This window comes from Coregonus clupeaformis, chromosome 27 (assembly GCF_020615455.1).
Source record: "Coregonus clupeaformis isolate EN_2021a chromosome 27, ASM2061545v1, whole genome shotgun sequence".
Classification (NCBI taxonomy): domain Eukaryota; kingdom Metazoa; phylum Chordata; class Actinopteri; order Salmoniformes; family Salmonidae; genus Coregonus; species Coregonus clupeaformis.
In genome coordinates this window covers 37432144-37504232 of record NC_059218.1, presented here as the reverse complement: position 1 = coordinate 37504232, position 72089 = coordinate 37432144, and the positions used below count along the sequence as shown (strand labels likewise).

The 72089-nt window shown below is 41.9% G+C and overlaps 1 protein-coding gene and 1 long non-coding RNA gene across 4 annotated transcripts; both read left to right on the top strand.

Annotated features, from left to right (window-relative positions):
• The first annotated feature begins 23557 nt into the window (after positions 1-23557).
• LOC121541271 (globoside alpha-1,3-N-acetylgalactosaminyltransferase 1-like) lies at positions 23558-55788 on the top strand. Of its 3 annotated transcripts, XM_041850256.2 has the most exons (12): positions 23558-23660; positions 33552-33606; positions 33763-33810; positions 34803-34838; positions 41535-41606; positions 41899-41934; positions 43275-43409; positions 46443-46494; positions 47375-47530; positions 50985-51109; positions 54891-55053; positions 55271-55788. In XM_041850256.2, the coding sequence occupies exons 1-12, from the start codon at positions 23651-23653 to the stop codon at positions 55469-55471; spliced, it is 1089 nt and encodes a 362-aa protein (XP_041706190.2). In that variant the 5' UTR covers positions 23558-23650; the 3' UTR covers positions 55472-55788. The 3 variants fall into 3 exon arrangements, with proteins under 3 accessions (XP_041706190.2, XP_041706191.2, XP_041706192.2); XM_041850257.2 differs by lacking the exon at positions 34803-34838; XM_041850258.2 differs by lacking the exon at positions 47375-47530.
• A 3710-nt stretch (positions 55789-59498) lies between these two features.
• Positions 59499-62651, top strand: LOC121541270. Its single transcript, XR_005995736.1, has 3 exons — positions 59499-59595; positions 61913-62055; positions 62472-62651. It is a non-coding gene; the product is annotated as an uncharacterized LOC121541270 (long non-coding RNA).
• The last annotated feature ends 9438 nt before the right edge of the window (positions 62652-72089 follow it).

Below are 72089 nucleotides of genomic sequence, written 5' to 3'. Positions count from 1 at the left end.
GATTATACTTATCTCTGACATCTGTGGTCATGGTGTCTGACATTAAAATGTAGCAGAGTTTTATTCTCAATGGGCCGCTTTCCCAGACAAAGATTAAGCCTAGTCCTGGACTTAAAAGCTCTTTCAATAGAGAATCTCTTGAGAATGATTTCTTGTCCTGGACTAGGCTTAATCTGTGACTGTGTCTGGGAAACTGGCTCTAGAGTGGTAGAACGATAACAGTGGTTAACAGAGTCCAGGAGCGCATGCAGTTCACACAGACAGACAGCACGGGGAGACATTGTCCTGCTGTACTAGGACTGAACCCCACAGGCTTTTAAAGGGATAGGTAATCCAAACTCTATATTTGGGTCAAATTACCCTAACCTTGATATGTGTCTGAAAGCCCATGGTGCCAGAATCCACAATAATCCATTATTTACTTCTGGCTACCGTTAGCATAATATAAGTTAGCATAATATAACATTGGACACTTGTAACCTCCCCTTTTTACTGTTTTACATTCAAGCAAATGATATTCACAAACGAGGTGGGACTATAGTGAGTGATTTTTGACAACCAAGTTACTATTAAAGGACACATATTGCAGATGTTTGCAGCCTGATCTTTTTTATTGTTTTGAATTCCAGGAAGTAAATCTTCTTCACGTACAGGTGTGGCTATAATGTAAATAACATAGATGAGTGAATACTGACAACCAAGTTAGCTTAATCAAAACTGATGGTTGTCTTCTCAACACGACATGAACTACGGAGGGCCTGAGCATTAGTGTTGCATAATTCCGGGAACCTTCCCAAAATTACCTGATTTTCCAGAAATCCTGGTTGGAGGATTCACGGATTTCCTGCATATTCCCTCGTAATTCCAGAGTTTTCCAACCAGGATATCTGGAAAGCCGGGAGTTTTTGGGAAAGGAGGATCGACAGTGAACACATAACATAATCCTTACAGGTCACAGGTGGCCAGTGGCACCTTAATTGGGGAGGATGCTGTTGGGTACCTGGTAATGGCTGGAACGGAATAAATGGAATAGTATCAAAAACATCAAACACGTGGTTGATACCATTCCATTGACTCCATTCCAGCCATTATTATAAGCCGTCCTCCCCTCAGCAGCCCCCTGTGTTACAGGTGCTTTAATCAGTGCAAAACACCAGGTACCCAACAGCAGGGGAGTATTTATTAGTGCACACTGTAGCAAAACGTTTTGCAATAGAAAACATTTTGGAACAAAAACGAGTGTTTCTTATTGGTCAAGTTTAGGTTTGTCCCTCCTTGTTTTGGCTGTTTGCTTCCGTTTTGGTTCCTAGTGAATACACCTCTGTCTTATGAATGAACGCAGAACATGTTGATTGTTGACTAAATTAATTCAGTGTAGAGAAGTAACACAGATCAACAATAGCCTGTAGCAACAATGAAATATGACATAGAGGGCTATGCAGATTCACAGCATGCAGAACACCATCATAGAGGAATAATCATGGAGCAGTTTTAAGAATAACAAATTACCAGAACAAAAAGTAGAGGATGAGAGGATGAGCCTGGTAAACAGAGGCCCTGCCTGCAGTGTGTCCTTCGGGAGGCAGTAGTTACGCACTCCCAACATCTGCAAGATTTGGTTCTGGGTTTTGAGATCAGGAAGGCAGGAGTTGTCAGTGGTGTAAAGTACTTAAGGAAAAAAAATACTTTAAAGTACTACTTAAGTAGTTTTTGGGGGTATCTGTACTTTACTATTTATATTTTGGACAACTTTTCCTTTTACTTCACTACATTCCTAAAGAAAAAAGAATGTACTTTTTACTCCATACATTTTCCCTGACACCCAAAAGTACTCGTTACATTTTGAATGCTTAGCAGGACAAGAACATGGTCCAATTCACACACTTAGAGTGGGGGAAAAAAGTATTTAGTCAGCCACCAATTGTGCAAGTTCTCCCACTTAAAAAGATGAGAGAGGCCTGTAATTTTCATCATAGGTACACGTCAACTATGACAGACAAATTGAGAATTTTTTTTCCAGAAAATCACATTGTAGGATTTTTTATGAATTTATTTGCAAATTATGGTGGAAAATAAGTATTTGGTCACCTACAAACAAGCAAGATTTCTGGCTCTCACAGACCTGTAACTTCTTCTTTAAGAGGCTCCTCTGTCCTCCACTCGTTACCTGTATTAATGACACCTGTTTGAACTTGTCATCAGTATAAAAGACACCTGTCCACAACCTCAAACAGTCACACTCCAAACTCCACTATGGCCAAGACCAAAGAGCTGTCAAAGGACACCAGAAACAAAATTGTAGACCTGCACCAGGCTGGGAAGACTGAATCTGCAATAGGTAAGCAGCTTGGTTTGAAGAAATCAACTGTGGGAGCAATTATTAGGAAATGGAAGACATACAAGACCACTGATAATCTCCCTCGATCTGGGGCTCCACGCAAGATCTCACCCCGTGGAGTCAAAATGATCACAAGAACGGTGAGCAAAAATCCCAGAACCACACGGGGGGACCTAGTGAATGACCTGCAGAGAGCTGGGACCAAAGTAACAAAGCCTACCATCAGTAACACACTACGCCGCCAGGAACTCAAATCCTGCAGTGCCAGACGTGTCCCCCTGCTTAAGCCAGTACATGTCCAGGCCCGTCTGAAGTTTGCTAGAGTGCATTTGGATGATCCAGAAGAGGATTGGGAGAATGTCATATGGTCAGATGAAACCAAAATATAACTTTTTGGTAAAAACTCAACTCGTCGTGTTTGGAGGACAAAGAATGCTGAGTTGCATCCAAAGAACACCATACCTACTGTGAAACATGGGGGTGGAAACATCATGCTTTGGGGCTGTTTTTCTGCAAAGGGACCAGGACGACTGATCCGTGTAAAGGAAAGAATGAATGGGGCCATGTATCGTGAGATTTTGAGTGAAAACCTCCTTCCATCAGCAAGGGCATTGAAGATGAAACGTGGCTGGGTCTTTCAGCATGACAATGATCCCAAACACACCGCCCGGGCAACAAAGGAGTGGCTTCGTAAGAAGCATTTCAAGGTCCTGGAGTGGCCTAGCCAGTCTCCAGATCTCAACCCCATAGAAAATCTTTGGAGGGAGTTGAAAGTCCGTGTTGCCCAGCGACAGCCCCAAAACATCACTGCTCTAGAGGAGATCTGCATGGAGGAATGGGCCAAAATACCAGCAACAGGGTGTGAAAACCTTGTGAAGACTTACAGAAAACGTTTGACCTGTGTCATTGCCAACAAAGGGTATATAACAAAGTATTGAGAAACTTTTGTTATTGACCAAATACTTAATTTTCCACCATAATTTGCAAATAAATTCATAAAAAATCCTACAATGTGATTTTCTGTATTATCTTTTCTCATTTTGTCTGTCATAGTTGACGTGTACCTATGATGAAAATTCCAGGCCTCTCTCATCTTTTTAAGTGGGAGAACTTGCACAATTGGTGGCTGACTAAATACTTTTTTCCCCCACTGTATCAAGAGAACATCCCTGGTCAATCTCTACTGCCTCTGATCTGGTGGACTCACTAAACACAAATTATTTGTTTGTGTCAACGGGTGCTGAAGGTGGGTGTGGTGTATGAATCAGGCGCAGGACGCAGAGGCTCAGTCCAAAGGCTTTAGTGCAATATTCACAAAAGACATAAGCACAATAAGCCCGAAGGCGAATACACGGCGCACACAGGCGACAAAACAAACATCGCACTAACATGTGCAAAAGAACCTCTCCAAAACACTGGAGGGAAAATAGTAGCTCCAACACAAAACAGAATAGCAATCACACACAAACACAGACACACACAACAATAACTAAATAGAACACTAACGAGGACTAACTAGACACAGGTGTACAACATCAAGACCAAACCAAACGAACATGAAACATACATCGGTGGCAGCTAGTATTCCGGGGACGACGACCGCCGAAGCCTGCCCGAACCAGGAGGAGGAGCAGCCTCGGCCGAACCGTGACAGTACCCCCCCCTTGACGCGCGGCTTCAGCCGTGCGCCGACCCCGGCCTCGGGGACGACCAGGAGGACGCGGAGCAGGGCGCGCGGGATGGTCCCGGTGGAACTCCGACAGGAGAGATGGGTCTAGGATATCCCTCCGCGGCACCCAGCACCGCTCCTCCGGGCCGTACCCCTCCCACTCCACGAGATACTGGAGACCCCCCATCCGGCGTCTGGAGTCCAAGATGGACCGAACGGTGTATGCCGGAGCCCCCTCGATGTCCAATGGGGGCGGAGGAGTCTCTCCTATCTCATTGTCCTGGAGTGGACCAGCTACCACCGGCCTGAGAAGAGACACATGGAACGAGGGGTTAATATTCTTATATTCAACAGGTAGATGTAACCTATAACACACCTCGTTCAATCTTCTCAGGACTTTAAAGGGCCCCACAAACCGCCGACCCAGCTTCCGGCAGGGCAGGCGGAGGGGTAGGTTTGTGGTAGAGAGCCAGACTCGATCTCCGGGTGCGTACACCGGCCCCTCACTGCGGTGGAGATCGGCGCTCGCCTTGTGACGACGGACGGCCCGCTGCAGGTGGACGTGGGCAGCGTTCCACGTCTCTTCCGAGCGCCTCATCCAATCATCCACCGCAGGGGCCTCGATCTGGCTCTGCTGCCACGGTGCCAGAACCGGCTGGTAACCTAATACACATTGGAAAGGGGTTAGGTTGGTAGAGGAGTGGCGGAGAGAGTTCTGAGCCATCTCGGCCCAGGGAATGTAACGCGCCCACTCCTCAGGCCGGTCCTGGCAATACGACCTCAGAAACCTACCCACACCCTGGTTGACACGTTCTACCTGCCCGTTACTCTCCGGGTGGTACCCCGAGGTAAGGCTAACCGAGACCCCCAAACGCTCCATAAACGCTCTCCACACCCGGGAGGTAAACTGGGGGCCTCGATCAGACACTATATCCTCGGGGACCCCGTAATGCCGGAAGACGTGGGTAAATAGGGCCTCAGCGGTCTGTAGGGCAGTAGGAAGACCCGACATAGGGAGAAGACGACAGGCCTTAGAGAACCGGTCCACAACGACCAGGATGGTGGTATTCCCCTGAGAGAGGGGAAGGTCTGTTACAAAATCCACCGAGAGGTGGGACCATGGTCGTTGTGGAACGGGTAGGGGCTGTAACTTACCCCTGGGCAGATGTCGGGGCGCCTTACACTGGGCGCACACCGAGCAGGAGGAGACGTAAACCCTCACATCCCTAACCAAAGTAGGCCACCAGTATTTAGTGCTAAGGCAATGCACTGTCCGGCCAATACCCGGATGTCCAGAGGAGGGTGACGTGTGAGCCCAGTAGATGAGTCGATCCCGAATCTCGAGCGGAACGTACCTCCGACCCTCAGGACATTGTGGAGGGCTGGGGTCGGTACGCAACGCTCGCTCGATCTCGGCATCGACCTCCCACACCACCGGTGCCACAAGGCAAGACTCCGGTAGTATGGGAGTAGGCTCAACGGACCTCTCCTCTGTGTCGTACCGCCGGGACAGTGCATCTGCCTTACCATTCTGGGACCCAGGGATGTACGTGATTTTAAATACGAACCTGGTGAGAAACATACTCCATCGAGCCTGGCCAGGGTTCAGTCTCCTCGCTGCCCGTATGTACTCCAGGTTCCGATGGTCAGTCAAAATGAGGAAAGGGTGTTGATGCCTCCACACCTTGCCAATGCCTCCACACCTTAAGGGCTTGAACTACAGCTAACAGCTCCCTGTCCCCAACGTCATAGTTACGCTCCGCCGGGCTGAGCTTTTTGGAGTAAAAAGCACAGGGGCGGAGTTTAGGTGGCGAGCCGGACCGTTGAGAGAGAACGGCCCCTATACCAGCCTCAGACGCGTCCACCTCAACCTGAAAGGGAATTTTGGGATCCGGATGAGCCAGCACCGGAGCCGACGTAAACAGGTCCTTCAGTCTCCCAAAGGCCCTGTCCGCATCAGCTGACCACTGCAGGTGCACCGGACCCCCTTTCAGAAGGGACGTGATGGGAGCTGCCACCTGTCCAAAACCCCGGATAAACCTCCGGTAGTAATTTGCAAAGCTCAAGAACTGCTGCACCTCTTTTACAGTGGTTGGAGTTTGCCAATTACGCACAGCGGACACACGATCCACCTCCATTCTCACCCCTGACGCGGACAACCGATAACCCAAAAAGGAGACCGACTCCTGGAAAAACAGACATTTCTCTGCCTTGACATATAGGTCGTGCTCCAACAGCCTCCTCAATACACGTCGCACCAGGGTTACATGCTCGGCTTGGGTAGACGAGTACACCAGAATATCATCAATGTACACGACCACCCCTTGTCCCTGCATATCCCGGAAAATGTCATCTACGAAGGATTGGAAGACTGATGGAGCATTCATCAACCCATATGGCATGACAAGATACTCGAAATGACCTGACGTGGTACTAAACGCTGTTTTCCATTCATCGCCCTCCCTAATGCGCACCAAGTTATACGCGCTCCTGAGATCCAATTTTGTGAAAAACCGCGCCCCATGCAATGACTCCGTCATGGTCGCAATCAGAGGGAGTGGATAACTGTATTTCACAGTAATCTGATTGAGACCACAGTAATCAATGCACGGGCGCAACCCTCCATCTTTCTTTTTCACAAAAAAGAAACTCGAAGAGGCGGGGGAAGTGGAAGGCCGAATGTATCCCTGTCTCAAAGATTCGGCTATGTAAGTCTCCATAGCTTTTCTCTCCTCTTGAGACAAAGGATACACATGGCTCCATGGGAGCGCTGCTCCTGCCTGGAGATCAATCGCACAATCCCCCTGTCTATGGGGAGGCAACTGCGTCGCCCTAGTTTTGCTAATCACAAGAGCTAAATCCCCATATTCAGGCGGAATGTGCAGTGCGGGCACTTGGTTTGGACTTTCCACCGAAGTCGCCCCCACGGAAACACCCAGACATCGCCCCTCACACTGAGCAGACCACCCATCGAGAGCCCTCTGTTGCCACGAAATAGCAGGGTTATGGGTGCTTAACCAGGGAATTCCCAGCACCACTGGGTACGCAGGAGAGTCGATCAGATACAGCTGTATAGTCTCTTCATGACCCCCCTGCGCACACATCCTAAGTGGCGCTGTGACTTCCCTGATCAACCCCGATCCCAACGGGCGGCTATCTAAGGCATGAACGGGAAAAGGTTTGTCAACAGGTAGGAGAGGGATCCCTAACTCTAAACAAAACTTTCGATCAACAAAATTCCCAGCTGCGCCTGAATCTACTAGCGCCTTATGCTGGGAATGAGGTGCAACCTGTGGAAAACCAACAGGTATACAAAAGCGCGCAACAGAAAGCTCTGGGTAAGTGGGGCGTCTACTCACCTGGGAGGCCCCCCCCCAGTGCGTGGCCTGTTGTCTTCTCCCCCGGAGAACCCTCCCCAGCACCTGGCCGCAGTGTGCCCTCCACGACCGCACTTGGTGCAGGAGACAGGCCCCCTCGGGCTCTTCCTCCTCCGTTCTCTAGCGCCGGCACCCCCGAGCTCCATAGGGCTCGGCTCGGAGGTGCCGGAGGGCGGAATGGACGGACCCCCCTCGGGACGTCCACGGGTGGCCAGCAGGGTGTCTAAACGGATGGACATATCGACCAACTGGTCGAAAGTCAGATGGGTATCCCTGCAGGCCAACTCCCGTTGAACGTCCTCCCGGAGGGCTACACCGAAAATGGTCGATGAGAGCCCGTTCATTCCACCCTGCATCCGCCGCTAGAGTCCGGTACTCTAAAGCAAACGCCTGTGCGCTCCTCCTCCCCTGTCTCAAGTGGACTAGCCGCTCCCCCGCCGCTTTGCCCTCAGGTGGATGGTCAAACACGGCCTTGAAGCGGCGGGAGAACTCGGCGTAGGAGATGGTGTTGGCGTCCATCTTCCTCCACTCAGCGTTAGCCCACTCCAACGCCTTTCCCGAGAGACAGGAGATGAGGGCGGAAACGCTCTCGTGTCCCGAGGGCACAGTGGCCAGGTAGAGCTCCACCTGCAGGAGGAACCCCTGACACCCGGCAGCTGTTCCGTCATACGCCCTCGGGAGCGAGAGCCGAATCCTCCTGGGTTCCGGACCAGGGACTGGTGGACCGGCCGATGGGGTGGGTAGGGTAGGTGGAGGTGTGGGTACCCTGCTGGCTTCCCATCGGTGCAAGGTGTTGATCACGTCCTGTAGAGCGAACTCCAGTTGTCTTATCTGGCCATCTTGCCCACGGATATGCTCCTCGAGCGACACAGGCGTCACTGCCGATCCTGCTGATTCCATGGTGGTGTGTGATTCTATCAACGGGTGCTGAAGGTGGGTGTGGTGTATGAATCAGGCGCAGGACACAGAGGCTCAGTCCAAAGGCTTTAGTGCAATATTCACAAAAGACATAAGCACAATAAGCCCGAAGGCGAATACACGGCGCACACAGGCGACAAAACAAACGTCGCACTAACATGTGCAAAAGAACCTCTCCAAAACACTGGAGGGAAAATAGTAGCTCCAACACGAAACAGAATAGCAATCACACACAAACACAGACACACACAACGAGAACTAAATAGAACACTAACGAGGACTAACTAGACACAGGTGTACAACATCAAGACCAAACCAAACGAACATGAAACATAGATCGGTGGCAGCTAGTACTCCGGGGACGACGACCGCCGAAGCCTGCCCGAACCAGGAGGAGGAGCAGCCTCGGCCGAAACCGTGACAGTTTGTAAGTTATGTCTGAGTGTTGGAGTGTGCCCCTGGCTATCCGTACATTTTAAAAACATGAAAATGGTGCTGTCTGGTTTGCTTAATATAAGGAATTTGAAATGATTTATACTTTTACTTTTAATACTTAAGTATATTTAGCAATTTTAGATTTTCATTCAAGTAGAATTTTACTGAGTGACTTTCAATTTTACTTGAGTAATTTTCCATTAAGTTATCTTTACTTTTACCCAAGTATGACAATTGGGTACTTTTTCCACCACTGGGTGTAGTTATTGTGATTCTGTTGGTAGGGGAGGAATTGCATCTTGAGGATTAGCATGCAGGGACTGGGAGGGGCTGAGTGGGAGCACAGTGGATATAATATTTCCTTATAGACAAAGCAGCAGGAGAGGGGGAGGCAGGCAGGTGCTACTACTGTACTGTGTCACCTGTGGTTTGGCATGCAGAGAGGTGTTGGAGCCAGCTGGAAACATGTTGTACAAAGTGACAGCTATAGATAGCTGCACATTATACTGTACAGACAACTGGGACTAGGTGATTTTTAGAAACAGCAGTCAAAATGCTACACAATGAGTACAAGTCAATTTAAAAAATGCACTATTAGATGTCATTACATATAGTCAATGAATAGCATTCTCATGTAGGTGTTCCTCTTGTCCAGGTGGGAAAGGGCAGTGTGGAGTGCAAAAGAGATTGCATCATCTGTGGATCTGTTGGGGCGGTATGCAAATTGGAGTGGGTCTAGGGTTTCTGGGAAAATGGTGTTGATGTGAGCCATGACCTGCCTTTCAAAGCACTTCATGACTACAGACGTGATTGCTACGGGTCGGTAGTCATTTAGGCAGGTTATCTTAGTGTTCTTGGGCACATGGACTATGGTGGTCTGCTTGAAACATGTTGGTATTACAGACTCAGTCAGGGACATGTTGTAAATGTCAGTGAAGACACTTGCCAGTTGGTCAGCGCATGCTCGGAGTACACGTCCTGGTAATCCGTCTGCGGCCTTTTGAATGTTGACCTGATTAAAAGTCTTACTCACGTCAACGTTTCCAAGCAAACAAAAACAGGGAGATGGGAGAATCTGTAGACATGCTGAGATAAAAGCACGTACTCTTTGCCAGAATTCAGCCAGCCTTCACAAGATCATAACATATGCAAATATGTCCCCTTTTGTGTTTTACACTTCCAGCAGAGGAATTACATTTCTGAGTGCATGATATTCAGTTTCACTGGCATGTAAGATGTTCTATGGATGGTCTTAAACTGCAGTAATTTATGTCTGAGATTATATGAACATGACTGGGCATTCAAACATATCTGTATCCCTTCATCAACATCAATAGTATGTTGTGTACTGACTGTCATGTCCCCCCCGTCCCCAGTGAAAGTTGCAACCCTGGTAAAATAGGCTGCAGCATTAAGAATGGGCATGGAGTTGGAAAGAAGACAGTATTTTCCTACAGTAGGCATATCTTAACACTGGGCTACATCCTGACAAAATATACCATATGAATGGCCTGCTAATGTACCTTTCTGGACTTTCTAAACTGTTGAGAATAGACCCAATCTGATTCAAATGGTTGCATAATCAGGCCTAGGCTGTAGGCTATGCAGTTATTTCGGCATGAAACAAAACAGAATGTTTGAGCAGTTATTCAAATTAGCTTAAATCACTGCAATTTACAGCCTATAGACAATAAATGTGCACTCACTAGATAACAATAATAACTTCCTCATTGCACTGTGTTGTTGTAGCCCTGGTAAATATAATTTTCTTGTCTAAAAACGTAGGCTTAGGCCTAATCAATAGTTGAGCTTTGTGTGTCAGTGGACCACAGAGCGCAGCCTGGATCACCCTTATATATGGGATGAGGCTGGTTGTGTTCAAATCTGACCTGGGTTCAAATATTATTCGGAATCATTTCAAATACTTTTATCTGGGCTTGATTGAGCTTGCCTGGCACAATGGAACAAATTGATAAGTCACAAGGAGTTCAAGCCTGCCTATCTAACCAATCACGTGATTATGCTTATTAGGTGGAGGCACCACATTATTCTATACATGGTACATATCCAGTCTTATGGTATATCTTCCCCCTGTAGCGTTCATGGGCATACTGACTCATGGTAACACACACAGTGTCCTGTAGGTCTACATGCTACCGTATACACCCCTCTTGTCTACTACTGCCATTCACCTACAGTGGGGAAAAAAAGTATTTAGTCAGCCACCAATAGTGCAAGTTTTCCCACTTAAAAAGATGAGAGAGGCCTGTAATTTTCATCATAGGTACACGTCAATTATGAAAGACAAATTGAGAAAAAACAATCCAGAAAATCACATCGTAGGATTTTTTATGAATTTATTTGCAAATTATGGTGGAAAATAAGTATTTGGTCACCTACAAACAAGCAAGTTTTCTGGCTCTCACAGACCTGTAACTTCTTTTTTAAGAGGCTCCTCTGTCCTCCACTTGTTACCTGTATTAATGGCACCTGTTTGAACTTGTTATCAGTATAAAAGACACCTGTCCACAACCTCAAACAGTCACACTCCAAACTCCACTATGGCCAAGACCAAAGAGCTGTCAAAGGACACCAGAAACAAAATTGTAGACCTGCACCAGGCTGGGAAGACTGAATCTGCAATAGGTAAGCAGCTTGGTTTGAATAAATCAACTGTGGGAGCAATTATTAGGAAATGGAAGACATACAAGACCACTGATAATCTCCCTCGATCTGGGGCTCCACGCAAGATCTCACCCCGTCGGGTCAAAATGATCACAAGAACGGTGAGCAAAAATCCCAGAACCACACGGGGGGACCTAGTGAATGACCTGCAGAGAGCTGGGACCAAAGTAACAAAGCCTACCATCAGTAACACACTACGCCGCCAGGGACTCAAATCCTGCAGTACCAGACGTGTCCCCCTGCTTAAGCCGGTACATGTCCAGGCCCGTCTGAAGTTTCTAGAGTGCATTTGGATGATCCAGAAGAGGATTGGGAGAATGTCATATGGTCAGATGAAACCAAAATATAACTTTTTGGTAAAAACTCAACTCGTCGTGTTTGGAGGACAAAGAATGCTGAGTTGCATCCAAAGAACACCATACCTACTGTGAAGCATGGGGGTGGAAACATAATGCTTTGGGGCTGTTTTTCTGCAAAGGGACCAGGACGACTGATCCATGTAAAGGAAAGAATGAATGGGGCCATGTATCGTGAGATTTTGAGTGAAAACCTCCTTCCATCAGCAAGGGCATTGAAGATGAAACATGGCTGGGTCTTTCAGCATGACAATGATCCCAAACACACCGCCCGGGCAACGAAGGAGTGGCTTCGTAAGAAGCATTTCAAGGTCCTGGAGTGGCCTAGCCAGTCTCCAGATCTCAACCCCATAGAACATCTTTGGAGGGAGTTGAATGTCCGTGTTGCCCAGCGACAGCCCCAAAACATCACTGCTCTAGAGGAGATCTGCATGGAGGAATGGGCCAAAATACCAGCAACAGTGTGTGAAAACCTTGTGAAGACTTACAGAAAACGTTTGACCTGTGTCATTGCCAACAAAGGGTATATAACAAAGTATTGAGAAACTTTTGTTATTGACCAAATACTTATTTTCCACCATAATTTGCAAATAAATTCATTAAAAATCCTACAATGTGATTTTCAGGATTTTTTTTCTCATTTTGTCTGTCATAGTGGACGTGTACCTATGATGAAAATTACAGGCCTCTCTCATCTTTTCAAGTGGGAGAACTTGCACAATTGGTGGTTGACTAAATACTTGTTTTCCCCCGCTGTATATGAGATGAGGCTGGTTGTGTTCTCCCTACCTTGGTTCCTACCTTGGTTCAAAAACTATTTGGAATCATTTCAAATACTTTTATCTTGGCTTGATTGAGCATGCCTCGCACAATGGAACCAATGGAATAGTCACATGGAATGCAAGCTCACCTATCTGGCACTCCAGACAGACTAGAGAAAACACTAAAAGCATTTGAAAGATTTAAAATACTACTTGAACCCAGGTCTGGTTGTAATCCCTATACAGTCTCTGTGATGGAAGAATATTCGGTTAAAATGTATTGTCTTTGTGCAGTCAGTGTTCCGCTACAAAGTTCCTGTGAACTAATCGTTACATTATTCAAATGTTATCATATTATATGGCTGCTCTTTTTTGTAATTAGTGCAATTGAAATTATCCATTAAATGTATTTATATAGGCCTAGACAATTGACCGTGGTTCTCTGATCTCAATGGTAAAAGGAGTAGAAAGAGATTTTAAAAAGCTGTGATACTGTATATGTGTCCCAAAATGCACCCCATTCCCTATATAGTGCACTTGTTGATTGTAGGTTCTTGATTGTAGCGGGTGATTTGGACGGAGTCAGGTGCAGGAGGTTAAATCACAGAATAAATGGTTTATTCGGGAAATACAGCGGTACGCAGCAATGCGTAAAACACTACAGTGCGGTATAACGGCGCACTGGAGAAAACAAAGCACACGGGTGAATATCCCGGTGATACAAATAGACTCAGCAAAAAAAGAAACATCCCTTTTTCAGGACCGTCTTTCAAAGATAATTTGTAAAAATCCAAATAACTTCACAGATCTTCATTGTAAAGGGTTTAAACACTGTTTCCCATGCTTGTTCAATGAACCATAAACAATTAATGAACATGCACCTGTGGAACGGTCGTTAAGACACTAACAGCTTACAGACGGTAGGCAATTAAGGCCACTGTGAGACGCCTAAGACAGCGCTACAGGGAGACAGGACGGACAGCTGATCGTCCTTGCAGTTGCAGACCACGTGTAACAACACCTGCACAGGATCAGTACATCCGAACATCACACCTCCGGGACAGGTACAGGATGGCAACAACAACTGCCTGAGTTACACCAGGAACACACAATCCCTCCATCAGTCCTCAGACTGTCCGCTATAGGCTGATAGAAGCTGGACTGAGGGCTTGTAGGCCTGTTGTAAGGCAGGTCCTCACCAGACATCACCGGCAACAATGTCGCCTATGGGCACAAACCCACCATCGCTGGACCAGACAGGACTGGCAAAAAGTGCTCTTCACTGACGAGTCGCGTTTTGTCTCACCAGGGGTGATGGTCGGATTTGCGCTTATCGTCGAAGGAATGAGCGTTACACCGAGGCCTGTACTCTGGAGCTGGATCGATTTGGAGGTGGAGGGTCCGTCATGGTCTGGGGCGGTGTGTCACAGCAAAATAAACGCAGTTGACAGCGAGAGGACGTTTCTTTTTTGCTGAGTTTATATAAAGCTCCACCGAGCTATCATCACCTCCACAATAAACAATCACACACAAAGATATAGGGGGCAGAGGGAATACTTATACAGATACTGATGAGGGGATATGAACCAGGTGTGTGTAAAAACAAGACAAAACAAATGGAATGATGAGATGAGGAGCGGCAGTGGCTAGAAGGCCGGTGACGACGAATGCCGAAGCCTGCCCGAACAAGGAGAGGAGGTAGCTTCGGAGGAAATCGTGACAGTGATACTGTATGTGTGTCCCAAATAGCACCCCATTCCATATATAGTGCACTACTTTTTACCAGGGATCTGGTCATAACTTGTGCACTATTTAGGCTGCTTTACACAGGCAGAGCAATTCTGATATTTTTTTCACTCATTTGTATTTTGAACAATCAGATCAGCGCTGAAAAAGATCTGATGTGAGAAGATCTGAGGTGATTGGTCAAAAGACCAATTAGTGGATAAAAGATCAGAATTGGGCTGCTTGTGTAAATGCAGCCAGAGTAAATAGGGTGCCCATTTGGACGCACCCATAAAAAATCAGCAGGGGATCAAATACTTTTTTCCCTCACTGTATATTGTCTAAGAAGTGTGGATCATCATTATTTGGTCCGTAAAGGTTAATGAGCCATATCTGTTTATGGTCCAATAACATATTTTAAATAATGCATCTACCTTGCGTATCTATTTGGACAATTTGCACATTCGGATCGTAATTACTATTAATTAATATCATCACCCCTTTTTTGTTTGTTTGCCCATGGGAGAAGTATATTTCGCCCCCCCCATTCCTTTTTCCACGCAACTTCATCTAGAATTGTTGAATGAGTTTCCTATAAACAATAGATATTATAATCCTTCTCTTTGAGCCATGTAAATATTGTTCTTCTTTTGTTATTATCTGCTAAGCCATTACAATTACAACTGGCTATACTTATTTCATCATACACCATAATGAGATACAAGTTTCAAGTCTATTTATCATTATATATTTTTTTAAATTTACCAATAAAAAATACCGTAATGATTGAGTGTCCATGTAGCTGTACCATGATATTTGCATTGCTACTAAGTAACCCTCCAATTGTTCTCCACTAATTCCCCCGCTAAAGCCCCTCCCCATCCCAAGTTGAGCCGTCATCCCAGTGATCGGCATCCCACCCCCGTCCCTCCGGATCCCTAGGGCCCCGAGAGGCCAGGACCCATCCATTGAAAACAGCACACAGTGCCACCCACAAAACAGAAGCAGGTTAACCGCCAAAAGCATTTCCAATGCTGTCACCTCAATATATATAACTATTTTAAAATATATATCTATTCAAATATCTTGCATATCTTATTTTCCATCATTATCAATTAATATGCGTAATAATATCTACAGTTAATGCGTAGGATTTTAACATATAACCCGGATTGCCATTATATTACATTTCATTTTTGACAAGCAATTATTATTTTAGCAAACAATTATTGTGGTTCATCCTATATTCTCCCTATCATCCTTACCCCCTTGCAACAGATGTGGGATAAACACACACACACACATAGTCACATACTCTAACACACTCAACCCCTTTACTCCACAATCATCCATAAAATCAGAAGCTCAACGGTTGTTACATCCCAGAGCCCAACTCAAGAAAGGACCTGATTTACGAATGCATATACAGTTACAGCTGATTGAGAAAGCATGCAAGATTGAGCAGAAATTGAAAACAATGTGAGATTTGATTAATCTATTTAATCTATGTCAAGTCCTAGGTGATGGAGATCAGATCCACCCTCTTCACCTGAGACACAAACACTTTTGATTGATTTTATTTCTCAGTAAAAAAAACATATATACACAAATACTTTTTAAAGTGACGAGGGTTGAACAATAATGTCGGGGACTTATTTCCATTGTGGTCCCTGTTTTTTAAAAACATAAATACATATACAATTACATAGATACAGACACATTACAGAGATAGAGATTAAAAAATGCTCAACCTCCAGATAAGTATGAGGGGGGAGTTTATGTACAATTCCTACAAGTTTGTTTGGCTGGTAGCTCATTCTTTAGGCCCACCCACTTGGGAGCCAGGCCCACCCACTGGGGAGCCCGGCCCAACCAATAAGCTATATTACAGACAGAACTACTCCTCAGCACCCCCTCTGATGATCCAGCAGGTGAAGAAGCCGGATGTGGAGGTCTTGGGCTGGCGTGGTTACGCGAGGTCTGCGGTTGCGAGGTCGGTTGGTTGGACATACTGCCAAATTATCTAAAAGGACATTGGATGCGGCTTATGGTAGATAAATTAACATTAAATTATCTGGCAACAGCTCTGGTGGAGATTCCTGCAGTCAGCATGCCAATTGCACCTCCCTCAAAACTTCAGACATCTGTGGCATTGTGTTGCGTGACAAAACTGCACATTTTAGAGTGGCCTTTTATTGTCCCCAGCACAAGGTGCACCTGTGTAATGATCATGCTGTTTAATCAGCTTCTTGAAATGCCACACCTGTCAAGTGGATGGATTATAATAATATAATAATATAATATGCCATTTAGCAGACGCTTTTATCCAAAGCGACTTACAGTCATGCGTGCATAAATTTTTTTTTGTGTATGGGTGGTCCCGGGCATCGAACCCACTACCTTGGCGTTACAAGCGCCGTGCTCTACCAGCTGAGCTACAGAGGACCATCTTGACAAAGGATACATTCTCATTAATAGGGATGTGAACAAATTTGTGCACAAAGTTTGAGAGAAATACGTTTTTTGTGGTATGGATCATTTACATTTACATTGACATTTTAGTCATTTAGCAGACGCTCTTATCCAGAGCGACTTACAGTTAGTGAATGCATACATTTATTTTTTTTATATATTTTTTTATACTGGCCCCCCGTGGGAAATGAACCCATATCCATGCCGGCCAAACCCTCCCCTACCTTGGACGACGCTGGACAAATTGTGCGCCGCCCATGGGATATGGGATCTTTTATTTCAGCTCATGAATTATGGGACCATCACTTTACATGTTGTGTTTATATTTTTGTTCAAATCAAATTTAATTTGCCACATGCGCCGAATACAACAGGTGTAGACCATAAAGTGAAATGTTTACTTACAAGCCCTTAAAGCAAATACTATGGGTAGCCATGATTAGCTGTTCATGGCTTGGGGGTAGAAGCTGTTAAGAAGCCTTTTGGACCTAGACTTGGCGCTCCGGTACCGCTTGCCGTGCGGTAGCAGAGAGAACAGTCTATGACTAGGGTGGCTGGAGTCTTTGACAATTTTTAGGGCCTTCCTCTGACACCGCCTGATATAGAGGTCCTGGATGGAAGGAGACTTGGCCCCAGTGATGTACTGGGCTGTACTCACTACCCTCTGTAGTGCCTTGCGGTCGGAGGCTGAGCAGTTGCCATACCAGGCGGTGATGCAACCAGTCAGAATGCTCTCGATGGTGCAGCTGTATAACTTTTTGAGGATCTGAGGACCCATGACAAATCTCAGTGTACATATCTACCTCAATGACCTCATACCCCTGCATATCGACTCAATACTGTAACACCGTGTATATAGCCAAGTTATCCTTACTCATGGTGAATTTATTCCTCTGCATTGTTGGGAAGGGCAGTAAGTAAGACTTGTACTGTCAGTCTACACCTGTTGTTTACGAAGCATGTGACAATTAACATTTGATTTGATTTATACAGTTAATCAATTAAGGAGAATGACAGAGGCTCAGCTTCTGCTGAGAGATTATTTTCTGAACTTATTTAGGGCTCTATTCCATCCGCATTTCGAAAGTTCGGCTTTGCAGCGTGATTGAAATTTAAAGGCGACGTTCCTGTTTTTTAGCGGAGACTATATTCACAGTAGCCTACATGCTGCATATGTCGGCTCAATCGGAAATTACCTTTACATTTCTATTGCGGAATCTGTAACGCTGAAGCATTACAGATTGAATATAGCCCTACAACTCACAAAGACATACCTAAGAAGCATTAGGCTCTCTGTCTGATATGGGTTTTTGAACACCTGAGTAAGCTCCACATAACCATGACAACAGCATTTGTTTATCAATATCCCCTTACTTTAAATCAGTTAAATTATTTATTTTTCCAGGCCTGAGGCATGTTGATCAGTCACATTCTTGAAGCCCAAGAAACAAATGCTTAGCTTCCTAGTACATATGGAAGTTTAAACGTTTTATGAATGACTTTCGGAGGGTTACTGTCAAAATGATTGATTTAAATAAATAAAAAATAGACTGATGACAGGCGCATGGGCCCTCAGAGCTCTGGGCTCCCTCGCCTTTACTGTGATTCCTGTGGTTTTCCACGCAGGACCAGCTGGGTTGGTCACTTCCATATAGAAATTCACAGTCTTAATAGATGACACAGGCTCCATAACGATAATCTACGCTTTTGCACACTCCCCCTCATGAATTTTAAATTAACCAAATGGTGTGAGGGTTGAGGAATATGGTGGAACCTCCCTCCAGCCATGCTTGCACCAATCCAATGCTTCTAAATGCATAACGGGGCGTGAACAAGTGCACACTTCTGGAGAGAGGGAACCAAGGGAGCTCAATGGAAATATTTATTTGTTATAAGTGACAGGTATAGATAGCTACTGTAGATGCACCTTATACTATAGAGAGAACTGGGACCAGGTGATTCGCAGGAGCATCAGTAAAAATGCTACAAAGTGAGTACAAGTCCTTACATGTAGATATGATACGTGATATTTTTTTGTAGATAAGTTAGTGAAGAAAATATTAATGAGTTGGATCGTTTTGTATCTATTTATTTAATTTAAAATATATTCTACATTCATATATTGAGGACAGTGAGTAGGCTATTTCAGAAATCCATGACTGCTAATCCTATTGACTGCTAATTGGATATCAACAAAAATTAAACACAACATATATAATATATAATTAAATGTATATATTATTATAATATGTACATAATACAAGTTAGATATTATACAATAAAATATATTTGAGGTTTGGTGCAAATAGGCACCACCTGGGCGTAAACCCTTCAATTAGCTACACCTGGGCGTGCAGCCTTTTCTACGCCTAGTACGGAGCAGGTGTAGGGTGATAAGCACAGAAAATAATAGCAATCTATATTTTCAAAAGGATATGAGTCTTGTGTTTATATTTCACAACCTCCTTGTTGCCTATTCACGAGTCAATAGCAAAATAATACATATAGCATGCTAAATGTTTCTGATCAGTGATACATTAGCAAACTAATAAAATGAGCTACCTCGTAACAGACGGAGATTGATTCAGTGAAACAAAATCACATCGATTGATGATCAGACAAGTCAAGGGCTTTTGGTCGGGATATAGGCTACTACGCGAGTGAAGAGGAACAGAATCCACACTTGTAACAGCCTAGTACAGGGCGCTGCCCAGCAACCATCATTATGAAGCATCACATCTCATGTACGTGCATTGGTTACACCGGATTTAGCTACGACCAGAGTCATATACAGTGAGTTACAAAAGTATTGGGACTGTAGCTAGTAGGTTTCCATCCAATTGGCAACAGATTTTCATGCGAATATTCTAAAACCCGCATAATTGTTGTTGCCATCATACCACTAGTGGTGTGTTTCCACCAAATGGACTTGTTGCGGCTATAAATCAGTGCTTGATGACGTGGCACACACAAAATGTAGCTTACTTCTTATCTTACATTTTATTGGAGCCTACCGAATAAAAATCAAAAAATTCAATGTGTTTCCATCGCATTTTCAACATTTTCAACAGATACAGTGCGGGTAGGCTAGTCTACATGATGAGATTATTATTGATAAGAGCAAGAATATTTTTAGTTGTCAAACGGCAGTTAAGCATCGATCATCATGTCACCAGAATAAGACCCTCGATATTAATTGAAAAGGAGCATCACCGTGCACTTTCACCACCCTGTGAAGTTCATCATCATTTATTTTAATCTGTAGCCTAATAAACTGCATTGTTTCCCGAGTCTTAGTGGGAGGACCACACACCATATCATCGCGTGACTCCAAGTTTACTTCGATATGATGGTTATTATATCAATATTTGCGCATAAATGCGTTTAAACCACAATCTCTCACAAATTAATGTTACTGACACAGAAAGAACCCACCATGTTGAAAGAACAAATTATCTGTTGGCGCTCATAAAATTGTACCGAAACTACCTGTTTCCATCCCATTTGTCTTGATATTTTTTTTTTTTATATGGTATGACTTTACTTGCATAAAGACTAAAGAGTTACAGACGCACAAATATCACACCCACAAGACATGCTAACCTCTCACCGTTATAACAGGGGAGGGTAGAATTTGTTTGGGAGGGGGTATGATATTTGTGCATCTATAACTTTCTCACCCATCAGTATTCAGGATTCATTCAGGACTATCCATGATCATGGTAGCATCCACATTAATGCATCAGTGTTTATTCTATTCTGATTTACAACAAAAGTGATTCCAAAATGACACAATACACTATTTACCAAAATAATCAGAAACACAACGAAAACAAGCAGCAAATGGATCCAAAAAGTTTGTAGAGTCACAAGCTTGATGTAATCATTGCATGCTATGAATATGTGACCAAATACTAAACTTTTGACTACTTTAATACACATGTAGGCCTAAGTGAATTTGTCCCAATACTGTTGGTACCCTAAAATGGGGGCAATATGTACAAAAAGTGCTGTAATTTCTAAACGGTTTACCTGATATCTATGAAAATACCCTCAAATTAAAGATGACAGTCTGCGCAATAACATATTTTAAATAATCCATCTACCTTGCGTATCTATTTGGACAATTTGCACATTCGGATCGAAATTACTATTAATTAATATCATCACCCCTTTTTAGTTTGTTTGCCCATGGGAGAAGTATATTTCGCCCCCCCCCCCCATTCCTTTTTCCACGCAACTTCATCTAGAATTGTTGAATGAGTTTCCTATAAACAATAGATATTATATTCCTTCTCTTTGAGCCATGTAAATATCGTTCTTCTTTTGTTATTATCTGCTAAGCCATTACAATTACAACTGGCTATACTTATTTCACCATACACCATAATGAGATACAAGTTTCAAGTCTATTTATCATTATATATTTTTGTAAATTTACATAAATACATATACAATTACATAGATACAGACACATTACAGAGATAGAGATTAAAAAATGCTCAACCTCCAGATAAGTATGAGGGGGGAGTTTATGTACAATTCCTACAAGTTTGTTTGGCTGGTAGCTCATTCTTTAGGCCCACCCACTTGGGAGCCAGGCCCACCCACTGGGGAGGAAGGCCCAACCAATAAGCTATATTACAGACAGAACTACTCCTCAGCACCCCCTCTGATGATCCAGCAGGTGAAGAAGCCGGATGTGGAGGTCTTGGGCTGGCGTGGTTACGCGAGGTCTGCGGTTGCGAGGCCGGCTGGTTGGACATACTGCGAAATTATCTAAAATGACATTGGATGCGGCTTATGGTAGAGAAATTAACATTAAATTCTCTGGCAACAGCTCTGGTGGAGATTCCTGCAGTCAGCATGCCATTTGCACCTCCCTCAAAACTTCAGACATCTGTGGCATTGTGTTGCGTGACAAAACTGCACATTTTAGAGTGGCCTTTTATTGTCCCCAGCAGAAGGTGCACCTGTGTAATGATCATGCTGTATAATCAGCTTCTTGATATGCCACACCTGTCAGGTGGATGGATTATTTTGACAAAGGATACATTCTCAGTAATAGGGATGTAAACAAATTTGTGCACAAAGTTTGAGAGAAATAAGCTTTTTGTGGTATGGAACATTTCTGGGATCTTTTATTTAAGCTCATGAATTATGGGACCAGCACTTTACATGTTTTGTTTATATTTTTGTTCAAATCAATTTTTATTTGCCACATGCGCCAAATACAACAGGTGTAGACCTTAAAGTGAAATGTTTACTTACAAGCCCTTAACCAACAATTCAGTTTTAATAAAAAAGAACAAATTGTTAAGTAAAAAATAGATAAGTAAAAAATGCAAATAGTCCGGGTAGCCATGATTAGCTGTTCAGGAGTCTTATGGCTTGGGGGTAGAAGCTGTTAAGAAGCCTTTTGGACCTTGACATTGCGCTCCGGTACCGCTTGCCATGCGGTTGCAGAGAAAACAGTCAATGACTTGGGTGGCTGGAGTCTTTGACAATTTTTAGGGCCTTCCTCTGACACCGCCTGGTATAGAGGTCCTGGATGGCAGGAGGCTTGGCCCCAGTGATGTACTGGGCCATACGCACTACCCTCTGTAGTGCCTTGCGGTCAGAGGCCGAGCAGTTGCCATACCAGGCGGTGATGCAACCAGTCAGAATGCTCTCGATGGTGCAGCTGTATAACTTGTTGAGGATCTGAGGACCCATGACAAATCTCAGTGTACATATCTACCTCAATTACCTTTTACACCTGCACATCGACTCGGTACTGGTACACCGTGTATATAGCCAAGTTATCCTTACTTATGGTGAATTTATTCCTCTGCATTGTTGGGAAGGGCAGTAAGTAAGAATTGTACTGTCAGTCTACACCTGTTGTTTACAAAGCATGTGACAATTAAAATTTGATTTGATTTATACAGTTAATCAATTAAGGAGAATGACAGAGGCTCAGCTTCTGCTGAGAGATTGTTTTCTGAACTTAATTAGGGCTCTATTCCATCCGCATTTCGAAAGTTCGGCTTTGCAGCGTGATTGAAATTTAAAGGCGACGTTCCTGTTTTTTAGCGGAGACTGCATTCAAAGTAGCCTACATACTGCATATGTCGGCTCAATCGGAAATGACCTTTACATTTCTATTGCGGAATCTGTAACGCTGAAGCATTACAGATTGAATAGAGCCCTACAACTCACAAATAAATTCCTAAGAAGCATTACTCTCTCTGTCTGATATGCGTTTTTGAACACCTGAGTAAGTTCCACGTAACCATGACAACAGCATTTGTTTACCAATATCCCCTCACTTTAAATCAGTTAAATGATTTCTTTTTCCCAGGCCTGAGGCACGTTGATCAGTCACATTCCTGAAGCCCAGGAAACAAATGCGTAGTTTCCTAGTACATATGGAAATTAAAACGTTATATGAATGACTTTTGGAGGGTTACTGTAAAAATGATTGATTTAAATAAATAAAAAATAGACTGATGACAGGCGCATGGGCCCTCAGAGCTCTGGGCTCCCTCGCCTTTACTGTGATTCCTGTGGTTTTCCACGCAGGACCAGCTGGGTTGGTATCAATTCCATATAGAAATTCACAGTCTTAATAGATGACATAGGCTCCATAACGATATTCTACCGTTTTTGCACACTCCCCCTCATGAATTTTAAATTAACCGAATGGTGTGAGGGTTGAGGAATATGGTGGAACCTCCCTCCAGCCATGCTTGCACCAATCCAATGCTTCTAAATGCATAACGGGGCGTGAACAAGTGCACACTTCTGGAGAGAGGGAACCGAGGGAGCTCAATGGAAATATTTATTTGTTATAAGTGACAGGTATAGATAGCTACTGTACCTTATATTATAGAGACAACTGGGACCAGGTGATTCTCAGGAGCATCAGTAAAAATGCTACAAAGTGAGTACAAGTCCTTACATGTAGATATGATAAGTGATATGTTTTAGTAGATAAGTTAGTGAAGAAAAGATGAATGAGTTGGAGTGTTTATGTATCTATTTATTTAGCAGGCGTAGGGTGATACTTTCACCACCCTGTGAAGTTCATCATCATTTATTTAATCTGTAGCCTAATAAACTGCATGGTTTCCCGAGTCATAGTGGGAGGACTTTCTCACTCATCAGTATTCAGGATTCATTCAGGACTATCCATAATCATGGTAGCATCCACATTAATGCATTAGTGTTTATTCTATTCTGATTTACAATAAAAGTGACTCCAAAATGACACAATACACTATTTACCAAAATAATCCGAAACACAACGAAAACAAGCAGCAAATGGATCCAACAAGTTTGTAGAGTCACAAGCTTGATGTAATCATTGCATGCTATGAATATGGGACCAAATACTAAACTTTTGACTACTTTAATACACATGTAGGCCTAAGTGAATTTGTCCCAATACTGTTGGTACCCTAAAATGGGGGCAATATGTACAAAAAGTGCTGTAATTTCTAAACGGTTCACCTGATATCTATGAAAATACCCTCAAATTGTAACCTCATAGTCATTATATCATTTCAAATCGAAAGTGCTGGAGTACAGAGTAGCTAAGCACAACCTATTGTTTAAGACCAACTTTTTTACGCTCAACTGGTGTAACCGGTCCAGGGGGTTAGATGTTTAATGTTGTAAAAATGCTGGAGGACAGAGCCAAAAGACATAGCTACGTCCAACCTAACATTTAAGACCAACTTTTTTACGCTCAACTGGTGTAACCGGTCCAGAGGGTTAGGTGTTTACTGTTGTAAGATTGTATAGCCTTCAGCATATGGCTTGCCATTGAGATACTTGTCTCAGGAAAAAAAAATGAGTGAGGCCTTTTGAGCAGCACTAGCTGGATGTAGTAGGACCTGACCTATTATTGCAGACACTAACCAGGTCTCCATCCAACCTTGTTATGCAACTAAAGCCAAGTCCGATGCAAACAGAACATTTCTCTGTAAACTTTCCAAAATATGCTAGAGAAGGTGGGTTATTTTTGTGTCGGTAAAATGAATTATGCGACATTCAAATGAATTATGCAAGAAATGTCGGTGGAAGTGCTCTTATGCTAAAATATTCAAAAATTAACCATCATATTGAACAGGGGCGCAACTTTCACTGGGGACGGGGGTCATGTCCCCCACATTCTGAAATTGCATTTTTGTCCCCCACTTTTATCACTGCAATGTGATACAAACATTTGGCAATGATGTGCTTTAGGACCATGCTGACGCCTCCGAGCGGTCGGGTAGGCTGTTTGTAGTGTTCAGACTGCTGGATTTAGGACCACACAGACACCACAGAGCGGGCTGACAGGCTGGACCAGCACAGGAGAGTTGAGCATAGTTCAGTGTGTAAGTGTAAAAGCAAGCAGCGCTGAAATTGGCTACTATTTAGTTGATTGATGTAGCTGGCAAGGTAACTACTGTTTAACTTTACAGAAAAAAACTAAACTAGTGTTTATTCGCAGCGCTGAGCTAGTATTGTACTGACATGTAACGTTAGCTAATGTTTCATCCCCTCTCGACTGAGGTGAATGAATTAGCTACGCTAGCTAATAGCTACCACAGGCTCTAGCGATCTGTGGTGGCTATTATTACTATCTAACAGCAGTTGTTTGTATAGAAATGTTTTGTAGCCTTTGTTTTGTCCAAGTTAATAAACTTGGCTAGCTTTCGCCAATTGATGTACCGTTAGACAGAGAGAGCTGGCCAAAGTTGGCTAACGTTAGCTATTCTTTTTGCCTCAATCACACTAGACTTCAATCAAATGATGAAACCATCAGCCAATAGATTGAAGATTGATATTCTGAAATTTTTTCAGTGCAATGTGAGTTTTTATTAGTCAGTAAGGCTATGTAATGTTATTGATCTGTCAGTTTCCCTAGCTAATTCCCTTTTCACACTGAAATAGTAATAAACAGCTCTAATGTTAAAGGCTTCACTGTCATGGTGCACAGTAGAGGTCCGCTGCAGGACCAATTTCTTCATCCTGCTTTCACCCACAGCTTTTCATACCGAACTCTGCCCGCACACGCTGGCTTTCTGTCTGAGGCCTTGATCACACCGACAGCGTCATTGCATTTTGGTACACCAGAAGTACATTCATTTCCAATGGAAGCTGCGTTTGCCTTGCGGCATTGCTTTGCAGAGGCATTTGCAGTGTGTTCTTTGTGGTGCATACGATGGATTTATCGAACGTATGTGTCAAACTGTATGTGTAGACGGCTTGACAGAAATGGTAGCAGAAGGTAAATGTTGAAGTTTTGTTGCACACACATCCTGATGATTCTGCGTACTATTTTGCCCAAGGACTGTGACGAGTACTGAGTATACGAAGAGGCAGGACGCAGATGCGGGAATTAACAAGGTCAAGGTTTACGTAACAATGACAAAGCTAGAGTAAATGACATGGAGCTAAACAATCACACACAACATCTTCCAGAACAGTCCAGGGCTAAATAGGGGTGGTGATGAGATGATGAGGTGCAGGTGCGCTGGAGATGATTAGGGTGCGTTGGGTTTCCATTCCGGTGTTGCAGAGGTGGTGCGCTCAGACCGGTGGCTCCGTAGACCAGCGAATCAGAGCGCCGGAGGGGAGCAACGGGAGGAGACGTGGCAAGGACACTATCGGTGTGATCAAGGTGTGACTCCCACCCACTACCGCAAGAACTGGTCCCAAACCCAACCGCAGTTCTACAATGTTATTTTAGGTGTATGTGACGCAACTCACTTGCCAGCCATGCTCCCAGCAAGTTTGCGCCCTATAGGCAATATCAAATGCGCAAAAATAGCTTAAGAAATAGTTTAAATGTCACGAGTTACAAAGCCAGAACCCAGAAGCAGACCAGGACAAGGTAAGTTGAAACGAAGGTGAGTGTTTATTTACAAAGTCAAGAGTGATGCTGAATAATCCAGGGAACAGAGCGGGCGGCGTTGATTAGTTGTTGGGGGTGCAGTGGTTGATCCAATCATGGCTCGGCAGCCGCCGACCATCAGGCAGAGGTTGGATGAAGGTTCCGGACGAGTGACTGCAGATGGAACAAAACAGAGGTAAGTAAACAACAAACCAACAAGGTGCAAAACAACAAAACTAACGCTAGAAGCTCTAAGACTGATACTCTGGTAAACCTACTGTTCATGGCTAACGATCCGGCAGGGAATGGATGTTAGGCCAGAGCCTAAGAAGGGTGATGATCAGGACCAGGTGTGCAGATTGCTGATGGGATGCAGGTGCGGAAATCAAGAGAGCTCCCCGGAGCGTTCCAGAACCCTCGGGAAACTGGAGATCACGAGCAGAAAAACTAGTCCACAGACAGGACCCGACTCAGACTGCCGGGATCGTTACATTAAATGAGCAAAGATTCTGTATTACTGGGCTATATCAGCCAATATGCTAGATGTAGTTTGAAGAGAGCAGAGTATGAGAGACTTGCACTTTCTCTATGTTTATAGCCTACCTTTTAGGAGTGGGAGGATTTTCAGACGGAGAAATATGGCTGATCAATATTTAGGCCTATTTCTAGGCAACCATTCAACTATTTAGGAAGGACATTTTCTTGGAAAAATAACATTCCCATGCTTCTCCGCTCATGCATAGGCTATAGCCTACTCTATTTAATTGAGACCACACGCCCACCTGATCTGGCACGTATTTCTACTGATCTTGAAGCAGCAAGAATGATGACAGCGACACTTGCTACATTTTGCATAGACCTATAGAATATAGCCTATCTTTTAGTAGGACGATTTGCAGGCAGAGACAAAAATAAATGGGTAATCAGTACTTATTGAAAATGAAAAGGCGCAATGCTCGCTCACCGTAGTAGCCGAACCGATGTGCGCGTTGTGCCTTTTCCTTTTCATTTATGCTTACAACTAGGAGGTGTAGACTACTGAAGTTGAAGTAGCGAATTCTGAGTGTGGGAATAATGCAACAAACTGGCGATTTTAGCATGTACATCTTGGTGGGGCAAAACCCCCATTAAATTTTTTTGATGCATGCCAGCAAAGCCACTACACAACACAACACTAAACAATATATTAATTGCACTATAGCATTGACAAACGGTGCCCACAAACTGTTAGGGCCTACATAATGCTGTCCCAATAGCAGAGCTTTCTTTTCAGCACCATGGAGTGAATCCTTACCAATGCTACACCTGGCTATCAGCGGAGCCTTCTCTGGCAGCGAAACAGTTAATTCAGCCTCATTTACTGCCTTAAAAAAAACATAGCTGATATGGCTGACTTGCTTAAACAAATGTGGTTTCTACTGACAATTGATATGTACAAACTATGTCAAAAGGAGATGACCAGCAGATAAGAGGCAATCTGTAATTTCGATTAAGATATTAATGAGCGAGCTAGGACGGACGTAGTCAATATAACTATTTGTTCAGCACTTTTGAAATGTACAGCGACAGAATTCAGAACATGGGCCTTTCTTACAGTATTCTCTCTGTACACCAAGTCAGAACCGTAGGATAAATAAAGGGGGCATATAAGCAGACAATAAAAGCGCTTACAATATTCAATGATTACATTTCTTTAAAACAGGCTATAGGCGCTCCACCAAGTCAGAACAGTAGTCAAAGTTATGAGGGGGAAAGGGACCAAACAATTAGGGCACATGGGCTACTATGTGCCCTAACAGCTCACTACACAACATACACTTAGTATTACTTTCTTAGCTACGGTATACATATCTCCATGGCATATTACATAATTTATGCTGCAGCATACAATACATTTTTGGACTCACCTTGTTGTGCCGTGCTCACTTGAACAGGAAGGTGGCACGGTCCTTCGTGCTCAATTTTTGTCATCAAACTTTGTCATCAAAGTGTGGCATTCTCTGGATTTACGGTGCTTTCAAGAACTAGGAACTTGGAAAAAACAAGGTAGAATCATGACGTCAGTGATCTTCAGGCCGGAGCTCTAGAAAGAGGCCCTAGTTCCCGACTTGGATGACCGTTCAAAACATATTTTCCCTGTCGGAGCTTGTTTTTTCAGAGTTCCCGGTAGTCTTGAACTCACTGAAGTCTGACATTTCCGAGATCCAAGGTGTTTTGAATGCGGCAGAAGTCATGCTGAATTGACAGCATGGCCAATGTATTCAACCTTATGGCCCATGGTGTTGAATGTTTATCATTTTAAGCTTGGAAAAGAGACCCTTAAACCCAGACTTGGACCACACACCCACTCCACTGAATAGCAGGCTAGTGATTGCTTTGCAACACTTGCAGTTAGCCACTGATTCCTTCCAAACCACGCATTGTTGAATTTCCAACTTTTTATCTTTAATTTCTCTTCATATGAGAAGGATTGAAAAGGATTTGCCAGTAGATTGTCGACTTGTTTCATGACGATGATGACTGCTTGTCTAGCTTACTAGCTAAGATTTTGAAAGTATGATGTTGACATGATCAGTCCAATCACAGCTACTTCATTGTATCTGTAGCCAATGACCTTGAGCCTTCTTGGCACTTCTAATGTAACTCTATGGCAGCACCCAAGGGGCTTGCATTTTCTAGCTCTCCCCCTAGCTTTTGTGTTGACGTAGTGTCCCCATGAGTAATAGAACACTGAGCCAATCACGGCGCAACTAAAGAACATTACCAACCCCTACGCTCCGTATTTTCCGCTGGCTGCTCCACCACCACAGAAAGCACTGAGCTAGGCTGAAACACCTGCATTTTGGAGCTGCCTTACTTAAGAAAGCAAAAAAGAGACCATGTTTGTATGCGGCTTTATTAACTCAATGATTATTATTTTTACATTGTTTACACTGATATGTGACACGTATTAATGCCAAAATAACATGCAAAACAGGCAACAAAACTAAAAAAGATATTATTATAATAATAATAATATATAATAATAATAATAATATGCCATTTAGCAGACGCTTTTATCCAAAGCGACTTACAGTCATGCGTGCATACATTTTTGTGTATGGGTGGTCCCGGGGATCGAACCCACTACCTTGGCGTTACAAGCGCCGGGCTCTACCAGTTGAGCTACAGAGGACCACAATATATATATATATATTTTTTTTGCTAAATGCTGAATGACGGGTCGCCACTGATTTCATTCCATTTATGAGTTTTGTCAATTTATTCATCGTCTTTTGTTTGAAACGCTCCTGTCAATGTTGAGTAAGGACGTGCACCTGATTACGCATATCTGACTGACTGCCTTGATTCAGTCTTATGTAGCAAAATTTGAAATTGTGTTTTTTACATTGGATAATAGCAGAGACACAGAGCTACAAAATGGTATATCATACACTGCATTTGAGGAACAATGGGAAAGTAATTCTGCTTTGAAAGTTGATAAACTTGTAATATCACTTTTTAGAAAATGGCCTTTGAATGTTTTGGTACACCTACTGGAGAGCTCTTCTTTGTCTACATCCATTCAGCATCGTTCACACCCTCTTAACCTTTAGCCCCACCCATCTCGTTTCGCTCTCGGATCGTTCAGAGCGCACACTGGATGCTCTGGCTGATGAGTAGGGTTGATCCGAGCGTTCTGACCTCACAACGGCAGTCAAACACCCAAGCTAACTGGTTAACACAAATGAGAGAACACCCCAATGACCATTTTACTCACCCTAGCAAAGCTGGTTAGGCTGTTTTCATATTATCCAGAGTGTTGGTGACTGTAACTGTGCTGCTGGCAACAATTTTAATTATTCTTTTTTTGCCGACATTTACTGACAGCGGCCATATTCAACGGGTGTTGAGCGTTCGTAAATTAATCAGTTATTCTGCGCTCTGGCATACTCAGACTGAATTTACGAATGCACCTGAAATGGTTACTTGCATAGTGGAGTCTTGTTAAGACAATTAACCATAATCCCAACTCATGACGTTACTACCCTGCATGAATCTGCAGGTAGCTAACCAACCAGGTTCAATGTTAGCTAGCTAACATTAGGCTATAACTAGCAAAGCAAATGGCTCTGAGATACGAATAATAAGATCATACACGTAACATTAGCTAGTGAGCCAGCCAGCTAACGTTAGCTAGCTAACAGTACACTTTAACTTGAAATGAAAACACTTTCTGTTAAAATTAGAAACGTGTAATATCTGGAAATGTAGATACATTTTAAAAAAAGCTGCGTTACACAGTATTACCTACACATACTGACCAGCTCAAATAGACGTGCTATATGTCAGACCAATCTGAACTCATCTCTCGGCAAGTCCAGCCTACTCATTATCTCAGCCAATGATGGCTAGCGGGAAGGTTGCTGTCTTTTTTTGTGGCTAAACCAACTAGGCTTGTAATTTAACAATTGTATTCGTATTTACAGATGGCATACAAGTTTGTTTAATAAGGCACATGAAAGTTCACATGTTCAAGAAGGCATTACTGCCAAAAATGCATTTTGATCAAAAACAAAAGCTTAAATTCAAATGGCTCTCCTATGAAGTATTGACCCGCGACATACGCCTTGTTTTCTGAAACGAGTCACATATAGAAGTAGGACTAGTCTACCTGGCCTGCATGCAAATGTAGGCCTATAAATGTGCCCATTTGGGGATGTCTGTTAGTATTTCTGATTGTCTTAACTCACCATCACTGATGAGATGTGGAACTTTTCAAAGTAATTTTTCTTCTCCTCAAACAGCAAGTAAACAAAGTCTGTTTTTAGAATCAATTGAGAATGACAACAGTTCTTCAATGTATTTGAACAATATTTCCAGTGCTCTCCCTTTCAAAAACCACTTGGCATGAAAGGGAAAAATGTATTGCTCTGATCCAGTGGAAACGTCATAAAATACCTGATTACTTCTCATCCCTTGCACAAATAGCCTACAGCTGTGTCTGTCCCGAGCTCACTGGCTCGGAAACTCTGAGGGCCCAGAATATTTTATACAATGTTTCAAGTTTGTTCGTGCAAGTTTTGGGGCGACCAGTTGATAATTGATACGTTTCAAGACCGTTGCAGACAGGCCATGCATAGCCAATGTGAATTAATATATTTATTTTTATCAGGATATTTTCTACCTGCAGGCTGCAATGTTGTTGTGTTGTCTTTATGTAGGTTATTATTACATAGTTGGAAATGGCAATAAAAGTTACCTGTAGATTTGTATAATTTTCATTTAGACAGAATGTAGATTAACCACAGACAATGATTGAGATAATTAAACTGTTCCACGAAAATGTGCAAATGAAAATCATAACTGGCATGCAGATTGGTAGAAATGGTAAGATAAATTGGTTCGTAGGGTGTGTCTATATAGGCCTATGAAAAAATAGACATTTCGATTGGTCGAAAGAAAAGACTACTCTTGTTGGACCAAGATTTTTGTTGTTGTTGGAGACAGCCCTAGTAGAAATGCAGGAAATTAGCTTTAGATGCCCCAAAGAATTCCGAGAGAGGACCACCTGCCAGGTTATGTCCTCCCCACTTCTAAAACCAAAGTTGCACCACTGATATTGGAGTCACGTGATGACATGTTGTGTGGTACTCCCACTACGATTTGTCTGGAAAGCATGCAGTTTATTAGGATGCAGATTAAATACATTATAATGAACTTCACAGGTGGTGAAAGTGCAAGGTGATGAGCTTGATGCGCTTTTCCAATAAATATACTGTAGAGGGTCTTATTCTGGTGACATGATCATCGACGCTCTTCCGCCATTTGACAAATACAAAATAAAATACAAATAATCTTGCTCTTTTGTCCATAATAGTCTCATCATGTAGGCTATACATGAGCTCTAGCCAACAGCGCGCAATCTATGAGATTATTATGGACAAAAGAGCGAGATTTTTTGTATTTGGCACACATTTTTTGTGAGAAATAACGCAACATTTATTTATTTTTTTGTCAAATGGGGGCGATGATCATGTCACCAGAATAAGACCCTCTTTATTTATTGGAAAGGAGCATCAAGCTCATCACCTTGCACTTTCAACATTAGTAGTGATGAAAATGCTATGGAAACCCATTTCACTTATATTTTTTATTGGGTACATGTCTCGCATACTCCCACTCCCCCCCACTCTGGCGTTTGACGTCGCCGGTCTACTAACCACCGGCCTTGGCAACCAATCATTATGCACACCTAGACTTCATCATCACCCTGATTACTCTCCCTTTATTTAGCCCTCTGTAGCCTAAGTCATCAGGAAGTATTGTTTTTTTTTCATGTTCAGTACTCATCTCCTGTCTTGTTTATCTTCATGTTTATTATTAAACTCACCTTCTGTACCTGCTTCCTGACTCCCAGCGTATACATTACAGTACGTGGGAATTTAACCGCAAAAATGATTATTATGTGCACTACGTCATCATGCACAGCCTTTTATCAGCAACAAGTCAATTTGATGGAAAGACATCTCTGGTGGGAAAATGTGCACATTGTTTTTATGCAGATTTGAAAATATTCACATGAAATTCTGTAGCCAATTGGATGGAACCTAGTGTGCGGGCATGGGGTGAAAGTGACATTTTGGGCCAAAATAAAAAGTTACTTGGTTATTTATTTTAGATCAAAAAAAGCTGTTGAGATGAGATCTATTCGGTGCCTGCACTCATTGAAATAATTCAAATATTAGGAAAATCCTGAACACCTACTAAGGCTATCAATCAATGTTGTTTTTACTCTCCTGCTCCTGATTTACTCACCTGTGTGTGTCTGTCTGCATTAAATGGTATTATATTGTATTGCATTATAATTATATCACTATATAGTTACAGTACTTCTTATTTAGCAGAAACTATTTTTCCTTCGACTCATATTGTTGGTTGTTAATGCCTTTATCATTTTCTTTCCAGAACGTGAACACTGCCTACTTGCTTTAATAATGGCTGGGGGGACGGTTCTCTGCTGGTAATGACATTTGAGAAGCTGTAGCCTCCAGTTTAACTTTTGAGTTTTTATTGTCATAATTTTTGTTATCATCATTATTGTTGTTGTTGTTGTTGTTGTTGTTGTTGTTGTTGTTGTTATAGATTGTTCTATTGTTTTATTCTCCTGTCATCATAGGCTTGTCTTCTTATGCTGTTCATCTGACCATCCATCTGTCTCTGTCAAGTAAGAAAACATGTATTGCAATGCTGGTTGAAAGCTGTGCTGTAAGGTGTGGCTAAAGCTCTACGAATTTGTTGGATGCATTTGCTGTTTGTTTCAGTTGTGTTTCAGATTATTTCGTGCCCAATAGAAATGAATGGTAAATAATGTGTTGTGTCATTTTGGAGTCACTGTTATTGTAAATAAGAGTAGAATTGGTTTCTAAACACTTCTACATTAATGTGGATGCTACCAGCAAATGCATCCAACAAATTTGTAGAGTCACAAGCTTGATGTAATCATTGCAGGTTATGAATATGGGACCAAATACGTAACTTTCTACTGCTTTAATACACATCTAAGTGAATTGGACCCAATATTTTTGGTCCACTAAAATGGGGGGACTATGTACAAAAAGTGCTGTAATCTCTAAACGGTTCACCCGATATGGATGGAAATACCCTCAAATTAAAGCTGACAGTCTGCACTGTAACCTCATAGTCATTGTTTGATTTCAAATCCAAAGTTTCGAAGTATAGAGCCAAGAGCCGAAAAAATGCTTAACTTTCCCAATAATTACAGAGGTACTGTAAACCCAGTAGATAATACCAGGATTACTGAACTATGTACTGGAATACTCCACTCTGCCTCTGAGGTGTGTTTACCTGGACAGGTGCTTAAACAGAATAATCTCTGTTACATAAAATGTTTACATTTTGCAGACGCTCTTATCCAGAGCAACTTACAGTAGTGAGTGTATACATTCTCATAATTTTTGTTCCCGTCCCCCATGGGAATCAAACCCACAACCCTGGCTTGCAAGCACCATATCCTATCAACTGAGCCACACTCTCTCTCTCCTTTCTCTGCTTGCTTGCTGGCTGGCTTGGCTGGCTTGGCTGGCTTGGCTGGCTTGGCTGGCTTGGCTGGCTGGCACAAACAAACAGACTGGTACTATTATGTCAGAGTGCCAGTCTGCTTCTGCAAAAAGTAAACGTGCTCCCCGTGTTTTTCAGATTACAGAGCAAGCAAGCCAAGCTTATGGAACCAGTGTAAGTGGCAGCGAAGGCAGACGACAGCATTACAATAGAGCTGTATTCTATTGTTTGAATTCTATATTAAATTATACCATTATGGTAAACACTATGAAGTACAGTAAATACTTACTTTATAACGTACTTCGTAATGCCTTTTCATGAAGTGTTACCACATACTCATATTGTTATTATTCAGCCAGCTTTAGCTCTTGAACGATTTAAACTATAAACACGAATACTTTAAAACAAGCTAGCAAGCACACACATTTTCTTCAGGAAATGTACTTTTCTACTATTGTGATTAATATCCCTGCACAAAAGATTCTGGATGTGTCACGAACGTTGACAGACGGGTCAGACCAAGGTGCAGCGTGGTATGCGTACATGTTTATTCACCCAAATAAACATACAAACAAAACAAGAAACAACGTAACGTGAAGTCCTCCGGCTATACACATACAAGCCTATACAGGAACAAGATCCCACAACTAAGGTAGGCAAACAGGCTACCAAAGTATGATCCCCAATCAGAGACAACGAGCGACAGCTGCCTCTGATTGGGAATCACACCCGGCCAAACCTAGAAATACACATCTAGATCCTAAACATAGAAATTCTAACATAGATCCTCACGCCCTGACCAAACCAACTAAAGACAACCGGCCTCTCAAGGCCAGGGCGTGACAGGACGCTACTCCTCTTGAACTGTTTAAGCTATCAACACCAAACTAACGTTGACAGTGTGCAGACTGACTCAACTTTTTGATAGTACGCAAACGTTTAACATTTATTTAAAAGCTCCATAGACTTCAAAGGCAACATTTGGATGTGCCACTGCTCTGTAAGCGTTTAAGCTACAAACACCAAATATTGAAATGTGCAGACTGACTCAACTTAGATTGCTATAACACAGCTTTGTCCTACCATTCATACACACTATCAAGCTTGTTATATCCCCATTCATTTAAATGGCAGAATGCAGGCTTCAACCTTCTTAACTGAAATCACTCCCACAGAACTTTCGGAATGTTCAAACTAATATATTTTCAGAGCTTAAAAAACCACGATATGGCTTATAGTGCTATAGTACTCACTCTAGCCTACTATACCAGCCCACTATAATAACTCCAAACCTGGAAACCACCCCAAAGTAATTCACTTCAACTAACCCATAGCCTCTGACAACCCTGTTACTACAATTACTACTGCAGTCACTACCACTACTACTACCATTTCACAACCATAAATACTTCAAGACCAGAAACACACATTTTCTTCATTAAATATAGTGTTTGCTAAGAGAAAGGATAAAATAGTATTGTGATATACCTTGCTTATCTAATTATATTGGTTCCTACTACTAGTTATTAATGTGTTTACTACGCAGTAAAACAAAATAATTTGTCAGATTACAGTAGTGTTCTGTCTGAATTATCACTAAGTTTTACTTTATCATATCCAGTAAGATGGTCATGCGTTCTCCATACCTGGCATAGAGGGTGTTCTTGAAAAAGAAAAGGAAAGCCGCACACTCTAGGAGCTCAGATGCAATAATTTAATATCCTAATAACCAACGTTTCGACAGACAAGCTGTCTTCATCAGGGTATAATGACAAACACTGCGGGTCACTAGTTTATATAGTGTCAAAGGACACACACAGGTGTCTGTAATCATGGCCGGGTTGTGGCCTAATAGCATGGGTTAATTCACAGATAAACAGAACATACAAAAACATGGATAGCATACGATCATAGATACAACTTGGCTACATAGGCCCACAAACATTTACAATAAATAGCAAAATCACAATAATCACAAGAATGGCTTCAAATCAAAGTCTACGTTTTAAATTATTTCACAAATACACAACAACACACACTAATCTAAAAGTAAAAGAATGGAATGAAGAAATATATATATATATATATATATATTAGAATGAGCAATGTCTGAGTCCGGAGTATGTATACACTACCGTTCAAAAGTTTGGGGTCACTTAGAAACGTCCTTGTTTTCCATGAAAACATTAATGACATGAGTGTGAATAGGAAATATAGCAAAATGCATAGGAAATGTAGTCGTTGACAAGGTTAGAAATAATGATTTTTAATAGAAATAATAATTGTGTCCTTCAAACTTTGCTTTCTTCAATGAATCCTCCATTTGCAGCAATTACAGCCTTCCAGAACTTTGGCATTCTAGTTGTCAATTTGTTGAGGTAATCTGAAGAGATTTCACCCCATGCTTCCTGAAGCACCTCCCACAAGTTGGATTGGCTTGATGGGCACTTCTTACGTACCATACGGTCAAGCTGCACCCACAACAGCTCAATAGGGTTGAGATCCGGCGACTGTGCTGGCCACTCCATTATAGACAGAATACCAGCTGACTGCTTCTTCCCTAAATAGTTATTGCATAGTTTGGAGCTGTGCTTTGGGTCATTGTCCTGTTGTAGGAGGAAATTGGCTCCAATCAAGCGCCATCCACAGGGTATGGCATGGTGTTGCAAAATGGAGTGATTGCCTTCCTTCTTCAAGATCCCTTTTACCCTGTACAAATCACCCACTTTACCACCACCAAAGCACCCCCAGACCAACACATTGCCTCCACCATGCTTGACAGATGGCATCAAGCACTCCTCCAGCATCTTTTCATTTGGTCTGCATCTGACAAATGTTTTTTTGTGTGATTCGAACACCTCAAACTTCAATTAATCTGCCCATAACACTTTTTTCCAATCTTCCTCTGTCCAGTGTCTGTGTTCTTTTGCCCATCTGAATCTTTTATTGTTATTGGCCAGTCTGAGATATGGCTTTTTCTTTGCAACTCTGCCTAGAAGGTCAGCATTCCGGAGTCGCCTCTTCACTGTTGACGTTGAGACTGGTGTTTTGCGGGTACTATTTAATGAAGCTACCAGTTGACAACCTGTGAGGCGTCTGTTTCTCAAACTAGACACTCTAATGTATTTGTCCTCTTGCTCAGTTGTGCACCAGGACCTCCCACTCCTCTTTCTATTCTGGTTAGAGCCAGTTTGCGCTGTTCTGTGAAGGGAGTAGTACACAGCGTTGTACGAGATCTTCAGTTTCCTGGCAATTTATCGCATGGATTAGCTTTAATTTCTCAGAACAAGAATAGACTGACGAGTTTCAGAAGAAAGTTCTTTGGTTCTGGCCATTTTGAGCCTGTAATCGAACCCACAATTGCTGATGCTCCAGATACTCAACTAGTCTCAAGAAGGCCAGTTTTATTGCTTCTTTAATCAGCACAACCGTTTTCAGCTGCGCTAACATAATTGCAAAAGGGTTTTCTAATGATCAATTAGCCTTTTAAAATGATAAACTTGGATTAGCAAACACGATGTGCCATTGGAACACAGGACTGATGGTTGCTGATAATGGGCCTCTGAACGCCTATGTAGATATTCCATTAAAAATCAGCCGTGTTCCGGCTACAACAGCCATTTACAACATTAACAATGTCTACACTGTATTTCTGATCAATTTGATGTTATTTTAATGGAAAACAAGGACATTTCTAAGTGACCCCAAACTTTTGAACGGTAGTGTATGTATATATATATATATATATATATATATATATAACAGTTGAAGTCGGAAGTTTACATACACCTTAGCCAAATACATTTAAACTCAGTTTTTCACAATTCCTGACATGTAATCCTAGAAACAATTCCCTGTCTTAGGTCAGTTAGGATCACCACTTTATTTTAAGAACGTGAAATGTCAGAATAATAGTGGACAGAGATATATTTCAGCTTTTGTTTATTTCATCACATTCCCAGTGGGGTGAATTTGTATTTGGTAGCATTGCCTTTAAATGGTTAACGTGGGTCAAACATTTTGGGTAGCCTTCCACAAGCTTCCCACAATAAGTTGGGTGAATTTTGGCCCATTCCTCCTGACAGAGCTGGTGTAACTGAGTCAGGTTTGTAGGCATCCTTGCTCGCACACGCTTTTTCAGTTCTGCCCACAAATGTTCTATAGGATTGAGGTCAGGGCTTTGTGATGGCCACTCCAATACCTTGACTTTGTTGTCCTTAAGCCATTTTGCTACAACTTTGGAAGTATGCATTGGGTCATTGTCCATTTGGAAGACCCATTTGCGACCAAGCTTTAACTTCTTGACTGATGTCTTGAGATGTTGCTTCAATATATCCACATAATTTTCCTTCCTCATGATGCCATCTATTTTGTGAAGTGCACCAGTCCCTCCTGCAGCAAAGCACCCCCACAGCATGATGCTGCCACCTCCGTGCTTCACGGTTGGGATGGTGTTCTTCGGCTTGCAAGCCGCCCCCTTTTTCCTCCAAACATAACAATGGTCATTATGGCCAAACAGTTCTATGTTTGTTTCATCAGACCAGAGGACATTTCTCCAAAAAGTACGATCTTTGTCCCCATGTGCAGTTGCAAACCGTAGTCTTGCTTTTTAATGGCGTTTTTGGAGTAGTGGCTTCTTCCTTGCTGAGCGGCCTTTCAGGTTATGTCGATATAGGACTCGTTTTACTGTGGATATATATACTTTTGTACCTATTCCCTCCAGCATCTTCACAAGGTCCTTTGCTATTGTTCTGGGATTGATTTGCACTTTTCGCACCAAAGTACGTTCATCTCTAGGAGACAGAATGCGTCTCCTTTCTGAGCAGTATGACAGCTGCGTGGTCCCATGGTGTTTATACTTGCGTACTATTGTTGTACAGATGAACGTGGTACCTTCAGGCGTTTGGAAATTGCTCCCAAGGATGAACCAGACTTGTGGAGGTCTACACAAGTCTGGTTCTGAGGTCTTGGCTGATTTCTTTTGATTTTCCCATGATGTCAAGCAAAGAGGCACTGAGTTTGAAGGTAGGCCTTGAAATACATCCACAGGTAACTCAAATGATGTCAATTAGCCTATCAGAAGCTTCTAAGCTGTTTAAAGGCACAGTCAACTTAGTGTATGTAAACTTCTGACCCACTGGAATTGTGATACATTGAATTATAAATGAAATAATCTGTCTGTAAACAATTGTTGGAAAAAATTACTTGTGTCATGCACAAAGTAGATGTCCTAACCGATTCGCCAAAACTATAGTTTGTTAACAAGAAATTTGTGGAGTGGTTGAAAAACGAGTTTTAATGACTCCAACCTAAGTGTATGTAAACTTCCGACTTCAACTGTATATACATTCATGTGAAAAAGTAACTACACCCCCTGTAAAATTGTATTTTATTTGGACAGATATTGTAATGAATACTCAGGGAGAAAAAGGTGTAGATTCACGCGCAGAGTGAGGCAGGTGTTTATTTCGCAAAAGGCAGGAATCGTGGTCACAGGCAGGCAATGGTCATACACAGGTAGGCAAATAGGCAGGAGAATCAAAAACGAGGACTGAAGGCCATAACTGGTTCTTACAAATGAGATATAAAAAGGCTTAGTAGAGTCAAAACAAACAATGCCTCACAAGGCACAAACAGAAAGAACTGAACTAAATAAAGGAGCTAATGAGACCACGTGAGTAACTAACACAGGTGAAATCAATGAACAAAAATGAAAGACAGGGCTACGTTCAAGAACACAAAGAAACAGGGCTACGCACAAGAACAAAAGGTGAACTAAGAAAACAAATACAGAACCTTACAGATATGTAATCTTCACTTCAACTCTATTGACAGATAAAGGTAACCTAATTTAACAAATGACACTAAAAGATTATACTCTGCAATAATTTATTCATCAAAAATCAACAGAATTGCAATTCCATAGTGCGGGAAAAATAAGTACACCCCTAGCTTCAATAGCTGGTGTTGCCCCCTTTGTCTGAAAGACTTCATTTAGCCGTTTCTAGTAACTTGTAAGTGTATCAGCCTCTTACATCGACCTGGGAGGAATGTTTTGCCCTCTTCTTTACAGTACTGCTTCAACTGGGTCATGTTCCAGACCCGCTTCATGTCCCCCCACAGCATTCCGACAGGATTGAGATCTGGGCTTTGACTCGGCCATTCCATAACCCTCCATTTCTTATTTTTAAAATGCAAAGTAATTTGCATTTTAATTGCATAATATTTTCAAAGTATTTTTGTTGTTGTTGTGATTTGTTAAATTGGGTTACCTTTATCAATGAATGTGGTTAGAATTTAGATCAAATATCCATGTGTGCAAATATGTTTTTATTTGTTGAAATAAATAAAAATAAGACCACCTTTTAGGGGGTGTACTTACTTTTCCACGTGACAGTACCAGTCAAAAGTTTGGATACACCAACTCATTCAAGGGTTTTTCTTTATTTTTACTATTTTCTTCATTGTAGAATACTAGTGAAGACATCAAAACTATGAAATAACACATATGGAATCATGTAGTAACCAAAAAAGTGTTAAACAAATCACTGTTCCACTAATTACAGAGGTACTGTAAGCCCAGTAGATAATACCAGGATTACTGAACTATGTACTGGAATACTCCAATCAGCCTCTGAGGTGTGTTTACCTGGACAGGTGCTTAAACAGAATAATCTCTGTTACATTAAATTTTTACATTTTACACTAGTGAGTGCATACATTCTCGTACTTTTTTGTACTGGTCCCCCGTGGGAATCAAACCCACAACCCTGGCGTTGCAAGCACCATGCCCTATCAACTGAGCCACACTCTCTCTCTTTTCTTTCTCTGCTGGCTGTCTGTCTGTCCGTCTGTCTGTTTGTCTGTCAGTGAGGGTCCCAGTGAGTATGATGAGGGGTTAACATGGCGCCAGGTGCATCACCAGGTTGTGGTGAATCACAGGTGAGTGAGTACGCGTGGGTTCTGACTGTACACACCTGTTGAACCTGTACTGCACTGTACTCTTTATACTATTGATAACTTTTCATTATTTAATCAACTAAGCGTAGCCTGGTCCCAGATCTGTTTCTGCCATCATGCCACTCCTTTTCATCAAAAAACATGACAAGGAGTGGCATGATGTCACAAACAGACTGGTACCCCAAGCAAGTCCTAGCCTTAAATGTGTATTATTATTATCTCAGAGTGCCAGTCTGCTTCTGCAAAAAGTAAACGTGCTCCCCGTGTTTTTCAGATTACAGAGCAAGCAAGCCAAGCTTATGGAACCAGTGTAAGTGGCAGCGAAGGCAGACGACAACATTACAATAGAGCTGTATTCTATTGTTTGAATTCTATATTAAATTATACCGTTATGGTAAACACTATGAAGTACAGTAAATACTTACTTTATAACGTACTTTATAATGCCTTTTCACAAAGTGTTACCACTAATGGCTGTTTATCTTGATGGTTATCATGATGAATATGTTAAGTGACTTTGGGTGTTTATTATTAGTGTGCTTGCTGAAGGCAAGACCACTCTAGCTTTCTTACATACTCATATTGTTATTATTCTGCCTGCTTTAGCTCTTAAACGATTCAAGCTATAAACACGAAACCAACTTTTAAATGTGCAGACTGCCGCAACTTAGATTGGTTGAGAAAATATTTGTGATTGTATTTATACTTTTTGTACTACAATAATATAAAAAATATAAAAACAGATTGTTAATTTACATATACATTTTTCCTTTATACTGTATAATGTGCAGCTTTTTTTCAAACTACAATCCACATTAGTACTAAAAAGTGAATTTACTATAATTTGATTGTTGTATAATTTAGTTTTTAGAATTTTGAAGCAAATATGAATTTGGTCATATTTATGTGGGAAAATGACAGCTATTTAAATATACTTAATTCCATAGGAAAAAAAGTGATTCAATTCACTTCAAAGAGGGAACCTGAGAGCCATTGACCAAAAATATGGCTCATATATGTTAGAAATTGCGTAATTCAAATCTGGTATTGGAATAAGAATCAAGAGATCTTCAATCCAAGCTAAATTTATTATATGCAAAATGTATGTCTGATAAGTATGAAGGTTCGTATATACGGGTCCACTGAAATACCACGCAGGGCACTCAGAGAACTGACTTCCTCATTACAAATCCTTCCGTAAATAGACAACGGTTCACAGACAACGGTTCACAGACAACAAAGAGGCAGTGTTCGTATCTGTAAGAAATACAAGTCTTATCTGTCCTACCCCCTAACGTTCCTTACATGAATCACAGCTGGTTATGTGAAACAATTTATATCAGTATAGTACAAACCATCTATGCTTATCATTAATGCATTCCTTCTAAGCTATTCATCACACACAGATCCAATTATGAGAAAATAGATCCCCACATATAAATCAATCAATCAATGTTTTCATCTACCTACTTTTTAAACTATAACCAGCCACTACCATTTCTACTGCAGTCACTACCACTCTTATAACTTATTGCAAAACCATAAATACTTTAAAACAAGCTAGTACGCACACACAGTTTCATCAGGAAATTTTATTTTCTAGGTATTATTATTACTATTATTATTAATATTACTATTATTATTATTCAGGAGGAATGACGTTCTGACTATAACCCCATGGCTGGCTCCTATAGTCTGGGAGGGAACCTTCGACCCCCAGGTCATAGATGAGGCCTTCAGGTCCCTCAACCTCACCATCGCTACCACTGTATTTGCTGTAGGGAAGTAAGTCACAGATTTAATGTGTAGAAACCTATTGCAAAGGCAATGGTTACATACTTCCTCTGTGTGTGTGTGATCACCTACTTGAAATGTCAAGACTGCTGCCACTAACGCAACCACGCACCTATCCACATGCATCCACCATGCACCTATCCACATGCATCCACCATGCACCTATCCACATGCATCCACCATGCACCTATCAACATGCATCCACCATGCACCTATCAACATGCATCCACCATGCACCTATCCACATGCATCCACCATGCACCTATCCACATGCATCCACCATGCACCTATCCACATGCATCCACCATGCACCAATCCACATGCATTCACCATGTACCTATCCACATGCATTCACCACACACCTATCAACATGCATCCACCATGCACCTATCTACATGCATCCACCATGCACCTATCCACATGCATCCACCACGCACCTATCCACATGCATTCACCACACACCTATCCATATGCATCCACCATGCACCTATCCATATGCATCCACCATGCACCTATCAACATGCATCCACCATGCACCTATCTACATGCATTCACCAGGTACCTATCCACATGCATTAACCTCATGTGTTAATATCTTTGGTTGACGTTATCTACATCATAACCTCATTCATGTTGCCTGTCTGCATTATTCAAACCCTATGGTTGTGTGTCAACTGGCATCTTATTCCCTATGTAGTGCACTACTTTTTGACCCGAGCACTATATAGGGAATAGGTTCTTGTTTGGGACACACCATAACTCTATATGGACCCTTTACTTCATATTTCCGGATAAAGCAATCTCATGTCATAAGCATGCAGTCTGTCTCTAGCTGTATCTATACATACACATTTCCCCCTGCTGGCACACTTGCTTGTCCTACCTGAAGGTCTTGTTTTTTAACTACCTGAACGTTTCACATTATTGATTATTTACAACATGAACGTTTCACATTATTGATTATTTACAACCTGAATATTTCACATGATTGATGATTTACAACCTGAATGTTTCACATTATTGATTATTTACAACCTGAATATTTCACATGATTGATTATTTACAACCTGAACGTTTCACATTATTGATTATTTACAACATGAACGTTTCACATTATTGATTATTTACAACCTGAATATTTCACATGATTGATTATTTACAACCTGAACGTTTCACATTATTGATTATTTACAACCTGAATGTTTCACATTATTGATTATTTACAACCTGAATGTTTCACATTATTGATTATTTACAACCTGAATGTTTCACCTTCTTCATGTATTTAATTGACATGCAAAAAAATATATAAAAAATCCTAGCACGTACAGTGCCTTGCAAAAGTATTCATCCCCCTTGGCATTTTTCATATTTTGTTGCATTACAACCTGTAATTTAAATTGATTTTTATTTGGATTTCATGTATTGGACATACACAAAATAGTCCAAATTGGTGACGTGAAATGAAAAAAATTACTTGTTTAAAGAAACTCTAACGAATAAATAACGGAAAAGTGGCGCGTGCATATGTATTCACCCCCTTTGCTATGAAGCCCCTAAATAAGATCTGGTGAAACCAATTACTTTCAGAAGTCACATAATTAGTTAAATAAAGTCCACCTGTGTGCAATCTAAGTGTCACGTGATCTGTCACATGATCTCAGTATATATAGACCTGTTCTGAAAGGCCCAAGAGACTTCAACACCACCAAGCAAGCGGCACCATGAAGACCAAGGAGCTCTCTAAACAGGTCAGGGACAAATATCAGAAACTTTGAGCATCCCACGGAGCACCATTAAATCCATTATTAAGAAATTGAAAGAATATGGCACCACAACAAACCTGCCAAGAGAGTGCCGCCCACCAAAACTCACGGCCCAGGCAAGGACGGCATTAATAAGAGAGGCAACAAAGAGACCTAAGATAACCCTGAAGGAGCTGCAAAGCTCCACAGCGGAGATTGGAGTATCTGTCCGTAGGACCACTTTAAGCTGTACACTCTGTAGAGCTGGGCTTTACAGAAGAGTGGCCAGAAAAAAGCCATTGCTTCAAAAAATAAATAAGCAAACCCGTTTGGTGTTCACCAAAAGGCATGTGGGAGACTCCCCAAACATATGGAAGAAGGTACTCTGGTCAGATGAGACTAAAATTGAGTTATTTGGCCATCAAGGAAAATGTCTGGCGCAAACCCAACACCTCTAATCACCCCGAGAACACCATCCACAGTGAAGCATGGTGGTGGCTATATCATGCTGTGGGGATGTTTATCATCGGCAGGAACTGGAAAACTGGTCAGAATTGAAGGAATGATGGATGGCGCTAAATACAGGGATATTCTTGAGGGAAACCTGTTTCAATGTTCCAGAGATTTGAGACTGGGACGGAGGTTCACCTTCCAGCAGGACAATGACCCTAAGCATACTGCTAAAGCAACACTCGAGTGGTTTAAGGGGAAACAGTTAAATGTATTGGAATGGCCTAGTCAAAGCCCAGACCTCAATCCAATTGAGAATCTGTGGTATGACTTAAATATTGCTGTACACCAGCGAACCCATCCAACTTGAAGGAGCTGGAGCAGTTTTGCCTTGAAGAATGGGCAAAAATCCCAGTGGCTAGATGTGCCAAGTTTATAGAGACATAACCCAAGAGACTTGCAGCTGTAATTGCTGCAAAAGGTGGCTCTACAACATATTGGCTTTGGGGGGGTGAATAGTTATGCACGCTCAAGTTTTCTGTTTTTTTGTCTTATTTCTTGTTTGTTTCCCCTAAAAAATATTTTGCATCTTCAAAGTGGAAGGCATGTTGTGTAAATCAAATGATACAACCACCCCAAAAAATATATTTTAATTCCAGGTTGTAAGGCAACAAAATAGGAAAAATGCCAAGGGGGTTGGATACTTTCGCAGGCCACTGTAGATGCTTCTCTCATTTTTCTATCCATCGTTGAAGATGTAGTAACTTTAGTTCTGTCATTTCACACACATTTTTATGTACATGTTTTTCATGTCTATCCATCTTTACAGATACACTCGTTTTCTCCGTGACTTCTTAGAGTCAGCTGAGAAGCACTTCATGGTGAGAATCCAGAACTATCTATCAAATTGATTGACTGTTAGGACCAGGGATAATATTAATAATAATAATAATAATAATAATAATAATAATAATAATAATAATAATAATAATATATATATATATATATACACACTACCAGTCAAAAGTTTGGACACACAAACTCTTTCAAGGGTTTTTCTTAATTTTTACTATTTTCTACATTGTAGAATAATAGTGAAGACATCAAAACTATGAAATAACACATATGGAATCATGTAGTCACCCAAAAAGTGTTTTTCCTTTTAAAAGCGTCTGCTAAATGGCATTTATACAGTGCATTCGGAAAGTATTTTTGCTTTGTCATTATGGGGTATTGTGTGTAGATTGATGAGGGAAAAAAGCAATTTAATACATTTTAGAATAAGGCTCTAACCTAACAAAATGTGGAAAAAGTCAAGGGGTCTGAATATTTTCCGAAGGCACTGTATATTTGCCATGTCCTCTGTAGCTCAGCTGGTAGCGCACGGCGCTTGTAATGCCAAGGTAGTGTGTTCGATCCCCGGGACCACCCATACACAAAAAAAAAAAAATGTATGCACGCATGACTGTAAGTCGCTTTGGATAAAAGCGTCTGCTAAATGGCATATTATTATTATTATTATTATTATTATTATTATTATTATTATTATTTAGCAGACGCTTTTAATAGGAAAAATTCTGGAACCGTATTTATAAAGACTACTGTAGGAGTGATGATGTAGGATTAGGTCCTCCTGCCCATGTGATCGTTTTCATTGGTCCAGATTAAATGAAATGTTATTACATTTACATTTATTAAACGTAATGTGACTGAATTCGTTACAAATTCCATCCCTTCAAATCAATTAAAATGTGATTCCAGGTGGGGCTGGAGGTACACTATTACGTGTTCACCGACCTGCCCGGTGATGTGCCTGGCAACGTGACTCTTGGTGTCGGCAGACTGCTCAGCATCGTGAGCGTGCCGAAGTTCGACCGCTGGCAGGAGATATCCCTCCGCCGCATGGAGATCATCCAGGTCACACTTTATTACAATTATTAAATTTTTTTACATTTACATTTTTTGTCATTTAGCAGACGCTCTTATCCAGAGCGACTTACAGTTAGTGCATACATTATTGTATTTTTTCATACCCCCCGTGGGAATCGAACCCACAACCCTGGCGTTGCAAACGCCATGCTCTACGATCTGAGCTTCATCCCCTGCCGGCCATTCCCTCCCCTACCCTAGACCAATTGTGCGCCGCCCCATGGGTCTCCCGGTCGCGGCCGGCTACGACAGAGCCTGGATTCGAACCAGGATCTCTAGTGGCACAGCTAGCACTGCGATGCAGTGCCTTAGACCACTGCGCCACTCAGGAGTCACTCATTACTTCATTATGAGTTATTTAGTTTATTATTAATGATAACTATTAATATTATTATTATAGGAGTAGTAGTAGCAGTAGTAGTAGCGGTAGTAGTAGTAGTAGCAGTAGTAGCAGTAGCAGTAGTAGTAGTAGTAGCAGTAGCAGTGGTAGTAGTAGTAGTAGTAGTAGTAGTAGTAATAGTAGTAGCAGTAGTAGTAATAGTAGTAGTAGTATAAGTAGTAGTAGTAGTAGTAGTAGTAGTAGTAGTAGTAGTAGTAGTTTAGGCCTAGCGTTTAGGAGCGTTGGGTAAGTAACCGAAAGGTCACTGTGTTACAGGAGTGTGTCGCAGTTCTGGAGCGACCCACTCGGTGTCATCCTCCGACAACCATAGGCACCTCCTCACTCACAGTCGGGACTAATTATCTGCATATTGGTGTCATCTGTGGCTATCTGATTCACCTGTTTATTTATGTCCTCACTTCCCAGTGTTCCCTTGCTCAGTTTTCTCTGTTAGTTCCTTGATGTCAAGCAGTACGTATCAGTGTCGGATCACGTGACGGAGTTACAGGTACTCGAGAAGTGTTCTCCCAGTGTCGTTCTGTTTTTCCAGTCAGAATTAGTATTTCAAATTGTTTGTTGTCAGCCTGTTTTTTGGAGACCTATGTGCTCCTAATTTGCTTTTGTGTATAGTCAGTTGCGGCGTCTCCAGTCTCGCTTGCGACATCGCGAGAACCCCACCGTACGACGAACATCCAGAGGGCTACAGGGAATTCCTCACCCAGTGTTCCCTGATGTCCAGCCTGCAACCCTCCTCCTTCCCAACGGAGCAGGGCCGGGTGGCCTACATTATGGCTCTATTGACAGGTCGGGCTCTTTCTTGGGCTACCGCGGAGTGGGAGAGCCAAACTCCAGCGTGCTCCAACTCCTACCAATTCACCCAGGAGTTCCACAAGGTGTTCGACACCTCTCGGGTGGAGTCGAGGCACAAGGTCGGGAGGTGGCTCACGGCTTGTTGGCAGGGTGACCGTTCGGTGGCGGACTACTCCATGGAGTTCCGGACCTGGGCTCGAGAGGCAGGATGGGAGGAGGCCGTCCTGGTTGTCCTGTACGCGCAGGGGCAATCGGAGGGGATGAAGGACGAACTCTCCTTCAGGGAGCTGCCTGAACAACTGGACAGCCTCGTCGACCTCTCTGTGCGGGTGGAAAAAAGGCGCCGTGAGAGGGCGTACGAGAGAGGCATGACGCAAGGCTCGCCTCCGTGTCTCCCTATCAGCCCGGAGTCTTTCCGCCGATTCAGTGAGGAGAAGCCTCAGGAGGAGGCTACGCAGCTGGGTGCGGCGCGCTTGTCCTGAATGAAGAGGCAGAGGGTCTGCCCCAGGGACGTTTCCGGAACTGCGGCCACGCAGGTCACCACGGCGACTCATGCCTGGAGAAGCCGGGAAAACGGGAGGGTGCTAGGTATCTGGAGGGTGCTAGCAAGCCGGAACCGAAACCCCAACTCCAGAGACGCCCAGACTTTTCCTCCTCGTCAGGGTTCAGTGGACCTACGCTGGGATCTGGTGGAGGGGTTTAGTAAGAGGCATGCCAAGGGCCTCCCTCCTCACAGGCCTTATGACTGAGCTATCGATCTCCTGCCGGGCGCCATGCCAACACGAGGGCACTGTTACAGGAGTGGGTCGCAGTTCCGGAGTGACCCACTAGGTGTCATCCTCCGACAACCATAGGCACCTCCTCACTCACAGTCGTGACTAGATATCTGCCTATTGGTGTCACCTGTGGCTATCTGATTCACCTGTGTATTTATGCCCTCACTTCCCTGTGTTCCCTTGCTCAGTTTTCACTGCTAGTTCCTTGATGTCAAGCAGTACGTACAGTGGGGAAAAAAAGTATTTAGTCAGCAACCAATTGTGCAAGTTCTCCCACTTAAAAAGATGAGAGAGGCCTGTAATTTCCTATTGCAGATTCAGTCTTCCCAGCCTGGTGCAGGTCTACAATTTTGTTTCTGGTGTCCTTTAGCCATAGTGGAGTTTGGAGTGTGACTGTTTGAGGTTGTGGACAGGTGTCTTTTATACTGATAACAAGTTCAAACAGCTGCCATTAATACAGGTAACGAGTGGACGACAGAGGAGCCTCTTAAAGAACAAGTTACAGGTCTGTGAGAGCCAGAAATCTTGCTTGTTTGTAGGTGACCAAATACTTATTTTCCACCATAATTTGCAAATAAATTCATAAAAAATCCTACAATGTGATTTTCTGGATTTTTTTTCTCAATTTGTCTGTCATAGTTGATGTGTACCTATGATGAAAATTACAGGCCTCTCTCATTTTTTTAAGTGGGAGAACTTGCACAATCGGTGGCTGACTAAATACTTTTTTCCCCCACTGTATCAGTATCAGAGCACGTGATGGAGTTACAGGTACTGAAGAAGTGTTCTCCCTGTGTCGTTGTGTTTTTCCAGTCAGAGTTAGTATTTCGTATTGTTTGTTGTCAGCCTGTTTTTGGAGACCTAAGTGCTCCTCATTTGTTATCATGTATAGTCCGTTGTTTTGTATCCTGGCTTTTGGACCTCCAGTAAAGATCCTTGTTTCACCATCCTTGCCTACTGCCTACTGCCTACTATCTATCCTGCACCACACCTGGGTCACACCTCACACCAACCCTTACACACTGGTTTGAATCCCCAAGCCAACTAGGTGAAAAATCTGTTGATGAGACCTTGAGCAAGGCACTTAACCCTAATTGTTCCTGTAAGTCGCTTTGGATAAGAGCATCTGCTAAATGACTAAAATGTAAAAATGTAGTAGTAGTGGTTCCCTAAAGATGTCCCAACTATTAACAAAATATCAACTGTTGATAATAGGCAACATATTTCTAGGGTTACAGTTAATTAAGAGGATATGCCTACATGGTTAGGGTTAGTGCAAACCAATAAGTTGAAATGTTGTCGACGGTGGATTGTGTATTTTTATCATCTTACCCCTGCCTGCAAACCAAATTTACATCTGAGGACAATCAAGTTTGACTGTTTGATTGTTTGATTTGATTGATTTGTTGTTTGTTGTTTGTTTGATTGATTGATTGAAATTCTACTGAACATCCACCAACCATTTATTTGGGAGCAGACTGCCATTGAGGTTCACATCCACCGGGAGGCGCACTACATCTTCTGCCTTGATGTAGACATGAAGTTCCAAGGCCGTGTGGGGCCAGAGGCTCTGGGGAGACTGGTGGCCGCCATCCACCCCTGGTAATACTTACTTACTTACTTACTTACTTACTTACTTAAAGGGCCAGCATACACCCCTGGTAATACTTACTTGAAGGGCCAGCATCCATCCCTGGTATTACTTACTTACCTACTTATTTAAAGGAGAAGTTTCATTTTTTACAACCAAAAATCTATATTTATGAAGTAAATGGCATGTTATAGAATGGTCAAAAAAGGTGTCTGGACCCTTCTATAACATGCTATTTACATGTACAGTATATACACTATATATACAACAGTATGTGGACACCCCTTCACATTAGTGGATTTGGCTACTTCAGCCATAACCGTTGCTGACATACAGTGCCTTCGGAAATTATTCAGAGCCCTTGACTTTTTCCACATTTTGTTACGTTACAGCCTTATTCTATTGTTTTTTCCTCATCAATCTACACACAACACCCCATAATGACAAAGCAAAAACAGGTTTTTTTGAAATGTTTACTAATTTATTAAAAACAAAACACTGAAATATCAAATTTACATAAGTATTCAGACCCTTAACTCAGTACTTTGTTGAAGCACGTTTAGCAGCGATTCCAGCATTGAGTCTTCTTTTGTATGACGCTTGGCACACCTGTATTTGGGGAGTTTCTCCCATTCTTCTCTGCAGATCCTCTCAAGCACTGTCAGGTTGGATGTGGAGCACTGCTGCACAGCTATTTTCAGGTCTCTCCAGAGATGTTCGATCGGGTTCAAGTCCGGGCTCTGGCTGGGCCACTCAAGGATATTCAGAGACTTGTCCCGCAGCCGCTCCTGGCTGTGTGCTTAGGCTCGTTGTCCTGTTGGAAGGAGAACCTTCACCCCAGTCTGAGGTCCTGAGCGCTCTGAAGCAGGTTTTCATCAAGGATCTCTCTGTACTTTGCTCTGTTCATCTTTGCCTCAATCCTGACTAGTGTCCCAGTCCCTGCCACTGAAAAATATCCCCACAGCATGATGCTGCCACCACCATGCTTCACCATAGGGATGGTGCCAGGTTTCCTCCAGACATGACGCTTGGCATTCAGGCCAAATAGTTCAATCTTGGTTTCATCAGACCAGAGAATCTTGTTTCTCATGGTCTGAGAGTCTTTAGGTGCCTTTTGACAAACTCCAAGCGGGCTGTCATGTGCCTTTTACTGAGGAGTGGCTTCCGTCTGGCTACTCTACCACAATGGCCTGATTGGTGGATTGCTGCGGAGATGGTTGTCCTTCTGGAAGGTTCTCGAATCTCCACAGAGGAACTCTAGAGCTCTGTCAGAGTGCCCATTGGGTTCTTGGTCACCTCCCTGACCAAGGCCCTTCTCCCCCGATTGCTCAGTTTGGCCGGGTGGCCAGCTCTAGGAAGAGTCTTGATGGTTCCAAACTTCTTCCATTTTAGAATGATGGAGACCACTGTGTTCTTGGGGACCTCCAATGCTGCAGAAATATTTTGGTACCCTTCCCCGGATCTGTGCCTCGATACAATCCTGTCTCGGAGCTCTACGGACAATTCCTTTGACCTCATGGCTTGGTTTTTGCTCTGACATGCACTGTCAACTGTGGGACCTTATATAGACAGGTCTGTGCCTTTCCAAATCATGTCCAATCAATTGAATTTACCACAGGTGGACTCCAGTCAAGTTATTTCTGTTTTAAATTTTTAATACATTTGGAAAAATTTCTAAAAACCCGTTTTCACCTTATCATGGGTATTGTGTGTAGATTGCTGGGCATTATTTTTTTAATTCATTTTTTAATCCATTTTAAAATAAGGCTGTAACGTTACAAAATGTGTAAAACGTCAAGGTTTCTGAATACTTTCCAAAGGCACTGCATATACAAAAGCATGTGGACACCCCTTCAAGTTAGTGGATTCAGCTATTTCAGCCACACCTGTTGCTGACAGGTTTATAAATCAAAGCAAACAGCCATGCAATCTCCATAGACAAACATTGGCAGTAGAATGGCCTTACTGAAGAGCTCAGTCACTTTCAACATGGCACCGTCAAAAGATGCCACCTTTCCAACAAGTCAGTTCGTCAAATTTCTGCCCTACTAGAACTGCCCAGGTCAACTGTAAATGCTGTTATTGTGAAGTGGAAATGTCTAGGAGCAACAACGGCTCAGCCGCGAAGTGGTAGGCCACACAAGCTCACAGAACGGGACCGTCGAGTGCTGAAGCGCGTAGTGCGTAAAAATCGTCTATCCTCGGTTGCAACACTCACTACCGAGTTCCAAACTGCCTCTGGAAGCAACGTCAGCACAATAACTGTTTGTCGGGAGCATCATGAAATGGGTTTCCATGGCCGAGCAGCCGCACACAAGCCTAAGATCACCATGCGGTGGAGTGATGAATCATGCTTCACCATCTGGCAGTTCGACACAAATTGAGGTCCATACAGAAATGGTTTGTCGAGATCAGTGTGGAAGAACTTGACTGGTCTGCACAGAGCCCTGACCTCGGCCCCATCGAACACCTTTGGGATGAATTTGAACGCCGACTGCGAGCCAGGCCTAATTGCCCAACATCAGTGCCCAACCTCACTAATGCTCTTGTGGCTGAATGGAATCAAGTCCCTGCAGCAATGTTCCAACATCTAGTGGAAAGCTTTCCCAGAAGAGTGGAGGCTGTTGTAGCAGCTAAGGGGGGACCAACTCCATATTAATGGTCATGATTTTGGAATGAGATGTTCGAGGAGCAGGTGTCCACATAGTAGTGTATTTTTAAATTGGTTGTAAAAAATATAACTTCTCCTTTAACTTGAACATAATGGCGAAATGTAGATTTACTCCTAAATAGACATACCCAAAAGTAACTGTTTTTCATGAGATGGACAACTAGTAATGCTGCATAGTTCTAGAAAGGTCTGGAACTCCCCTTTCTGGTAAACATAATTGTAAATTCTTCACATTTAAGGACACAAGCTCAAGAAACAAATATTAAAATTATATATGATTTTCTCTCTATTCAACGAAAGTGGGGGAATAGGGCTTGAAACAACTGAAATGCTTTCTAAATATAGTAACAATGAAATTATAAATGACTTGCTATAAGATTTCACCTTTCTTATAACTGTAAAACAAATAAGATCATATTTAGTGTCAGTACAAATGAGTCCCCTTTTCATAACTGACGACAGAGCATTTTCTACCAAGTTCTCTGAGCGACGCAGAGACACCATTTGAATGTCTGCAGACTCGTTATAACATCAGCTTTCGTCCCTCTGTGACCACGAGAATGGTCGTGTGTCAATTCTACGAAATTATTTAGTATTTTTTCATGTTGAGAGCTCTAAATCAGGCTGAGAATATCACAGCGAGATGAAACCACAACTCCTGGATTCGCTAGACTGCCCCCCTTAATATACTGTCTCCCAGGCTGGGTTCCATCGCAGACAAAAACAATTCTTTGTCTGGATAGGCCAGAAAATGTGACATGGATTTTCCATCTGTTGATACTCTACAGGTGGTCATACTATCAACAAACTATCTGTTGATAAGCAACTGCTTGCTAAGTTTAAGGTTAGGTTTAGAATAAGGGTTAGGGCTAGGGCTAGGGTAAGGATTAAGTTCAGGGTTAGGATAAGGGTTAAGTTCAGGGTTAGGGCTAGGGTTAAATTCAGGGTTAGGGCTAGGGTTAGTAGATAGTTAGTTGAAATGTTACTGATAGTCTGTAGCTTGTCCATCTGTAGGTGCTCTACAGGCTATCCAAATAAAGTTTCACCCTGACATTGGTAAGGGTATTTTCCTGGTTAAATAAAGGTTACGTAACAATACAAAATTGTCTTGTGTCTTGCAGGTTCTACTGGTACCCCCGGAACCAGTACCCCTACGAGCGGCGGAACGTCTCCACAGCCTATGTACCCCTGGACCAGGGAGACTTCTACTACCAGGCCAACATATTCGGAGGAGCACTGGAGGATGTTCACAGGCTGACCAAGACGTGCAGGGAGCACCTGGAGGTAGGTACTCATGCAGGCAGGCAGGCAAACACACACTCACACACTCATACCTGACAGACAGTCATGCAGACAGAAAGGCATGCATTCCGACACGTAGGCACAGACGCAGGGAGGCAGGCAGGCACTCACTCTCTCTCAATCTCCTCTGTAGTCACTCACTCAGTCATTCTCTCTCTCAACCCCCCTGTCCCTCCTCTTCCCCACCCCCTCCCTCTAGGTGGATAAGTCTGTGGGTGTGGAGGCTGTGTGGCAGGAGGAGAGTCATCTGAACTGGTACCTGGTGAAGAATAAGCCCACCAAGCTGCTGTCACCTGAATATGTGTGGGACGACGCTCGAGGACGGGACGCCAAGGAGATAAAACTGGTCCGCTTCTCCTCTGTCATCAAGAACAAGGCAGAGGTCAGAGAGAACCCGTGAGAGGAGAAGAGAATGGTGCTGGAATGGATAGCAGTCGTTTTACGGCCTCCTGACCAATTCTGCTATTTTGTGTGTTTTTTAAACTCTGATCTTAATCTTTACATAATGTTTCTGCAATTATTTCCTCTGACCGAAAAGAGCTTCTGGACATCAGAACAGCGATCACTAACTTTGATTTGGATGAAGACTTCTCCTTCAACGAGTCTGAGCACAGGACATACTGCTCACCAGTGACGTGTATTCATGGATGCCAAGGGAAGCAAGGCTTCCCAAAAAAAATTAAAAAGAAAAAAAGAAAAAACTAATTTGCAAGAGGTGTCGTGGAAATGTATCCCTATACTTATTAAAAATCAAAGTTCTTGCAGAGTTATTGTAGAATCAAGATAGACTTTATTACACAACGCAACAAAAGCCAAGTGGGTCTGCAGCACAACTGAATTCCCTACACTTGGCCCTCAGTTCATATACAGTTCTATTCCTGCACATTTTACATACTTTTGAGCTTAATCCCTCCCTGTTTAGTTCTTCCACCATTGTCTCCAAGTCTCCATCTTTTGACCGCTCCGCCCACTCTCTTAATTTATGATAGTGGCGAAATCTGACTTCTCTTCCTCCTATGTATTCAGATTTGGAAACAATAGTGGCAGGACCAAGCTTTCTCATGCAGTTTCTGAGATAGGCCCCCTCTGCACATAAAGTCTCCAGCCACAAATACATTTGCACATAAATCATCCCATCTAACCCATAACACATTATAAAACATATCAATCAACACTTAAATATGGTTTAAACATGGCAGGTCCATAACCCATTCTCAACCATATACATTTAAGACATTCCTCATGCATGGCTTCATGCATAGCAGTATAATCAGTTCTCAGACATGTACAGTTCTCATGCATAGTGTATATTTCCCACACATAATAAGAATGAGCAGGCCTTTTCCCAGGTCCATGTCCTCCATCTCCTGGCTCTGTTCCAGGCCTCCTCATTCTCTGTACCACTCTCTGTATCACTTAGTCTTACTGCTTGTCTTTGTGATTAATTATGTTTTAAATTTATAGTCTAAAAGTATTTAACTTTGTTCAACATATAATTTTAACTTATAGTCTACTGAAAAATTGGCTTCTTTCCTGTCTATCCCCATGTCTGCTTGGTCTCCTTTTCATATTATATAGGAACCCCCTCTTTCTCCAAACAGCCACCCTCCCTGGACCTTGAGCCACTATGGTTTCTTCTTGTGACTATGTGTATGTGGCTATGTGTATCGGGTCAGGCTATGTGTATCGGGTCATAGCGCATAAACAAGTGATAACGTTAGTTCCGTTGCTACTCCTATCTCCACCCAGCTGCACCATTGGAAGATAGTAAAAGACAGGATGAACTGAAAAACTGTGGTCATTCTGAGGCTCTTTGTCCTGACCGTGTGATCAGGTTACTCAGAAGCAACGAGAAACAATATAGGTCTATACAGGTCTATCTGTTCCTGAAGTGTATCTCCATCCCATGTCCTTGACTACACACCCAGACCAGCTGCAGGGAGCTAGAGGGAACCATCCTTTCTCGGAACCACAGCATTTGCACTAAAGAAATGTCTCTACTATTGTTAAATTGGTTCTTAATCCATAGGCATATAGGGCATATACGCATTTCATTCTACAACATGCATAATTCATATAAGTGGTTTGTTATGTTGTCTAAGCAGTTAACAAAAAATTCCAATAGAGGCTAAATTTATCTCACCGGAGAAAGCATCCGAGCAAACGAAACAGCACCGCTCTGTCTCAGTATGTGTAGAGTATCGATCTGATGCTGTCTGGCCAGAAAGAGTATGACATTGTTGCCGCCCATAGCATTGAATGCAAGGGAAGTCAGCGAGCATTTGGCCTCCCTTGATTAAAAAATAAATAATAATAAAAGCCAATCAGCGTTGAGCTAAACTGAGTGAGCTCAGCTATGAATGGTCCTGGCACACCAAAAAAAAAGTGTAGAGGGAAGCCAGTTTGGAATTGGCTTCAGACCAATCACATCACAAGCCAAACGTAATTATTGACAGAAAAAAACTTGAATTGTTACATCTCATTGTGTTGTTGTCCTCTGGTGGCTAGCTAGCTAGCTAAAATGGTCCCTTTACTAAATTAGCCATGAATGGAGATAGGGATTTGGACTTGTGGTTTTACTTAATTCTCCGTACTGGCCAATGATTATAACAGCGATTCTGATCCAACCATAAATTCATACATTGTGCCCCTGGCCTGAGAGGATGGAAGTTCAACATGTAGCTATATGTAGTAAGCTAATGTTGACTAGCTGGCCTGGTGTATCATTGCCCCTGAAAGGAAGTTAGGCTAGCGAGCAAGTATTTTCGCCAGGTAGCCTAGGACAACAGAAACTAAAAGCGTGTACTGTATGACAGAATCATAGACTGTTTAGGCAACATGAAAGAGGAGGATGGCATTGGCATTTCTCTACAAGTGTGACGAATACTGAGGATACGAAGAGGCAGGACGCAGACGCAGGAATTAACAAGGTCAAGGTTTACTTAACCATGACAAAGAGAAATAACAAAGATAGAGAAAATGACATGAAGCTAAACAATCACACACAACATCATCCAGAACAGTCCAGGGCTATATAGTGGTTGTGATGAGATGAAGGTGCGCTGGAGGGGATTAAGGTGCATTGGGTTTCCATTCCGGTGTTGCCGAGGTGGTGCGCTCAGACCGGTGGCTCAGTAGACCGGCGAATCAGAGCGCCGGAGGGGAGCAACGGGAGGAGACGTGACAACAAGTAGGGGTTTTTTCTACTTGCACGCACGTACACACACACACACAGACACAGACAGAAATCAATACCATGGACAGCCACATCATATTTAGCTTACGTTGATTGGACTAAATCGTTTTTGGTATATTTTAGTTGTCACTGTATTAGACTAAGCATAGGTGATTAGATTATGTTGAAATGTTGAAGTTGAAATGGTGCTGGAATAGTGGAGGCAGCGCCTGTTTTCTTTGCGACTTGCGGTAACTCTCTGTGGTTTTAAATCAATAGTTGTTTAGTAGTCCGAAAATGTTGGAAACATTACCTTGCTTGACCATGCTGTAGGTCTTGTAACTGTTTGTTATATGCAATATGTTTTGTGGACTTCACCGGACAGACGTTGCTCTCCGGTTTTCTAATGAAACAAATATGTGGTTGAATTTATTCTACCACTGTCTTCTTATTGTCTCGGCCTTAGGCCTATATATATATATCACCGTGTCAAGGCATATGAACTAACAGGTTATAGAGAAAACAACGCAATTATCACAACACATAGGTTGTAATATGGCTTTTTTTCTGGATTGGCTTCCACAGTGATATTACCACTACTGCTGCTCACCCCGGGGCAGGCCCTAATCCCCGAGACTCGGACAGGAAAAAGGCTGCGTAAGAGAGGCCTGTCGGCGAGTACATAAACCGCCTCTACCCTCCTTTTTATTGGCAAACGTACAATCACTGGGGAACAAATTGGACGAGCTCCGTTCAAGACTATCCTATCAAGTCGTGGCTTAACAAGGACATGGATAATATTTACTGGGTGTAGAAAACATTAGGAGCACCTTCTTAATGTTGCACCCCCGTTTATCCTCAGAACAGCCTACATTTGTCAGGAGATGGATTCTACAAGGTGTCGAATGTGTTCCACAGGGATGCTGGCCCAAGTTGACTCCAATGCTTCCTACAGTTTTGTCAAGTTGGCTGGATGTCCTTTGGGTGGTGGACCATTCTTGATACACACAGGAAACTGTTGAGCGTGAAAAACCAAGCAGCGTTGCAGTTTTTGACACACACAAACCCGGTGGGGCTGGCACCTACTAACATACCCCGTTCAAAGTACTACCATACCCCGTTCCGCCCTAATTATTCATTTACAAAGTATACAGGACAGGACTCTTATTCTGAAGGATTGGAAAAATCTGTGACCCGAAGGACTTAGTTATTCTTGCATGCATCACAGCGGTAAGTGATTGATAGATAGAGCGGTAACAGCATCTCTAACGTTTGTTTGCGGATGGCGATAATATTATAGAAGAAGAGCCACAATAACAACACAGCTCGTTTGCCTTCACAGCAAAGAAGTAAGTTCACTTTATTATATCACTCAATACGTTTCAAGTGTAAACTACCTGTGTAACAAACAATACGTCAACTAACAATAACGAAACAGAAAGCAAGTGCTTGTTTGAGTTAGCAGCGGAACTCACGTGAAAGTTTGCCTGTAGGGTACTAGGGGGTAACTAGCCCCCTGTGGTAACTGGCCCCCATCCTGTAATTCACATTAAGACCACAAGATGTCACCAAATTATTTCCCCAACACTTTCCCTGCCTGCCACTGCTCTTGCTCAACAAAAAATGGCCTCTGTGTCATCACAACTTTTGGAGATATTTCAACAACAAAAAAATGGTGGTAAATTTGGAAAAGGTTGTAGATATCTTCCAATTTAGTTAGATCTATAATTGTTTAAAGAAAATACAAGTAGGAAAGCCTTAAGATAAATAATACACTTGTTTAGAGAGAAAAATGTAGATCATTCTTTAGTAAAGTAGTAAAATGTTCGATAAGTGTGTTGGGGGCAACTCGCCGTATCTTATAGTGCAGCTATAAGCAAGTGGGCCGTATCTGCTGGCTAAGTTTCCCTTAGTTCCCTGGATTTGTGGATGAACCGTATGACCTCAGAGAATAACAATAGTAGTAGGGTTACAAAATCCCCTGGTTTTCTAGAAATCCTGGTTGGAGGATTCCCGGATTTCCACCTTATTCCCTGTCAATGAATTAAGGTACTGGCACTGACCTGTATATACAACCACTCCAGTATCCCTGAACATTAAATAAGGTACTGGCACTGACCTGTATATACAACCACTCCAGTACCCCTGAACATTAAATAAGGTACTGACACTGACCTGTATATACAACCACTCCAGTATCCCTGAACATTAAATAAGGTACTGGCACTGACCTGTATATACAACCACTCCAGTACCCCTGAACATTAAATAAGGTACTGGCACTGACCTGTATATACTTGCAGTCTTGTTATTTAACTCTCATCGTAATTCTTGTGTGGTTTTTATTCTTACTTTTATTTTGTATTCTATTTTCTATTTTCTATGTATTATTATTATTATTATTATTATTATTATATATCATTTACATTTACATTTAAGTCATTTAGCAGACGTTCTTATCCAGATCACTGTACCCAAGAAGACTTGAGGCTGTAATTGCTGCCAATGGTGCTTCAAGAAAGTACTAAGTAAAGAGTCTGAATACTTATGTAAATTTATTTTTGATTTTAATTTTTTATAAATTAGCAAACATTTCTAGAGAATTAAGCCCCAGAGCCTGAGCAAGGTATTTGTGGTTTTGAAGGACTGAAGGAGTGGGAATGTATGTGTATTAAAAACAATTGTTTAGTCTTTTGGGATTAATGTTAATTTCCCGTAAGGAATTAATTTTTATTTTGTAATGTTTTTTTACCCCCGTCCCGTTGGTGGCGACAGTACACATTTTGAGTGTAGTTCGCCATAAAACCGAAAGAGAAAGTTGTTTGCGGAAGTAAGACATCTTGCTCGAGAGACTTGGGTGTGGGCAAATATTTTTAGATGGTTAGGTTTGAAATCAATGGGACAAAATACGTGTCTCCTGAATCATTTAAGTTATTTTGCTTTTAAAAAGTTTGACAGCATTTCAGGAGTGAAAAACAGTGCTTTCAAAGTGTGGCTGAGGAGAACAAACCGTATTTTTAAAAAGTGAAAGTACTGCGTCTAACCTCACAGGATATTACAGAGGAGTGATCGTGACTGGATGAGAAAATGGGTGGTGCAGAATCTATCCCCGTATCTCCACCTCCACCTCCACGCTGTATTCTGTGCAATGGTGACTTCAAGCAGCCTGTCAAACTGACCTGTGGCCACTGCTTCTGCAAAGCCTGCTAAAGGAATACTGGAGACAAAAGGGAAATCGGGAATGTCCAGTCTGCAAGAGAAAATCTTCCATGGAGAATCCTCGAGCCATGTAGCAGGAAGTCAAATGGGACCCTATATTCCCTATATAGCGCACTAAATTTGACCATGACCATATTACGTCTACTACCTGGTTAAAACAGAGATCCCACTCCCTCCCAAGCAAATAACTGCTTTGATTCTGACTTCCAGATCTCACATTTCTGATTTTTATTTCAATTTGCCATTTCATTATTAATTAATTTACATTTTAAGCACTTTGAGATTGCTATGGCATTCTACTGTAGTTCGATGTAATTGCTGCATTGTTTAAAATCTTGGTCATGTTTTATGGCCTTCATGTCATGTTTAAAATCTGTAAAAATGTAAAGTCCATACCTGCGCATCTGACTTTCCCCACAGTTCATTTTTTTAATGTCTTTATCATAGCCTCCTGGTTTTCACCAATCAGCGTGCCAGAATGGACATTTGGACTCTGACCCCTCCAACCCAAGGTCAGAGTGTTTTAGTCGTCAGAAGAAGAAGACTCAAGTTGATTGTGTTTACTAGGAAGATTGAGCATCTAAGAAAGTGTGAGTTGTGGGGCCTACCATTGGGGTTTTAGTGCTGCTAAACGATGCTTAGTTACTTATAGTACTTGATGCTACTTTCCTACAAGTGTAACTGTATTGTAATAGTACTTTTTATCTTGCAGGTTTGTGCATGTTGTTGATATTGTCGTAAGTGCCTGCATTGCCTTAACTACATGAGTATTTGCATAGTACATGCTATTGATTAGAGATGGTTATTTGTATAGCCACTACTGTTGTGCCATGGTGAGTTCTAGAACCTGCTAGAAGTCTTGGAGATGGTCCTCTGAGCTCTGGCATGCACAGTATGATGTACAACTGGGTGGCACCAGACACAGATCAGATAAGATCTCCACCAGTCCTGAGAGAGGATCATACATCTAGCCTGTTGAGTCATTCCTTTTTTCTGTCTCTCTCAGACATCACGTGCTGCCGCCTAGAGAGAGATGTTAATATACATCAGTGGAGGCTGCTGAGGGGAGGACGGCTCATAATAATGGCTGGTTGGCACCAGACACAGATCAGGCTTCGGGACAAGTCTCTGAATGTCCTTGAGTGGCCCTGCCAGAGCCCGGACTTGAACCCGATCGAACATCTCTGGAGAGACCTGAAAATAGCTGTGCAGCGACGCTCCGCATTCAACCTGACAGAGCTTGACAGGATCTGCAGAGAAGACTGGGATAAACTCCCCAAATACAGGTGTGCCAAGCTTGTAGCGTCATACCCAAGAAGACTCGAGGCTGTAATCGCTGCCAAAGGTGCTTCAAGAAAGTACTGAGTAAAGGGTCTGAAAACTTATGTAAATGTAATATTTCAGTTTCTTATTATTTATAAATTGGAAAAAAAATCTAAACTTGTTTTTGCTTTGTCATTATGGGGTGTTGTGTGTAGATTGATGAGGGGAAAAACAATTTCATCAATTTTAGAATAAGGCTGTAACGTAACAAAATGCTGGCAAAAGTCAAGGGGTCTGAATACTTTCCGAATGCACTGTACATCAGTGGAGGCTGCTGAGGGGAGGACGGCTCATAATAATGGCATCAAAGCATGTGTTTGGATTTGATACCATTCCGCTCCTGTCACAAGCCAGTCCTCCCCAATTAAGGTGCCACCAGCCTCCTGTGATAGACATATGTAAAACTCTGGATATGAACACATCTGCTGGGTACTTGCCGGACCGCCTGTAGTGGGTCAGACCAAAGCAGAGTCGGCTTAAGTCCGTAGCGGGTGAGGACTCAGAAGCCAACCGCTCAGACGGTTGCTGCATCTGTCTGTGAAGTGTGCTATGGCATTCTAGTGTAATTCGATGTAATTGCTGCATTGTTTGAAACAGGGATGGGCAACTTTGATGGGGGTGGAGGACACAATGTACCCATCTTGCAGACCCGTGAGCAAATGTGGCCCCACATGACTAATTTCCTGCAATTCTACACATTTTGCCACAGGGTGGAGAGACATTTTTGCAGTTTAATATTAGATCTGAGTGACTGACTAACAAAGTCAATGGGGACCCTGGGGCCGTTAATTTCGTCCATGTTAACAAGTTTAGATGGCTGGCCGCTAAAATAACTTAGCAAACCCCCCAAAAAATGCTGACATGGGCTAATTAACTGACTATCATTGACTGACATAACAAGAGAGAAAATGCTGATGCACAACCACATTTCAAAATTTCACTTTGTGTATTCTACTATTCTAACACGCAACAGTAACTTGAGACCCCTTCTGAGTTCCAAAAAACATTTAGTTGAAATTGAGGGGCCTGCGGGCCGCCAGTTTCCCATTCCCATTTATAAATACATTTGATTGATTGATTGGTCATGTTTTATTAATTTTATTTAATTTATTTAATTTATAAAATAATGTTTAATGGCCTTTGTCATGTTTTACATCAGTTTACATTTTATACATTAAAATTATTCTACTTATCTCTGACATCTGTGGTCATGGTGTCTGACATTAAAATGTAGCAGAGTTTTATTCTCAATGGGCCGCTTTCCCAGACAAAGATTAAGCCTAGTCCTGGACTTAAAAGCTATTTCAATAGAGAATCTCTTGAGAATGCTTTCTTGTCCTGGACTAGGCTTAATCTGTGACTGTATCTGGGAAACTGGCCCTAGAGTGGTAGAACGATAACAGTGGTTAACAGTCCAGGAGCGCATGCAGTTCACACAGACAGACAGCACGGGGAGACATTGTCCTGCTGTACTAGGACTGAACCCCACAGGCTTTTTAAAGGGATAGGTAATCCAAACTCTATATTTGGGTCAAATTACCCTAACCTTGATATGTGTCTGAAAGCCCATGGTGCCAGAATCCACAATAATCCATTATTTACTTCTGGCTACCGTTAGCATAATATAAGTTAGCATAATATAACATTGGACACTTGTAACCTCCCCTTTTTACTGTTTTGCATTCAAGCAAATGATATTCACATACGAGGTCGGACTATAGCGTGTGATTTTTGACAACCAAGTTACTATTAAAGAACACATATTGCAGATGTTTGCAACCTGATCTTTTTTATTGTTTTGAATTCCAGGAAGTAAATCTTCTTCACGTACAGGTGGGGCTATAATGTAAATAACATAGATTAGTGATTACTGACAACCAAGTTAGCTTTAATCAAAACTGATGGTTGTCTTCTCAACATGACATGAACTACGGAGGGCCTGAGCATTAGTTTTGGGAACCTTCCCAAAATTACCTGATTTTCCAGAAATCCTGGTTGGAGGATTCACGGATTTCCTGCATATTCCCTCGTAATTCCAGAGTTTTCCAACCAGGATATCTGGAAAGCCGGGAGTTTTTGGGAAAGGAGGATCCACAGTGAACACATAACATAATCCTTACAGGTCACAGGTGGCCGGTGGCACCTTAATTGGGGAGGATGCTGTTGGGTACCTGGTAATGGCTGGAACGGAATAAATGGAATAGTATCAAAAACATCAAACACGTGGTTGATACCATTCCATTGACTCCATTCCAGCCATTATTATAAGCCGTCCTCCCCTCAGCAGCCCCCTGTGTTACAGGTGCTTTAATCAGTGCAAAACACCAGGTACCCAACAGCAGGGGTGTATTCATTAGTGCACACCGTAGCAAAACGTTTTGCAATAGAAAACATTTTGGAACAAAAACGAGGGTTTCTTATTGGTCAAGTTCAGGTTTGTCCCTCCTTGTTTTGGCTGTTTGCTTCCGTTTTGGTTCCTAGTGAATACACCTCTGTCTTATGAATGAACGCAGAACATGTGGATTGTTGACTAAATGAATTCAGTGTAGAGAAGTAACACAGATCAACAATAGCCTGTAGCAACAATGAAATATGACATAGAGGGCTATGCAGATTCACAGCATGCAGAACACCATCATAGAGGAATAATCATGGAGCAGTTTTAAGAATAACAAATTACCAGAACAAAGAGTAGAGGATGAGAGGATGAGCCTGGTAAACAGAGGCCCTGCCTGCAGCGTGTCCTTCGGGAGGCAGTAGTTACGCACTCCCAACATCTGCAAGATTTGGTTCTGGGTTTTGAGATCAGGAAGGCAGGAGTTGTCAGTGGTGTAAAGTACTTAAGGAAAAAAAAAAACTTTAAAGTACTACTTAAGTAGTTTTTGGGAGTATCTGTACTTTACTATTTATATTTTGGACAACTTTTCCTTTTACTTCACTACATTACTAAAGAAAAAAGAATGTACTTTTTACTCCATACATTTTCCCTGACACACAAAAGTACTCGTTGCATTTTGAATGCTTAGCAGGACAAGAACATGGTCCAATTCACACACTTATCAAGAGAACATTGTAGTGTATTAAGATTATGACTTTGCTAATGTTTTCAAGTGGAACCTGAGAGGATGTTTATTTCGTTTCAGAGGGAGCCGTTTTAGGGTGACGACCCATAGAAGACAGGGAGTGTGTGTTGTAGACAGGGGATTGGACAGTAGAGGGAGCCACCCATATTTTGGGGAATATTATAAGTACTGGGTTTGAAGAAAGAACATTAGAGCAGACATATTCTTTTGGGACACTGCTCTCCGGATGCTCTAGACATCTGTAAACTTATGCTGAAATCTTGTGATATGAATAAAACTTATGATCAAAGCTCAGTATAATTGACTCCTTTGTTACAGCATAATTAGCAACATAGACTCGACACTACAAATTTGGCGGCGAGTGATGAGGCGGGTCTGCGTCTCTTCAGTGTTATATTCATGAGCAACGACGTGACTCTCGCTCAAGACGCCGGCTTAAGGTGAGATTTCTCACGGTCTTGTGTGTGTTTCCTTCGTCTGCTTCTGGGTGTGTGCGCTCAGGAGATGTACCGTAAAGGACCGGTGTGTGCTTGTGTTGCTTTTATTGCTGTGGACTAGGGGTCTGGCCTAACCATTCTAAATTTCTTTGCACTGGTAAACAGCGCAAAAGGGGGGAGTATCTATAGAGTGTCTATAGAGATATTTTGCTTGAATAAGAGTTCAAGAACAATCGATTGAGAGGAATAAGGAAGGCCTAGGCATATGTATGTAACTTAGAACCGCTGTGGATCAACGGTAAGCCCTTTGATGAAGGCGACCTCTAAGGTGTGCCAGAAATCCTAATAACGCGTTAGGTGTGATTAGGTGAGTCCTGGGGACTGGAGGCCGTGGTATATTGAGAATGCATGTTACCGCTCAGCTGGCGATTGACGAATTGTTTGTTTGATGTAACCACTCGTTTCAATTCCACGGGGATCTCGTGGTAGCACAAATTTAGCAAACAAATAAATTTTACGGCACGGCGGAGGGAGAAATGCTAACGTGGCCTGCTAATTATGCTTCATGCTACATGCTAATGCTAATGCTAAATGCTAATTCATGCTACATGCCAATTTTTGATGCGGGTTATGTTTAATATTTTTTCCTTGGTGGTCCATAGGAATGGGACGAGCCACCAAAAGGTGTGTTTAGTTAGCGTGGGCTTGGTGCCTGATGTTTTGTGAGCTCTGTTAAGTGTTATTGTTTGTCTATAAGGGGTAAAGGAGAGGAGCTATAGCGGGAATGCTAACGTTCTGTTGTCTGGAGTGAAGAGAGCTACTTCCACTGTGAAATCATAATGATGAATGTACTGCGCATGCGTGTGATTTTACGACACTAGAGTGACGTAGGGGTAAATAGGTCACTCCTCTGCTACACTGTGCAAGGGGGGAGGCGTAGACGAACGAAGGAACAAAAGACATAGAGATTTAGAGTCTAATGGTGTATTCTGGTTGTTACATCGGCTGTTGTTTGAAGATGAAACTGTTTTCTTGAGACCTATTGAATTGATAAATGAGAGAGAGATGTTGACGGATTAAAAATAAAATGACGGATTAAAATAAATAAAATAAAATGTTATTGAGCTATCTATAAATATTCCTTAGTTAAGGTTGCTTATTTCTTAGTGCGAATGTGACTGGAGGAATATTGAATGGTTGAAATAGCTCAGTGACTGCATAAACTGCTAAATTCTTGTCTGTTTCTTTGTTCTTTTGTCATATGAGAGACGATAAGAGGAACGAGAGGAGAGAGAGAAAGAGAGGAAGTGCTGACGTGTACATCATGTGACAGGGTGTGACGCGACAGAGGCTGCTGCGACAGGATCAAGTCAAAAGAGAATCAGGCTAGTGCTGTTCTGTTTACAAAGCCTTCCCCTACAGGATATTTGATGTTATGACAATTTGGCAGGGACTTGGCAACAGACTGATCAATTGAAATTAAAAATTGCATTTTGGAGTTTCTGTGCATGAGTGGGTTTGATTAGAGTTGTGTTGGGAATCGAGTACCGACATTATTCTGTAAAATTAAGATAATTGAGTGCTTATTAAGCAATGGGGTTTATGAGTACTGTAGTGTTGCTGGATTATAGGTATTTTCTTTTTGGATTGCTCTGAAGTTGTCTACTTTCCTGTACTTTTCCTGATTGAAGGTGGTAAGATAGCCACTAATTGATAAAATAGGAAATAGAAATAAAAAATTATTTTTGATTATTCGTAAATTTATTGATTAATTGTTTAATAAAAAAATAACAAATAAAAATTGGTTAATTATTTTTGAATATTCATATTTTTTATTGATTAATTTTTATTTAGAAAAAAAACAAAACAAAAAAAACATTTTTTTAGTTTATATTAATATTTAGAGGGAGGACACTAAGCTATATATTCTAAAAATAATAAAATAATTCACAATAAAGGAATATAAAAGAGTTGTTACAATGGGGAAAAAGGATATCAGGACTATGAAGGTAATTACACCTGTTGATATAGTACAAAATAGTAATCCTTTAGTTAATTGTATTGCAAGGTTATCTGGCAAATGGAACAAACGTTGGCCTGACATTGAACAACCATGGCCAGTGGAAGGGACTCTTAACCCTGATGTAATCAACATAATGAAAGTGCTTCTGTCAATTCATAAAGCAGCTCAAAAGAAAGGGAAAAAAGGGAACAACGTAAAGAAAAGAGAAAGAGAGCTGGGTGTTCTTAAGTTGTTTGAGAATGAAGGACAAAAACTGATAAAAGATGCCAGCGATAAAATAAACAAAGGTATAGAGAAAATGGTGAAACAAGGAAAGGCGACAGAAAAACTAATGGCAGAAGTCAGTACACCTTTCTCACATACGGATTCAGCAAAAAGACCCCCACCTTATGAGGAAGAAGTAGAGCTTAAGGACGTCTATCCTCAGCTTCCGGTGATCATTCAGGAGGGTGATTACTGCATCAGAGATGAAGATGAACGAATAATAGAGAGAGGACAAGCAGAAACGACCATAAAAATGACTCCAAACTCCAGAAGTAAGAAAAAACCGAGATGTCTGGAAACTAAGGGTAGAATGAGGTTCAGGAGAATGGAACTTGATGATGATGAAGATGATGATGATGATGATCAGAGTGATTCAGAAGAAATCATGGGTGGATATGACCCTGTGATCAGACGGAGGTTGGCAAGAGAGGAAAGAAGGGGTGATGGATGTTTGAAGAAGAAGAGTACAAGAGATTCGAGTTCTGATAAAAGCAAAGATGAAGACAGCGATAAAGAGTGGGAGAGTAAAGGTGCTTCATATTCAAGAGGATTTTATCCAGCAATGACTAGCACAGAAGAAATAGAAAAAAATATAGACCGATGCGTATCATGCCTGGATAAAGCGAATAGTTTAGAAGAAGTAAAAGAACTGGAGGAACAACTCAAGAAGCTGAAGATACAGAAGAAGAAGCTGCTGAGAAAAGAATCCCAAGAATTTGAGAAAAAATATACATTGAGGCCAAGGAAAGAGGGCACTTATGCCGGTGATCATTCGAGGTCAAAACTTAGAATATAAGCCTTTGCAAAGTACCGATATGTCAGATATACTTGAGAAGCTGCCTACTCTTCAAGATGGAGCCTATCCTTGGATTTCAACATTGGAAGAAATTACAGTGGGAACACAGTCTGCTATAGGAGACATTAAGAGACTTTTGGCTAATCTCCTGGGGATTCCAGGTATGGAAGACATTTTTCAGAGAGCGGGACTGAATAGATATGTGGGGACTGCAGTGAACGACCCTGAATTGTTGGCTGCAAGTAGGAATCGTCTGTGGAGAGCATTGAAAGATACATTTCCAACAAATGTGCATCCTGATAATATTCTGATTGATCCACTAGGACAACAAGAAAATCCGAGAGCCTATGTGTCAAGAGTTCATCAAGTGTGGAGAAATATTACTGGAAATGATCCAGATGTGAGTCAAATTGAGCAGTCAATTTTGAGAGCTAAATTGCAGATGAGACTGCCCTCACCAGTAAGGAGTAAACTGGCAGAGGTGGTTGGACTTGGAAGCATGACAAAAGGTGTCTATACAGATCATATAGCCCATCAAGTGGATTTGTACAGAAAAAAGGAACACAACCAGAAAGAACAGGACCAAGAAACTCTCAGAAAACTCTCAGGTGAACCCTTAAAGGAGCAAGGATTCTAGAGTGCCTAGAAGATCCGAAGGGGGGTGTCAGCTGATAGCACCAATTAGAGAGAAAAAAATATCCAACAATTGAAGTGAAAATAAAAAGGACTAGGAGAGGTGATAGTGGAAAAGCTTTTATCTGTGTTCAGCCTAATGAGGTTAAACATCTCACTATGTAAAATTAACTAATTAGGATAGGGATTTGAGGGAGTAAAACAGTTGATTACTCTTAAGGAACCAATTGAGCTCTGCTATAAAAATCAAAGAGAAATTAAAATACACATACTGGTATCAGAACATACACCTATTGCATTGTTGGGAAGAGATGCATTGTGTAAATTGAACTGTACAATAAGATGTACACTAGACGGCTGTCTGGTAGAAGATTTTAAAAGAGTAGAGTTTTTGGGAATTATATTTGCTTGAAAAGATAATATCATAGGAAGGAGGACAATCTATTAGACTGCCTATTAGACAATCTGTCTGAAAAATAAAGTTAAAAGGGGTGACTGTTATTCTTGGTTGCATTCCTACACCAAGAGATTTCAAACTAGGCTAAAAGATGTTCAATCGTTTGCCAAGTCTGTGTGTAAAGAAGTCAGAAGCAGGTGGGGACTTCCCGATCACATATTCTAAAAATTGGTGGTAAAGGGATTTTGTGAATAAATCAGTGGAAGGTTTTTTTTTTAAAGTTAGGAGAAAAGTTTTTTTTTTTTAAGTTAGGAGAACTAGGGTTGAAGGAACTCTAGGACAGTTAGCTAAGTTTCAATGTTAGTAGTAGGAGAGGGTGATTGCGGTATCTATATTTACAATTCCCAGCAGGAAGATCAAGGTGATTATAAGTGTATTTTTATAATCAACAGTTTGAAAGTGAGGGATTAGAGTTAGGACTGAGAGTGAATGTAGTGACACTAGTGGTGACGGATGGAAATACAAGTCAAGAGTTCAAAGCTGTAGGGAAAATAGATGAATCAACAACAAGGACATTAACACTTCAGCCTATTATAACAACAGTGAGAAGTAATTTAACTCTTTCAACATTGATAGTTATTAAAGCCATAAATATATCACATTTGATTACAAGGGAGCAGATAGCTCCAGCACCAATTTTAGAGGAATTTCATAGTCTGGGAAGCCTATCATTGGAGGATAAGTCTAAGAGAGAAGTGGGGATTTTTTTTTCATGGTATGGTGTAAAATTTGGGAAGATAACATAGATAATATTAACTATAATTTGCAGGGTTTTGCAAATGAAACGATAAGAGGGTTTAACCTTCTGTCGAATACTCAAAGAAGTCACAGACTGACGCTGTTGAAACATGATATGGCTCTTGACTATATTCTAGCAAAACAAGGTGGCTTATGTTTGGCTATGCATTTGACGGGGGATGATTGTTATATTTTGATTCCAGATAGTTCAGATAATATCACTAGTGTTATAGATGCATTGAAGAATATAAGGGATGCATTTGGTAGATCTGAAGGAGCTGGATGGTCAGCGAAGTCTTGGTTGCAAGATTAGTTAGGCCCAGTGGGAGCAGTGATGGTTCAGATTTTAGTAGCAGCTGTGATAGCACTGTGTGTGATGTTTTGCTTTTGTAATTTGTTACTGACCTTTGCGAAAGCTATGATATTGAGATGGGTTGGAGTTGTGATGCCTGGAGACAACACTCAGATACCGTTGTTGACTGTTCCTGATCTGGATGAAGATGGACAAGTGGGACTGGATGGAGTATTGATGGATAAATATCCTTTTGGATTATTTGATTATTTTTCAAATGTTTTTCAATATTAGTGTGATTTTAGTATTTTGTTATGAATCAAAGGGGGGAAATAGGATAATGTGATTAATATATCATTTATATATCATTTGTTATATTCTTAGTTGATATTGATGTTTTAATTTGAAAGTGTTGTTTTGCAAAAGATACTGTTTGGTCTTTTCTTTTCTTCCAGAAGCATTTGGGGGAATATGTAGAGATTGAAATACTCAAACAAGGACAATATGAAAGGACAATATGGAAGGAGAATATGAAGGGACTGGAGGAGATGGAACAAGGAAGGTGTGGAAATGTTCCA

Excerpts from the sequence above, each read along its gene's own strand:
- LOC121541271 (XM_041850256.2), top strand. Across the intron at positions 33,607-33,762 it reads GGGGGGACGGTTCTCTGCTG|GCTTGTCTTCTTATGCTGTT; the intron begins GTAATGACATTT and ends CTGTCATCATAG. Across the intron at positions 41,607-41,898 it reads CAGGTTGTGGTGAATCACAG|ATTACAGAGCAAGCAAGCCA; the intron begins GTGAGTGAGTAC and ends CGTGTTTTTCAG.